This window comes from Paramormyrops kingsleyae, chromosome 5 (assembly GCF_048594095.1).
Source record: "Paramormyrops kingsleyae isolate MSU_618 chromosome 5, PKINGS_0.4, whole genome shotgun sequence".
NCBI lineage: Eukaryota > Metazoa > Chordata > Actinopteri > Osteoglossiformes > Mormyridae > Paramormyrops > Paramormyrops kingsleyae.
Genome location: NC_132801.1, coordinates 26,075,813 through 26,147,531, shown reverse-complemented (window position 1 = coordinate 26,147,531; position 71,719 = coordinate 26,075,813). Strand labels below are relative to the sequence as shown.

The 71,719-nt window shown below is 44.2% G+C and overlaps 2 protein-coding genes and 1 long non-coding RNA gene across 5 annotated transcripts; 1 reads left to right on the top strand and 2 right to left on the bottom strand.

The window, feature by feature from the left end:
- Window positions 1-9,158: 9,158 nt before the first annotated feature.
- LOC111845125 (uncharacterized) lies at window positions 9,159-13,183 on the bottom strand. Its single transcript, XR_002838551.2, has 2 exons — window positions 13,017-13,183; window positions 9,159-9,437 (listed from the first exon to the last, which is right to left on the bottom strand). It is a non-coding gene; the product is annotated as an uncharacterized lncRNA (long non-coding RNA).
- A 13,076-nt stretch (window positions 13,184-26,259) lies between these two features.
- etv4 (ETS variant transcription factor 4) lies at window positions 26,260-54,884 on the top strand. 3 transcript variants are annotated; one of them, XM_072712477.1, is made up of 13 exons: window positions 26,260-26,395; window positions 26,866-26,973; window positions 27,603-27,693; window positions 27,956-28,003; window positions 34,836-34,889; window positions 45,581-45,710; window positions 46,099-46,275; window positions 46,612-46,913; window positions 49,397-49,465; window positions 50,446-50,493; window positions 51,633-51,805; window positions 53,795-53,896; window positions 54,268-54,884. In XM_072712477.1, the coding sequence occupies exons 2-13, from the start codon at window positions 26,917-26,919 to the stop codon at window positions 54,493-54,495; spliced, it is 1,479 nt and encodes a 492-aa protein (XP_072568578.1). In that variant the 5' UTR covers window positions 26,260-26,395; window positions 26,866-26,916; the 3' UTR covers window positions 54,496-54,884. The 3 variants fall into 3 exon arrangements, with proteins under 3 accessions (XP_072568578.1, XP_072568577.1, XP_072568579.1); XM_072712476.1 differs by lacking the exon at window positions 26,260-26,395 and having other exon boundaries at window positions 26,647-26,973; XM_072712478.1 differs by lacking the exons at window positions 26,260-26,395; window positions 26,866-26,973 and adding an exon at window positions 27,015-27,327.
- A 1,248-nt stretch (window positions 54,885-56,132) lies between these two features.
- On the bottom strand, window positions 56,133-71,379 carry dhx8 (DEAH (Asp-Glu-Ala-His) box polypeptide 8). Its single transcript, XM_023814262.2, has 23 exons — window positions 70,975-71,379; window positions 70,573-70,658; window positions 70,404-70,476; window positions 70,055-70,146; window positions 69,796-69,902; window positions 69,258-69,623; window positions 66,982-67,126; window positions 66,102-66,305; window positions 65,663-65,750; window positions 65,221-65,318; window positions 64,668-64,815; window positions 64,037-64,218; window positions 63,421-63,615; window positions 62,251-62,436; window positions 61,458-61,668; window positions 60,936-61,117; window positions 60,702-60,842; window positions 60,377-60,532; window positions 60,144-60,281; window positions 59,715-59,843; window positions 58,301-58,497; window positions 57,573-57,752; window positions 56,133-57,050 (listed from the first exon to the last, which is right to left on the bottom strand). The coding sequence occupies exons 1-23, from the start codon at window positions 71,081-71,083 to the stop codon at window positions 56,831-56,833; spliced, it is 3,633 nt and encodes a 1,210-aa protein (XP_023670030.2). The 5' UTR covers window positions 71,084-71,379; the 3' UTR covers window positions 56,133-56,830.
- Window positions 71,380-71,719: the final 340 nt, after the last annotated feature.

Sequence of the window (71,719 nt, the reverse complement as noted above, 5' to 3'; positions counted from 1 at the left end):
TGGGGGCGCAGGAAGTTTTCGACGCAGCAGACCCACACGAAGAGGGTAAAAAATGTACTGCAGAGAAAGGTTGAGTCATACTAATAAATGACATGACAGCTCTTTCTAAATGAATGTCGTTATTAACAGCCACTTTCAGTTTAATGCTATCAGCGACACAGCCAGGGAAGCCAACCATTCACACCCGGGGATACGCGCTAAACACACGCATTGCAGCGCCGCCAGCTCTCACGCATCCGGCGTAACACTCACGCGTTCGGACTGTCACGCTCACGCAAGATATGTTACGGCAAATGCGTAGTACGGTAAGTCAAAACACTCGCTACAAAATATCGTTTTTGGCGCCATCTCCTCCCTTTTTTTTGTCTAAACCCGGAATAAAAGAGGACAATACTTTTTCAGGTTTATTTTGAGGGGAAAACCCCCGTCTAATATTCGGTAAAACATCAAAGTCATAAATAAATAAAAGCTGGTTGCTATGTTGGATCGTCAGCTATCAGTTAAAGGAGATTCTCAATACTCGAAAGGTCTGGGGTACTTTTGATAATAAAAGCGTTGATCCCACCGTGTGGCATGTAATGACAAGCATGAACTGTACAAGCAATATACGAGATGAAGATGAATAGATATACAGGAAAAAATGTTCTTACTGCAACTCGGAAGTCAATGAACAAAGTAAGGAATCATTTGTTGTTTGTGATACATTAGTTGCCTGACTTGTACGTTGCTTTGCACAAAAACATCTGCAAAATAAACGTAAAATGTAATTAATCTGCAACTAAAATCACTAATAAAAGTTTGTGTAAGAAGTAAAAACGTTCATTATTGTGACCAAAAAGTAACCAAATTAATAGACATCGCAGCATCAAAGCCTCTTAAAAAACAAATAAAATGTTCAGATGCGTTTGATTTTACACAGTCACACGCATTATTTTCTTTCACAGCTCTGCCGACATTCCATCACAGCCTGGAGAAGGAGTGGAAAATTAATTCAGCGGCGCCATCTGCTGAAGAAAAGGGGACTAGCGGCGACGTCTCCTGTTTTCATCCGCCTTTTCTAGCCACTCGAAAAACACTCTACTTACTTTCATAATTCTATTTAAAGCTTCCATGCGAAATTATTAAACAGTGCATTTCATGTATATCACCAAACACCAATATTATGGAAGAAATGAACATTAGCATATGTAACAATGACCAAAGTAGGGTTTGTTAGTTGTATAACTATACAATGCAACAGAGAGGCACAACAGTTCTCACATGGTGGTGGGTTCGACCCCCCCCCCAACAGTTATGGGAAATGAATGGATAATTGTTTGCATATTAACATACAGATATATACATGTTTATTCAGTCAAGTGGACTGAACACACATCTGTGACTTGATAATACTTTCAGACAGGCCACTCCATTGCTGTTAAATTTTGTTGTCCTATGCACAGTCACTAGATGATGCTTGATTTGTGAATTGTTATATTTAATGGGGCAATGCAGCCAAAGTAAACTCATGGGATTCATCAGTGAGACTGACTTTCTGTAGTGCCTGGGGCAGTTCTTTTGTACTTATTTATTTAACCACTGTGAGAATCTGACATTATGAAAGCACAATCAATCACACAAAACACATGTTACACCTCCCATTTTCTACAGTATATATCTATGGTTTGAGTGCTAGGACCCTATTCCAGGGGCCACATGACAGGACCCACCCTGTCCCTCACAGCATACACACTCTCTAAGGGTAATTCAAAGGCACGGACTCACCTAAAGCACGCACCCTTAAGCGGTGGGGGGTCACACACGGACATGGGGCAGACGGAAGGAGAGCTCAGTGCCCGGTGCTCAACATGTGCAGGACGGGGCTTTGACTTCCTGCTCTGCTCCTCTCGTGTGGATTTTGCATCTTTTCTCTGTACTGGATGGGTTTCCTCCTGCCATGCAAAGACATGGCACTATAGCCCACATTCACAGACAGAAGGATACAGCCCAGGTACATTTTTGTTCCCCAAGGTACAAACAGCATTAAAGTACCTCCAGTGGTGCAGAAATGTTCTGAAGACTCCATTTCTGTGCTTTAAAAGATATATTTACCTACAGCTAGGGTACAAATGGCAGAGCCTTGAGGCTACACTGTCAGAAGAAATCAGTTTGAACGTTTGCTTGTCACTGGGGCTATACCCTCAAGGGTCTGCCAGTTGTACCCTTGCTGGAGATGAATGTACCTTTTAGTCTAATTTAAGGTATAGAAATAGACTCTAATGTACCCCCAAGGGCACAGAAATGTTCCTCATAAACCATTTCTGTAACTTAAAAAGGTGCATTTACCCTTGAGGATACAGTCCCAGTGACTTGTAATTGCACCCTCAAAGGTACAAATTGGTACTTTTTTTTCTGACAGTGTAACCAGTGTGTCTAAATTGCATATTGTGCCTGTATGTGTCCTGTGATGGATTGGCGTCCTTCCCTGGGTGCACCCTATGCTGCCCCTTTGACCCCAAAGCAGATAAGGGACTAGATGGATACAATGTATTATAATTAACGTATAATATACAGAAGATATTGTTACAGTTTAAAAAAAAGACCCAGAAGGCACAAATTACCCTGGTAGGCTGCATATTTAATAAACCCATAAATCAAAAAAATCTCGAAACACAATGCAATAAGCGTTTGTAAGATGGATGGATACAGAATGACAAATAATTTGGCATTTGGTATGCTAGCGCTATACCAAAACTCACCACGTGGTGGCAGCACGCTAGCTGGGAAAAAAAATCTCGGAAAAACAAGTTCCAGACTGGAGCGGAGTTTGTTTTCCTTTGTCAATGAACGCTATAATTAGAGAGGGAAAGGCGCCCCGGAACTAACAGTTTATGTGTCACACAGATTGGCACGACTCCAGGCGAAATTAGTCGGTTCTAATGTGTACTTAAAAAAATACCTATATGCAGCACACATCCCACTGAAAGGCCAGGGTACACTGACCAACGCATTAAACGAGAAAACAGTATGTAAAATAAACTGCTTATTAAATCCAGCTACGTTTCACTAGAGTCTACTACAATACGATACGTTTGGATACAAATAAGAATAGTTGTTAAAAACACTTGTTAAAATGGCTTACCCGATTTCCATAGGCTATGTGATAGCATATGTGTAATCGGGCAAATAATAAATCTACATCTTTCAGCGAGTCAGAATTTATTAAAAACTTGATTATTCTTGATTATTCAGTTACTTTGCCACATCAAAGGAAACTGATGGGTCATTTCGAGCGTTCATTTTTTATTACTATTAGACTCCTAATTTACAATTCATCCATTAATTTGAATCACGAATAGCGCGTCGACCGTCTAATAGCCGAGGGCTTTACTGGAACTACCCTTCAACAAATATTTGCCACCTGACTACAACGGTGCTGTTTTATTTATTTCTGTCCCTGTTGCTGAGTGATATCGCAATAAAGCTTATCGAGGCTGCATTGCACGCTTCCTATCTGCCCACTCGGGGCCCATCTGTTGTGGGTCTATTCCAGTGACAAGTGTTTGTCACCAGCGATAGGAGCGACGGACGGACAGTTGTCATCATCAGTATGGATTTGTTTGTATAAAACGATACGTTTTTCCCCCATGACGCAGAATTCCTCTTCACCCTTGGTTACTGTATCTCACCCGTATTTGACCCGTAAAGTAAATTGAAAAAGTCTTAAAAACAGACATGAGGAGTCCCAAAACTCAGAGAAAAAAATATCATACTGGATCAATTTCAATGGTGCCTACTGCAATATCGATTAAATGGGGAGTCATTTTTTAACAGTTAAATTCAGTTCTTTCCCTGAAGTTGCAGATTAAATTATATCTAATATGTCCAATATTTGCTTATTACTTATTATTGGGGTTCCAAGCAGTGATAACTCCTGGATCCCCATTGCCTTTGTACTGATTATTTAAAATTGAATTTGGTGTGAGTCTCTCTGTCTTTGTCTCTCTCTCTCTCTCTCTGACATATACACATGCACAAATCTGTTCTGGATTCATGGCAGGTTATATAAAATTAATCCTGAAATAATCTGCTCACGTGTTGGAAAAGGTTGGACTCAGACTGAGAGAGGTGCCCGCTCTCCAGACATGTACCTTTGTGAGAAGCCTAAGCCTGCAGTCTCTTCCCCCGGAGCTGCAGATGCAGACTCCGCAGACCTGCTGTGCAGCTGGAGACATGCTTAGGGCCTGAAACCCACTGCCGCTGGATGCGTGAGATGCAGGAGACAGGAGGTGGCATGTGCTAAGGCGGTATTAAGGGAGCGCGGCCTTTCCATGTGTCCGTAGACCGGAGGAGCCCTTCTTCAGGAGGTCTTCGCCAAGAAAGCAGCATGAACGGATGAAAAGAGCAAATCAGGGCTTAAATCAAGAGTCAGCTGTTTTAAAATTACAATACAACTAAATACTAGTATTATACCAATAAATGGTTTTGCCAAAATCATTTGGTTAATTGGTGCCTCTCACTTGCCCAGTGAATGTTTACCCTGCAATGGCCTGATGATCTTGTCCTCTACGCTGCCTCTAATGAATCTGTCGTGCATAAGTGGCTATGAAAGATGGATGATTTTTTTTGTGCCATTCACTCACTATACTGAAGTATTTCATTTGACTGTTTTCTGCATTTTTCCTGTTGTCATTTATGTTCTGTGCGACTCAATACAATGATCATTCCAATGTCACTGTCTACAAATAAGCATCAGACAAAATGCAATTTAGTATTTAGATGCAAGGATCCCACATGGCGTCACTGCAAACAGCCCCGCCGTCATTCTGAGACTCCAGCTTTCCAGCTTATTCTGAGATATTACCAGCAATTTTACACTGTTGTGCTGGTTATTTGTGACCACAGCAGTTTGCAATGATGGATGAGAGCATCAACTCAGTGAGTAATATGTTAAAAATGAGAACACAATTACATGGCAGCCAAAGCTATGTTTTTGTGGAATTCAAGCAGTCAGCCACTTTTGGTACATTACTAATGGTATTGCTGTACAGATTAGTGTAATATTCCATTGATGCTCATTTTGGCTTTATGGACATAAGGTTTTCTTTCATTCCTTAAATATAGGATTGTTTTTTTTTTTTTTAGATCAAAGATGCTCAGTATAACGGTAATACAGTACTCATTATCTATGAACAAGGAACTGTTATGAAAGGCGGCGCATTAAAGGGGCTCAGATTTACAAATTTTTGCCCACTGGTGGTAGAAAAGAATTGCCTTGTGTGTCTCTGCTCTGGACATTACCCCCAACACGCGCTGCATGGCACGCGTTTCCGTTTGCATGCCCTCGCGCTGCATGGCACGCGTTTCCGTTTGCATGCCCTCGCGCTGCATGGCACGCGTATCCGTTTGCATGCCCTCGCGCTGCATGGCACGCGTTTCCGTTTGCATGCCCTCGCGCTGCATGGCACGCGTTTCCGTTTGCATGCCCTCGCACATGCAGAATAGCCCACCGCCTCATCCCTGGGGAGGACCTGAAAGGATCCTTTGATTCTGCTCAGAGACGCCACATGCGTAGAGAAACCGTTCCACCAGGCTGCAAACCTGCAGAACACGTTCACTCAACAATTAGTCACTGTTCCACTGCAAAAAAAAGGCATACAAAACTGTATGTTTGCCGGCACTGGAATTAAATCACGTTTGGTGGTCACTGATAAGGCTGTTTGGATTCCTCTTCTTCCTTTTAGGCTTATCTCTTGCTTATCACTTTCTTATTCTTGCTTTTGCGTCAGTAAATTATACTCACGTGGACTCACAGTTGAGAGTCCGTTGCATTTTTTCATTTTGTTAAGCACAAAATGTGTTCATGCATTCATTTATGGGATCATGTGTCTATTTAGGTATTGTTCATGTTAGTTTATTGTCCTCATGGTATTTGATCTTTTTAAACAAGTTGTACAAGAGCTCTGTGCAATGTGCAACAACTACGCATAATGCATTGCTGCTTATCTAGTACTGGGTGGTGCCGAGCCTGGAGTCTGTTCCAGGAAGCACAGGGCAGTAGGCGGTGATGCCCTGCCCAGGATTGCAGTCCATTGCAGGGCACACAAGCACACTCACACAATGGGAAATTTGGGGACGCCAGTTCACCTAAGCTACGTGTTTTTGGAATGCGGAAGGAACCCAGCGTCCTGGAAGAAGAGCCACACACCAAACTCCATACACTGTGATGCCCAGCAGCCTGTCCTGCAGCACCTTCATTAACCCAATTATCCTCCAGTCTGTAAGCATGCCCCCCCCCCTTTATGGACCACAGGGTGAACATCTTTTCTTCACAGTTGCATGAATTCATTTACATTCACATTTGCATATTTAGCAGATGCTTTTATGCTTTTGTCCAAAGCAATGCAGAGGAGAGCCAAGTAGATAAGTGCTGTTAGGAGTCAACTAGGCATAAGAGCATCTAGGCTGAGCTTCCAATCAATGTCCAGGTCCAAGTGTGAGCAGCACTGGAGCAGGAGCTACACAGCAACATCTAACAAGGCAAGAACCTAATAAGACTATTGAAGGACCAGAAGTGTGACGTTAGAACATTCAGGGACGGTAAAGAGGCATAAAGCTGCCGAATATCCATGCAGGCTGACAGAGGTGGTCAGGCATTCATGGACGCACCAGGTTACAAACAGGGAGGAAAGCTTCACCGCAGGCATATCCTCTTGTCTTGTAACTTGACTCTGTCCTTGTTGGGACTTGGGAGGATGTCTGAGTCATGGATGGTCAGTCCAGAGAGCCAGAACAAGCGAGACACACAGACATTCTCACCGGACTCGCCCTTGCACAGAAATGCCGCCACACACTTAAAGGAAAGTCAGGAGTGTCATCTGTCATTTTAACAATTGTGTGTACAGCTTGTTTCACAAGTGTAAAGACAGAGCAGGTAGAGAGCCAGTTTTCACCTATTGATCACTCGATTACTTGATCACTGCAAGTAAACATTCTGCGTTTAGCTCTACAAAAAACCTGCAGTTGAAATTCTGTTGAACTCATATAATTTTTGTATGCATGCCAGTAATATATAATGGATCTGATTTTTTCCTCTGATGTCTACCATGGCAAGACATTGATTGCAGTGAACCCTGATCTCCAGATCAATGTTTTCTGAAAGCAGTCGGCCATAAACCAAATTTCACATTCAGCATAAAGAATAAGTTCATTTCGCTAACCTGAGTGTACGGCCATTCGGAACTGCAAAATGTAAGTGAAAGACATTTGCTTTGGTGGAACATTAACATCAGTAGTATCTTTGCACATTAATGCATGAATCCTTTCATGTATTAAAATTCCAGCAAGAGGCACCCATGCAGGTTAAATTACAAAAGAGAGGAGCCTTAATTAAACAAAGAGGACAGGTTTTGCCACTTCACTGGGAAGAGCTGAGCTTAATGTGGCAGAGTCCCATCTAACAGATTCAGGGAGTTATGCATTTCCAGTAAGCCGGCCTTCTAATGAAACACACCGCAACACAGAATTAGCAATGACATTACCACTGTATAAAAATAATAATAATAATACATTTTATTTTCAGCGCCTTTCAAAACACCCAAGGTCACTTAACACAACAAATCACAAATACATAAATAAATAAAAAAAAATAAAAAAATAAAAAAACATAGTAAAATATAAATACACAAAATTACCCATAAAATGCACAAAAATGTAAAATGATTAAATTGTATATGCCACCTTAAACAAGTGAGTTTTTAAACGTGATTTAAACATGTATAGAATGTATAGAATATCTGATGCTTACATCTACAGGATAAACATACACATACTTTGTGGCCTTTGCAGGAATATATCTATAGAATTCTATCTTACTTCCTAGGATTTTTTTCCCAGTGAAATGGCCGTCGTTTTCTCTCTCTGCCGTTTACGTATCGTTAGTACTGGCTATAATTTCCTCCTGCGCTGGAGAGCTATTACTCAGGTCAGCGAACTCTGCCATTGTCTTGATTGAGTTTTCTTCCTTGGTCTCTCAAGCGTGTGGGAGATTCCCCATACTCCCAGTTGTGTTAACTGGAACAGAGCGCCCAGTCTGTGCAGCGGCATTCCCGCAGCATCTGGGCAACACAGGTACCTCAAGGAGCCATTTCTGGGGCTGTGAGCAGGGGAGGGGGAGTGACTTCCGTAGAGTGCTACACCTCAGACTCCCTGAATCTCAAAAGTCCTCCACTTGTCAGATGCCCTGCGCATCCAGAGTGATAGAGCGCCCCCTATCACGCTACTCACTCAATTTGTTTCCTGGCCCAGGCTCTTCAATTAAGGCAAAGAGGGACAGAAGGATCCGTTACAGCATGTAACGAGATTCCTGACTAATCAGTCCCTTTCCTGCTTTATCTGAGTGATCAGGGCACTGGGGAGGATGGGTAACCGAGGCAGGGTTGATGTCACGGGGAGATGGACGGGGAAGACTGGGATGTGGGTAAACAAAGGATAAATGGCGAAGTGCACAATTCAGCAGAGCTGTGTCCCTGCTGGGAGTCTGCAGGAGAGGTCGTTACTGGGGGGGGGGGGGGGATGATTGAAAGTGAGAAAACATTAACAGGGCCCGCTGATCTAATGATCGAAATAGGACTTGATGAGCTTCTCTGTCGCTGCGGAGAAGGTGTCTCTTTCAGCGCCCCCGGTGCTCTCAGCGGAAAGGTGAGCTCATGCTTTGAAATGACTCTGACCTCATCTCTCAACATGGAGCTGGAAGCTAATGTTAGCGCGCGGGGCATACCTGAGGTCCCGGCCACAAAGGCCCTCTGTACCGCGCATGCTATTCTGGATCCTGTGCAAATGCATACATAACATTTCGTCCAGGGTTATAAAACATTATGTTACCCCAAACATGCATGCATTTATGCTATAACATAATTGCTTTGTACCGATTGAAAATATAGCTGCGTCTATGAATATAGAACAAATGTGTAATATAATCATTTTGATGTAGTCTGTTGACTGATTGTTTTGACATTGACTTATTGACATAAGTAATATTATTTCCCATTATAAATAAAAGTCTTCCAGTCAAACAGCCTTTCCGCTGGTGACGTTCCTCAGCTTCCTCATGCTCTTCTCCCATTACAGATCAGAAATGTCTCTCATGATCCATGCAGGACACACGGTGGTGGCGCGGATGTTTTTAATGTCGTGTTTTATTTTTTTTCCGCTTCCGCGCGCCTGCTTCCGATAACGCTCCCGGAGAGGGACTGTTCCCCACATGGCCGCCGCGTCCCAGAGACGGTGCCACCGCCGGAGCCTATGCCAGGCCCCCTGGGACGCCCGGGACGACATTTCCGGGACATGACTGTCCTGACTTGGGTGAGGCGTCCTGGTAGATGCCGGATTCCTTCTGCATGGTACACCTTCACAAAAACACAGCTGGATCTCAGTGCTGGATGCAGGCGGAACTTCACCTAAAGTAGAGTGTATGAAATAACTTAGCTTACAACAATAACGCAACATCTCATTTGTTTAAACATCTTAAAACAACAGTTACAGTCAAAACACTTAATGTTTCTAGTATACTTGCACCTAAATAAATGGATTTTTTCAGATGAAACAAATACTTGTATTGTAAATACGTCTTATTATGTACTACATAAGGATATAGAAAATGCAAAAAAAATCAATGCCCCTCACATTTCATAATTATTCATTTGGACCCCCCCACATTTAACATAAAATATTAGTTTTATGCCAGTGTGTCCCCCACACATTCAAAATGCTTCTGATGCCCCTGAATAAATGCAGAATGATTTTATACAGATTTTTTTCAGTAATTATACCCCCTCAGATTCTCTGTATAGGTACTGGTGTTGTGCAATGATGGAAATGAGAGGTACAGTCATCAATCAGTTAATGAGCAACCCTCAGAATGTTCATCAGGAGAAGAAAAATCCTGACTCAGCCTTGGACAAACCATTTCATCAGAATATTATATGCCACATGTCGGACGCAGTTAAAAAAAGGGTTATGTGTTACGTAGCTGGGCTAGGTTTAATCAGATGCTATACAGCAGGACAGACAAAAACTAAACAAACAATCCTTTCGTTCCGAATCCAGGCCCAGTTGTTTAGAAAAGCCTGCATGTCTCTGGGGAGACAGTCGGGCTGTAATTTATGCTGTGTTTACACCGTGTTTATGTGCGACCATGTATTAACATTGATAAAATGAATGCAAGTGGGACAGCAGAGTTGGTCAGGAGGTATATGTTGTAGACTGCATCACACTGTTTAGAGCAGCTTATATAATCACACAGGAATGTGCAGTTTGTGCTGTCACGCCGGGAACTACATTGCACACAACTACAAATTAAACAATGATAAAGAAATAGCAGATCATTTAAATTATAAAGAATTGCAGATGAATATTAAGAACCTTCATCTTCTGATTAACTTTTAACAGTCACGGAGTTAAAGCGCAGCCCAAGAATTCGACATTATGGAGTGGTTCATGGTTACAAATAAAAACAGACAGCTAATTTTACACAGTCGCTAGGTATTTCTTTCAACCAGATAAAAATAGTTGTTCAAGTAATGAGAGGAGCTTTAGTGTCTGAGTTTAAATCAAAAGTTTAAATCAAAAGTTACTTCTGCTATTCAGGAGGGAAAATGCAGGAATGTAAAATATATGGTAATATTATGTGAAACCCAAATCTGCAAAAATCATTAAATTAAAGTTGCATATGCAAATGTTAAACACATTCAAGGGATAAATGGTAAGTGATAGTTTAATATTTAAATATATCACTCTGAACATTATGAAGTATATATAAATATTTGTTACTTTATATCATGCTTTCATTTGCAGGTGTTGAAATGCTTAGCTGTCTCTCATTTTTGTAGAAAAAAAAAGTTGGCCTCTTTGATGTGGTTTGCTGGTGGCTTCAAGCGGAAAGAGTTAACAGCCTTGACGCCTATATTCCGCTTTGATGGGTAGACAGTAATCTGTGCTCCTGTAATGCTGAGTAATGCTGCAAACTGGACACAGTGAAAATCCCTGCAGTCAAATGATTCCGTAGCTTCACAAGTAAAATCATGTCTGGGGTAAGAGTGAGCTTTGTCAAAATACAGAGACTCGGCAAGGATCTGAATGTTGAATATTGATAAATGATCTAAAATTCTTTTCTTAAAAACTTAGATGAGTATGATGTAATTACATTTCAAAAAAGAAAGCCTTTTATTTGATTGAGAAAATGCACTGCTGAGCTAATTTGTGGCTGATTTAGTTAAAATCTCAAATCTGCACTGATGGCATTCCATCTCCCGATTTAGTATTTACTCTTTCACAGTCTACTGCTAAGGAATCAAGAACAGCATTAAAATTGTTCTGGTAAGGAGCTAGCATTATGTTTTGGGGTGATTTAATTGTGTGAAAACACAGGAAGTAAGGACTTCCTACCATACCGAGTGCTGTACGGAAGACGTTAAATGATGCTGATAGCTAGATTCTCCTATAGTACCTGAGAAACAGTGTAATATTGCAGGAATCTGTCCACATTTAGATCATGTACCTCTGACTTTGTAGGTCAGAACGTTTGCCCTTCTTAGAAGTCAAGGGGACAGCCGTTTCGTGTCACCATACAATCTCAGATCTCGCACACTCTTCAATGAACTGCAACTGATTGTCCATCGTCCATTTACCCTCAGATGGCTGCACACACACCTCCCTTAATGCTCCACTCACATCACAAGTGTCAGCGCAATCCTTTCCCATAGCAAGTCAGCCAGAGGGAGCGGACCCCGGCGTGACCTAAATGTCACCCAAAGAGGAACCATGGGGCTTGGAATAAGGGAGGCATCTACATCTGGATGAGAATAAACTAATTTTTATATATAATACTTTATGGCATTTGATGGCCATAACCTTGATATCCTTACTAAGCCATATTTAGACATAAGGGGCCAATCATTCAGATGCCACTGAAACATCAACAGCGCAGATCTTATTGAAATGACGGTGAAATCCTCTGCGCTCTCTTTGTTCTGAAGGGGCCCTTTCTCTAAAGCACGAAGCGTTAATCATTCTGGTTGTAGTGCACACATGACTACAGTAAAGCTGTTTGTTAATGCTGTTCACTTTAATCTCAGTTCCCAAGTAAATGTATTTTGTCCCGTGTATGTTTAAAAATTATTATAGCGAAACTTATAAACTTCTCTCTCTCTTTTAATACAGGAAAAATACATATCTTACTTGACGAGCAAATAAATGAAGTTGAGATAATATGAAATTAAATAATTTACGAAGATTGTTATTTGCAGCATTTATTGTGTACTTTGCTGGTTTATTTTTTAAAAATGAAATGGGCAGCTTAGCTCTGAACTCATGACTGGACCCTTGTCACCAATCCTGACAATGAGTCTCTGTGTATCTGCATCCGAAAGGTCCCTGATTGTGTGACTGGCTGGCCAAAGCGGCTGCCACCGTGAATAGGTGGGTGTCTGTGTTGAATTCTATCACTGGGTTCGACTGTGCCCGGGCAGCTGCACGCCATTCTTCGGGGGCACTGCATTGGATGGTACACCCCAACATGCGAGCTGTATTATTTGTATCTTAAGGAGTTCCACCCTTAAAAGGCAGGAGAAACACTGGTTTGGGTGAGGGGGCAAACAGGCTGTTGACAAACAACAAAGGCAGCCTAGAACTGCGACTGCAGGTGCTGAGGGCACGTTCAGGGCAAGCCTTCATGCCTTGGATACTAGCCTTGGCTCTGCCCACCCGTTACTACAAAGACAGGCGTCCCAGCAACCATGGAATGCTTTTAAAGAATGAACAACAGGCCAATGGTTGACGAAGAGCAGGCAGAGACATTTGTTTCAGGCTGCGGGGCCTGCTGTCGTGGGGAAGCCGGGGCTTCGCCTGATTCTGTCGAGGCCACACTGCCAAGCATTCCTGGGCACTGGATTGAAATAATTTACTATGTTTAAGTGCGGATCCTCAGGGCAGGCCGAAGCCAAGGACCGTTAATCAGACCTAATGCCGCTGTGACTTACCGTTATTTGTGACTACAGACCAGCCGTCTGTGATGTTTCTGCTTCGTGCTCTGTCACAGCACAGGGTGCCTGCTGGAAACACGCTTGAAAATATGTCAGACGGAGACAGCTGGGCATCGGGCCGCGCCGAGCGGGACAGCGGCCGCTGCAGCTAGCTGTAATTTGGAATGTCGCTGTGGCGCGGAAGTGGACATAGGTGGAGAATTTTGTGTTATTTTTAAAGCTTGGCTAGGTGCTACAGGATACCGTGCATCTGCCCCACGTTCACATTTCCATATTTAAAGAGATTTTAAATAATAAATATGTATTTATTTTTAGTTACTGTTCCTTAAACCCACAGGAAGTGCTGACTGAACATGTACCGATTCACCTCACCGACGTACTTAGCTTAAAGCATGAAGATATTGGATTGTTTTGCGACTTTCGGAGGATTACAGTAATGTCCTCCTGAAACAATTCTGTTTTGGGGTTGAAAGCCGCAGCGACTGAGGAAATAGCTGTCTCTGTATAGGACAGATGCCTCAGCTTCTGTGCAGGATACAATGCAGCCAGCTTCCAAAATTGGCAGTCCAGCCCGGAGAGGATGTGAGATAAGGGGGGAGCTTAATCTGCAGGGCTTATTTTTATTCACCATATTTATCCCCAGCCTGCTGGGACATTTGTCTCCAGCCCTGAGAAAACAGGACCCTTTTTCACACGGACCTTGTTTTTGCTGGGAATCACCTTCTACCACACCCCTGCCCCCCCCCCCCCCCCACTGTCAACAGGCCCCTGTCCCTCACTCCAGTTTATGTGGATGGGCAGAAACTACTTAACCGAAAAGACCTTTGCCGGCGATATTAACCATATTGCGCTTATTGTATTTGCCCTTTTCTGGAATTTTCCCTAGTGCATGAAAATGCACATTTATATTGGTCACAATTCTTCCAGGGCATGCAAACTTATGCTGCTGGAAAACAGATATTAGTGACAACAATTCTCAGTCAGGTTTCTGGGCTTTGCACGGTCCCTGCTTGTGCTGGATAGAAGCGGGTGGGGATTGAGGTATGTAATGAGTTGTAACATTACAGAGAGGTTCTGAGAGACACGAGGCGAGGAAAAAATCAGACGGGGGGAGAAGCTTGGCAGCAGTATTTGTTAAAGCACATATGGCTGACTCCCGCAGCCTCAGGATGGGAGTTAATTAAAACCCCAGCGGGGGGCAGCCATGTTGGGACATCGAACACAGTCAAGCTAAATACGAGGAGCAGCACTGAGCCGCACGTCCAGCACAGGGCAGACTGCCTCCTCAGCTGTGAAAACAGAAAAATATGATGCTTTACGACGCATGACTTCACCACAATGACATTTTATCCAAGCAGCTTTTCACCTATACACTTGTGAGATGACATTTAATCTTTTCATCGTTTTTATTGCAAAATTAACAAATGGCCATTGTTCTTATAAACATTACTGAATTAATGTATTCTAAATTATTATTACCATCATTTATTAAGTTAAATACTTAACGAAAGTGATGCAAATGTCTTGTCTTACTTTGCAAAATTGCACTAATGACAGTTGAGTACTTTAAGTATTTCAGTAAACATGTATATGGGGACAGTCATAATGATCTCACTAGTAATTCTGAACAGCGAGGAGATATTAGGGCGATGATGTAATCATCACACAGTTGAATTCCTACTGCTTTGGCTTCATCGTCAGTTTTACGGGACCCGCTAACATAAGCTATTCCAGCTCAGGAAACAACTGTTAATTGGGGGAAAGTGTTTGCAAATCTCCAGGAGCTCTCAGCTATACTCAACAATGACCAATACTGACCAATCTGGATGCTAAAAAAATAGAAACATGAGATGTTGAGATGCATGACTTTACTATCAGATCACAAGCATTAGCACATAAATAGTTTACAGCACATCCGGTTTCAAGTGTAAAAACACAATTATCTCAAGGTTATGATGCCATAATAAATGATCATTCATTGATGAATTGCATAACCAGCAGTGGCAGCAGTGGTTTTAACGTTTCCATGGAGACTGTGCATAAACACAGGCAGATATAATATACATTATTACTATATTGCCAAAAGTATTGGGACACCTGCATTTACACACACATGAACTTAAATGATATCCCATTCTTAATATATAGGCTTTAATATGGAGTTGGCCCACCGTTAGCAACTCAGCTCTTCTGGGAAGCTTCAGCTCTTCTGGGAAGCTTCAGCTCTTCTGGGAAGGCTGTCCACAAGGTTTAGGAGTGTGTTTATGGGAATTTTTTCTTCCAGGAGAGCATTTGTGAGGTCAGGCACTGATGTTTGACGAGAAGGCCTGGCTCACAGTCTCTGCTCAAATTCATCCCAAAGGTGATTTTACGTGGCCTACCACTTCGTGGCTGGGTTGCTGTTGTTCCCAATTGCCTCCACTTTGTTATAATAACACTAACAGTTGAATATTTAGTAGTGAGGAAATTTCACAAATGGACTTATTGCACAGGTGGCATCCTGTCACGGTACCATACTTGAATTCACTGAGCTGCTGAGAGTGACCCATTCTTTCACAAATGTTTGTAGAAGCAGTCTGCATGCCTAGGTGCTTGATTTTATACACATGTGGCTATGGAAGTGACTGGACCAGCTGAATTCAATGATTTGGAGGGGTGTCCCAATACTTCTGGCAATGTATGTACAGTGTATGTACCAGATAAGATATGAAGTCTGCGATGTATAAAATCAGAACACTGAACTACATACAGTACAAAGCTGGTATTCATAAATGATAGAGAGCAGACTGACTTTCCCAGTTCCAGAACTATAACATAATTCCTATCAATACTATGCCAAAAGAGTTGATCAACATCACACTCACATTCTTGAAGTCAATAAGGGATACTGTGCTGGAAATGTGATGGATTTTTCATTATTTATCAGGAGATTTATGCCTTCCAGACAGAGGTTTACTGACTGTTCATATGTCATGAGATAGCGCATTACATTTGTCCCTCCTGTGACTGTAACTAAACCGATTCAGTCTTATACTTCAGTCAGAGCAAAACGTATTAACAGCAAGGTAGCTGTAAAGCATTCTGAGGTTCATACACTCTGCTTTCACCATTGACAATACACCACTGCCCTGACTTACTACTGTCCATAACCGCACAGACATGAGGCATCAAGAAGATCTGCTAGCCATTCAGCACCTTCCCGCCTCTGCCTTTCGTCTCCAATTTATAAAACAAATCGCCATTTCTCACAGCAATCACACTTTGCTGCCGGATCTTCTGTCTCTTTTCGTCCATCTGCCTAATCAGCTGCTGTGGATTCCACAAGTACTCAAACCATGAACGCACGTGCTTTGGGATTTACCCAAAAAATGTGCAGGTCACTCACCTGAGTATTCGGCGACTCCTGATCAACTCGCAGGTACGGCTGCATGCACCTGCCAGCTCCCCAGGCCGCTCAATGAGACGATGCAGTTAAACGTCCAGAACCTTCAAATGTTTGCACCGTCAGGCATTTTTTATGCTCTTCACCTGTGACTCTGCCTCAGGTTTTCGGCAAGGACATACTTGTTAATATAAAACCCTGTGCGTGCTAATAATGCTTTAATGAACTCATCCCTGATATTGCATTTGGCTTACAAAGATACAGTATAGAGTAGTTGGGTGGGATGGGAGACAAAATCAGGAATATTTCTCCCTGTTGCTAATCTCCCCACATCTACATCCTTTTATCTCTAAACTAGCACTATTAGAGGATGCATTAAGTGACGATTCTGGAAATCTGAAGCTGTGGAGCCAGACAACTCTTCCCAGGGATGAAGCTCATGTAAGCATCCTGACCTGCACTACTGCAGTCTGGTGTTGTTGCTCATCTTGTACAGATTTTCTCCCCGGTTTTGGCCTGTTGCTGGCCACTCTGGTTGTGTGTTGGGGAGGCTATGGTTAGTGTGCGACAGGCTAATCAGCACCTTCAGCTGACACACATCATCCATCCACTGATGTCTTAAGAACAGGTGACAGCCATCTGCAACTCTCACTTCCCTTCTGTATTCATCCTCCTCTTTTTTTTTTATCTTCCTACCCTTTTACTCCTTTACCTCCCCTGTAGATGAAGATGGTCTTTTCCCCCTATAAGCAAGTCCACTCTAAAGTCAAGTGATCTTTGCTCTCATCCCTTCCATATGTATGTAGGCAGTGGGGGGAGCAAGGTACAACCTACAAGAACGGAGAGAGGCTATAAATACAGAGAGCGCAAATAGCACGACAGTGCAATGCAGACAAGTGCAGCACCATGCAGTAAATACGCAGGGCAGTCTGGAGAAGTACTCAGACGGCAATGTGGTCCGACATACTTCCCACTGCCCCGCATTCGTCGGGTTCTCACCCCCACCACTTGACCTGCCAGCCAGGGTAGAGTCCTGTACGGGGCCGAAATAAAAGCCCTAGCTGGACTCGTACCCGAGGCCTTGGGACCGAATAGGACTTGGCCTGTATGGGTGTTGGGGGGCGATATGGAAAGTGCAAATTAGCAAAGGACCCAACAAGTGCAAAAAGCGATCTGCACATTAAAAAAATAAATAAATCACGCATAAAAAGTAACCCGACCAAGCCTGACGTTGAACATAAAAAACCAGACCTGTACCCGGCCTAAAACCCGATACTTTGTTGGGGCCCAGGTGGGGTAACAAACCTCTAAGCCCCGGCAGGGTAGGGGGTGGTTTTGGTTTTGACATACTTCAGACTCCATATTGATTTCAAAGTCACGACTTACGAAGTGGTCCACCATTATTCTCGTACAATAAACCAGCAGATACATTTCTGAAAGCAAGAGCATTTAAAATTAGCCACTGTGATCTTCACACTCCTTGGCGGGTGCATGAAACAACCTAAATGGCATCTATGGAAAGTGGGATAGTTCAAAAAGACATCATACAGTTTTCCATCATATTTAAATTCAGGCAAAGATAAAGTGGTACTTCTCAAAGACCCCCCAGGGATCTATTTTTAAGATATATTAGTTCCTTTGTATTTCACAGGCGTTTATGTCCCCAGGTTTAAAACAATAAGGACCCAAGTATCAGGTTTGTTTAACATGCACATAGAGGGTTAGACAAAATGACTAAAAAGTTAGATCCTGGAATTAACTGGCACCAAGGCAATGTACAGTGTACCCTAAAATATGTCTCGCATATGAAAAATGTCATTTGATAATATTTTACAGATGATTCCCAAAGACACATTTAAAACACCACAAATTATTCACAATAATAACAAAATGTATACAATTGTCTGCTTAAAAAACATCAGAGGTAGTTGTCTGTACACGGTTTCCATACACGTATTTGTATTAAATTGAGATTACTGTGAGCTAGGGACCAGTTAAATAGACAAAAAATATGCGTGGATGTACAATATCTGTACACACAAGAGAATTTTGCTTCCAACAAGATATTACAAGATATGTCCTTTTTTAACGTTCATTGAAGAGCAACAAGAATATCATTCTTTTTGAGAACAGATTAAAAGCACTTAACTGAAAGTATCTATTTAGACACAGTAAGAACTGAATGAGGAGGAATGTAATGCACAAATATAAGGGAAATAGGTAAGACCAACTCTAAAGACGGCTTTACTGTTAACACTGGCTAGATTTTGGGGGTTATTAAACCACAGCAAGCTGCTTTATACAGATGGTAACTGGACAGCACAAGCTCTTTTGTGTCTGTGACATACAGATTTTAGATATACTCAAGTCAGCAATGCGTAAAATTTTGCCAGCAATTAGGTATTAAATATTGAAAGCAACAAAGGTTCTCCTGTTATTGTGTTATATTGCCTTGGTGAGTACTGCTTCATTGAAACACGGGTCAAACCATATTGCAAGTTTTAGTAATTTTATGCTCAGTATCAGCTGCATATGTCAGGAGACAGCTGGGTAGTTAGCAGCTCCAGGAACACTGCAGCCACATTAATCTAATTACTTTTTTTTCCCTAACAGAAAGCAGTTGGCATTTTTGCTGGTTTATTTGACTCCACAGCCATGTTGTGGAGAAGTGCCAAATTTGACGCTGACTTTCCCAGTACTTAAAGGGGCTGAATAGTAACAGGACCATACATATTGATATTTTGACATAGATATGAATAGATATACTGTATTTGTCTTCTTGGTTTACCTCTCCTGATTTGAAAACAAGGATAACTAGAATAGGTGTCGTTCCAGTACTAATATATGTACTATACATAAATAAGTGCTTCGTAAGATTTTGCAGTCTGCCTCTGTGAAGGTCAAAACATAAGGTTCATGTCCATTAGTTGATCTACACGGATGTATATTTCTCTCACAAAGTTCCATTTCTATATGAGAAGGAAAATATATGCTTGCAATTTATCTACAGTCTCTGGTTACCTTTCACAGTGATTTTACACCATATATTCTTGTGATTTTGTTTTTCAAACATTGTCTTCCTTTTATTTAAAATGCAGCAATTGTCAGGTATCTGTTTTTTTGTTGTGTTTTTACTTCAAATCGTATTTTGAAAGATCCTTTTAACTTTGTTAAATCGGTTTTTAAATATTGCTAATTCCTTGTTTCGAAGTAAATAAGGTGACCTTGCTTGTCTCAAAGACCCCAGTACCATTAAAAAAACAAAACAAAACCAAAACACCTTCAAAGACAAGGGGATGCGGGAGAGTCTGGATAAACAAAGCATTGATTTAATGCAAAACATCAGATTTCAAAATAAAAATTGCTCATTATTCATGAAACGCCACATTATCGTGACCCCAACTACCTCAAGTTATTTTACATCTGTAACTGCTATTTTAAATAAAATGTTCAAATAATTGGTCTCAGTTACTATAGCCAGGGATACTGACTCCATTGACTTCTAAGCATCAACAAAGTACCTGCACTTAGTAAACATGCAGAGAAAATTCTAGTCCTAATTTTCTTTGGCAGCACTGGACATGAGCTAAACTCAAAGACATTTTTCTGCATCTTGGGCTCCTACCCTTGAATCTTCGGAATTATGTATCAGCATGGCCTGTTAGAGAGCAAATAAGGTCCCTGGCATGGGACAATAAAGCAGGGAAAGGCGATGAGGCGCGGCGCATGGGGCTGTAAATCTCGGCCCAGTGTTTACATCAGGGAGTAAGTGCTATTATTGTGTCCCCAGATCTCTGGGCAGCTTTTAACTCCTCACCGTTTCTCTGCCCCATAGATGACATAAGAAAAAATAAGCAACTTGACCCAACAGGCATGGGCCACTCTGATCGATAGGCCCCCTCTGATCGATCTTCCTGCTTCCCTGCACTGCGTAACCCCTTGCCCCCTGATGAACTCCTCGTGTGCTAACCCTGGCCCCTAACTACCCTGAATTACTTCCACTAAAAGTCCCCACCCCCGCGGTCCTTCAAAACACAAAACAAGCAACAATTAATCAGCAAAACAAGTAAGCGTCTAAATAGCCATATCAACTCATCATCTAGGGGTTCAGCCCAAGGTAAAGGCTAGAAAACTAATACATGTTTTATAGATGTTTATAGGGTTTGTATTTCAATATAAAAGTCCAATTTATATATATATATATATATATCTTATGTATAACAGACTGAATATTGTGCAAAGGCAGCTCATACCAGACAGGCACTATAATAGCAAATGTGTTGTACAGTATTTATTCGTTTTAGTGTTGAAGTTTATTTGGGATCACGCCTAAGATGTTAATGTGGTGCAGTAAGAGCAGAATAAGCTGGAGAAGCAACACGTGTTCTGTTCATCATCTGCGCGACATGTTTTTATCCCCATAAACACTTCACAGCAAACCTGTAAAGTGAGTCAAAACCAGTCGTCTAGGGCACTTCCAAGTGCACTTATTCACATATACGATCACAAACTCAGGAAGAATATGTAAATCAGGCCTGCTCAACTCCCACCCCTGCAGGCCGCAGAGTGGGCAGGCCTAAGAAATCTTTTTACTGCATAGAAATGAGGCAGTTACAAAAATAATAATCATATAATAAGATTTACCTCTGCAAATGTACAGGAACTTCTGTGTCTCCTGTGAACTCTCCGGGAAGCAATATCAAATCCTCGAAAAGGATCCTAAGGTTGGAATCAATACTACAGGCTGAGACACAGGCTGCGTGTATGCATTATTGCAATGAAATAAACGAAACCTAAAAGACATAGTGTCTTTATGGAAAGCTTGCTTAAGGAGGTCTGCCTTTCATAAAGGGACCGGTCAACTGAATAATGTAATCTAGTATGCGAATAAAGTCTAATCACTACTTATATTTTATTTAAACAGCTTTATCAAGCAGACAATTGGACGTATGGAAATAAGAAAAACAACAATGACCCAGACAAACAATGTAGATAAATCTCATCTTCCAAATACTTGCATGTGAAGTGTGGCCTAGATTGGCCAAATCGACTCTCCGTTACTCAAATTCATAACGATATCTGAGAGCCCATTTTAAAAAATACAGAAGGAAGGTATTTATAAGACGTGACATGTCAGATAGTGAGGTCAAAACAAGCAAAGTGAAATGAGCTAAGATCAAAAAGGTCAAATTAGATACCACAAATAGTCTTAAACCAGAACTATCCTAAAACAGAATGAAAATATATTTTCAGAGTGATAAAGCACCAGCAGGTCACAGGTCCTGCATTTATAGATGAAGGGTGTGCAGTACTTTGCCATTCATCCTCTCACCCCTCTACAGTGCCCCCCACCCCCCCAAGGCTGCAGCCAGGGGGTGATGGACGAGGGGCAGGGCTGTCGACAGGCACATGCCTGCTCCTTCTGAACACTTTAACCCCCCACCCCAGCAAATGGAGTCCGCCCTCCTCCCCACTCCCACGCCCCGCTATCTGGCCACATTGATTTCCTCTAATGCAGATCGCACACCACTCCACTAAGTACTGTAAAAGCTAATTAGTTGGGTTCCAAGCTTGGATTCTTTGGAGACAATTTGCCATCAGAAGACACCTGCCAGAGAAGCGGGGAAGCGTTTCTCCTCATAGGATTCAATGTATTCTGTGTTTAAGAAATAAAAAGAAAGTCATGAACAATAGTGATCCAGCAGCAGGCATGTAGTCTGAGCAGAAACATATATTTTAAAACATGCTTATGTAATTTACTATAATACTACATGCAAAGTGTAGGTTTTATGACCCTGCAAAATTATCAATTGTTATCAATTATTAAAAATGGATGGATGGATGGATGTATATATCATTTAATATATAATCTAATTGTGTATGGTGCTCATTAAAAGCTTCATATTATAAAGGATAATATGTATATTTCATTTTAATTTAAAATATTTTCATGCAAAAAGACAAATGCCAGTATAATAGAAGCGAAATTAAAAATCACAAATAGAATGAATGACACTTGTGTCGATTAATGGGTAACAAAGTAAGACGCCAAAAATGTGAAATGTGGTTAAAGTGTCCCAGACAGAAGAAAAACATCATGATTGCCAGGAAGATGTGGCGTGCGGCTCTGCCAAGGCACAGTGCGGCCCAGGCCTCTGCCAGGAGATACGAGATATGAAGGAGAAGCTTAAAGGTCTCAGGGCACCATGTGGCACCTTCCATGGGTCTGTTTGCTTCCTCCATTGAGCTTTTGCTCAAGTCCACATGGATCTTTTTTTTTTTAAGTGCGTCATTCCAAAAACCGCTGGAACGTCTTGTAAAAAGGGCCGGCATAACTGCACATCCCAGGTTCAAAGCAGAATCGTGTGTGTGTTTGTGTATACATGTCCACATGGTTTTGTTTAAGTGAGACTGTGGGCTGATCTGTGTGTGTGTGTCTGTGTGTGTGTGAGCGGGTATACCTTACCTTATGGGGACAGAATGCCCCCACAACGTGATAAATACCAGTTTCCTGGTCCCCATAAGGGAAAACTTAATTTAATAAAAACCTGTGACTGCTAAGAGAAAACTAAAAACTCTTGTATTTTGCTTGGTTACTTATGGTTATGGTTAGGGCTTGGTGGGGGTTAAGGTTGTCATAGTTAGCGTTAGCATTTTTCTCATAGAAATGAATGAGCGGTCCCCATAAAGATATGTCAACCCGACTGTGTGTATGTGTGTGTGTGTGGTCATGTATATAGAGTATATAGAGAGCCCATATAAAGACATGAATACATGGACTACAATTAGAATGATAGAAGTATTACAACTGAAATATGATATAGTATGTAAATAATTAGATGGTAAGTTAATGATCACGGAGTCAGTCACTGGGACTGTGGGCCTCCCCTTTAAAAAGTCAATGAGCCTGACTAGTTTGGTCTTACCCATGCAGGTCACTGTCATACGCTTTGCCACATTATAAAGAGACCTCAAAAGGGACCTCAGGAAGAACTGCAAGTGTTTAGTCTGGAGAGGGTTACAAAACCGCAACGTTATGTTTCAGAATCCAAGCGTCTGTCGGCCACCTTTGCTGCAGCTAATGTCCACATTTGCACCGCAGCAATCCTGCAAAGGCTGCAGAGCAAAGTCATACAAGGGAGTTCTGCCAACAGGAAGCCTTTGCTCTCAAAAAAAGAAAAAAAAACAATTGAATGTTCCTGTAGGTTTTTGAAACAATGTCTTCTGGACAGATAAATTGAGAATTTATATTTTTGGGCACAACTGAAAATGCTATGTTTGGAAAAAAAATCTGACAGAGCCTTCAACCAAAATAACCTTATGCCAGGTCTCAAATGTGGTGGGACTGTCGAGGTTTAGGGCTTCTAATCTGCATTAGCATCTAAACAACCGAAGGAACCGTGAATTCAAAGTTTCACCAAAATATTCTGCTAGAGCCCTTTCACCTCAAAAATGAAAACATGCAGTGAATATGCCAGAAAAAGCAAACATTCCGAAATCATTTAAGAATGAATAAGAAGGGTGATGTGTAATGACCAAAGTCAAAGCCCGCAGTGTGTGTGTGTGTGTGTGTGCGTGCGTGTGTGTGTGTGTGTGTGTAAGACCACACCCACATACCTGAGGTAGAAACTTCCCAAAGAACTTCCCATGTGAATGACTGATTAGTAACTAGATGAACTCTTAGGGCACAAAACTTAGGTTATTTACTTCTGTGTATATTTTTAGTGAGCAATAAATAAATACATAAATACCATTAATTTGATTACATTTAAACTGAAATTTAAGCTACAGAAAAGACCCACCTCTGTAATGGGTTGGCACCCCATCCTGGGTTGTTCCCTGCCTTGCACCCGTAAACTCTGGGATAGGCTCCGGACCCCCCCGACCCTGAATAGGATAAGCGGCAAACGAAAATGGATGGATGGTTGGATGGATGAAAGATCCATTCATCGGTTCAAACACTTATGTGGTAGAGAATTGTTGGTTTATCCCAAAGCTCATCTCAGGGACCACAGGACATAGGTGTGCCAGTACGTCACAAGGCACACACTCAATGGAGCATTTTAAAGACGCTAATCTGCGAGGGTCAACAAAATAACGAAATAACGCTGCATGAGTGGGACATGCGCACTCAGGGAGCGGGCAGTGTGATACAGATCAGAGTCTTGTGTTTGCAGTCACTCGTAGCAATTCTTCTTTACGGGCGTTACCAGGCAGACAAGTCTAATCACAACACTATACAAATGAAAACACCAGACAGAACACAGGCATTGTATTTTCGCGGATTTCACCCCACATAACACAGTCTGCCAATCCGGAAATTACACATTACACAGGAATATAATAGATATACAGTCATTCTTTTTAAATTTCAATCCAAATGAATAATAGCGGATTAAAATCAGACAGACGGACTGAAGCAACAATTTCTCAGCATAACCTTTGATTCGCTGTTACAAACGCTGCAGCTCTTCTAGTATTACATTTACCAGAGCAAAATGTACACGGGCTAAGATTACAACACTCCCAAGAGCAGGCTTGCTTTACAGTAGCTCTCTTAAGTGCCGAATATGGGCGGCGTGGTCAGGCGATAATTTTTGACGGCAGAGCAATTTATATTCCTTTACAAAGGTCCTGTAACTACATGAGATCTGCCCTGCAATTGAAGGCCCTCCAGTTGGGAGTCCAGCATAAATTGGCTTTTAGAGAAATCTAGATAATATATTATGATTCTTCTTCTTCTTCTTCTTCTTCTTATTATTATTATTATTATTAATAATAATAATACTAATCGCGCATTTCAGTGTCCCATGTTTAATTTGTGTTTCGAATTTTTTTTAGGACTTTTGGAAATTATGAAATTTCAGATTTAGTTAAAATCATTCACAATGCTTCTAAAATAGCGGATTTTTCCAAGTTTTACTTTTTTTGATTACTTCCAATACTCTGGATACTTTGACTTCACCATTCTAGACGAATATTCGGGCTTAAATACACAAATGTGAACAAATATAGTCAATGTAGCTGGAGTCTAAATTGCAATGTAAAGCCAGTGAGAAGAACTTATGAACATATTACACACGAAAAGAAAATAGTAACTTACAATAACTCTTCAATTCAGAAAGAACTCTGCATGGAATTTTATGTAAGCTAGGTTATTCTAATTTCCTAATTTAAAACCCAGGCAATACATCAAGGTAGCTGTAAGAATTATTATTTTGTTTTACGCTAAAAATATGTTGGCTTTCTAAGACTTTTTAGATAGCCTAACATTATTTGTGTAGAAGCCTCGGAATATTCTACAGCAGCAAGGCCATTAGTCGCAGACAGCCCTAGACTAATCTAACCTCGAGGCTGTATTATTTACTCATTTAATAACATAGTATACGTTTGTGGTGAAGGGAGGAAACCTTAGATATTCATGTGATGAAAGAAAACAAGTTTTTTAGTTTAAAAAATCGTCGGTCAAAAGTTAGTTTTTAATAGCGAGCGGCTGCCAAAGTGAATCTGAATTATGAACAGAATGTGCAAGCTGGGGCTTCGTAGCTCCATCCAAGTTTTTATGAATGGAAGTTTTTTCCTTTTTGTGAATGAAAAACAACTGGAAAACTTTGGATAAAGGCTCTGGGGGTCTCAAACACTGATTGGTCTCGATGTTCCAGCCCCACCTACGGTTGCTATGGTCCCAAAATATCTTGCAACCGATTGGTGTACAGCAGGAGCTGAGATTTCATTCACAAAGTCAGGTCATTCATTAAGACAAAGGCAGAAACTCGAGCCCTTGAAAGAGGAAATCCACCAATCACGAGCTCCGTTGGGCAAACAACTGTCTCAACGCAAGAAAAAAAAAGAAGTCCTTTCCAAATCAACACTAAAGTCTGGAAAGAATTTGCATCAACTTTAGTATCAGGTTAGCTACACTATAAAACTAGATGCATAGGATACAGTAAATCCAATAAATAGCTGTAAGAAGCAGAATTAGAAAAACACCAGGGTAAGCTCTTCAATAACCAAAATGTCTTGACTGCACGCAGTTCCAGTGTCATGGTAAAAATAAATAAATAAAGAAGAACACCGAAATTGCAATAAATGGGTTTATCAATGTTGGGAAATATATGGATTTAGTTTGGTTATACTCTTCATTTGAATGAACCCTAACAGAGAAAATCGAGGTGTTCGAGTGCCTTTAATATTGCTCGGCTTGTTTTTTTCTCTCTTTTGGGTTAAAGTCAAACCAAGCTTGTGGCGAGCACAACAACGCGCTGCCTACAAACATTAAAACGCAGCGTAACCTACTGTATATTTCAATAGAAAGCAGGCTTGAGCGGCGGAGGGGGACAGCGAGCCGGCGGGTGACCGCTGGCGCTGCCTCGTCCTCTCCGCATATTTGTGAATGGGGCTCATTATGTATGCAGCTTTCTCGCCTCGCCATTCACAACCGCCGCTCTCTCTCCCCGTGTTCAGGGTGTGTGGATTTAATTCAACTCAGCCTAAATGACCACAAACGGTTAACGGATGGATTATAAGATGGATGGATATTTGGACCAGCAAGTGCCTTATACTTTAGCAAACGTAAGTGTGCAGAAATTCATATGTGTTTACCGCTTTTCTCTGTTTTCAGTTGTGGCTGCTTCGCTTTTCTTTCGATCGCACATACTCGAGACGGGGTCGAAATAATCGCCCCTGCGATCACAGCTATTTATATTTCGCTTTAAACTCTTAACCGACGTAAAGGGGCGCTTAAACGATTACAACACAGCTATGGATGAAATTAAGTTTACTTAGTCTGTTTCCCGAACACTTTTATTGTTTGATGGAACTCTATCAACCATGCTCTTTCTAAGACCCAAGACGTAAAATCAGCAATGTACCAAACAGAGAAAACGTAGAACTATTGCTGCCGACGGTTTTAGAAATTAAATTTTAGTACGCATCTTTCGGTTTTATAAATGTTTTTTGTACTTGTTTATACTAGTTTTAACAGGCTATATCCCTGGTTGTTTGTCCATCATTTATGTGTTTGGGTTACTTATATAATTGTATAAATAATGGTCATTATTGATTGTTGTTCTAAAGAATAACTAAAATGCCGAGAGGTATTGAAAAGAAAAAAAAGTGGTTTCTGATCACGGTGGACGAGAGAGGAAAAAGGAAAAATTTAGTAAGCTTTGAATTTATACTCAGTTTTACTTATATTGCAGAAATCGCAAGGAAATGGGCCCTTAAACAGATTATTGATGGCTTCAAAAAGGAAATGCATGGACACAGAATTACCCCCTCAGGAATCTGAAGGTAAGGGAGCTGCTGTGCAGTAAGTGACATGTTACGTACGATATACCTTAAAGTGCAGGCCTCTTGAACTGCCGTTTCACCGAAGCATTTTAGCCATGCATTAAGAGATTTATACATTTTTGTTTTCTTAAATGTGATTAACTAACATTGTGTTTCCCGAGCTAATTTAAGAGCTAAGGTTCATGACTGGTGCGTTTTTTATGATAACACTGACGTCGATATGTAACCGTATTAACCCCGTATTTCCTTTATATATTTTTAGATCTTTTTCAGGATTTAAGCCAACTTCAAGAGACGTGGCTCACAGAAGGTGAGTAGGCGAAACTTTTAAACAATGCGTTTCTCTCTGTGTCCTCATTTTTGGTTCAAGTGTGTCAGGTTATTGTGGCACATATAGACATGGAAATGAGAGCCGCAAGCACAGAAAAAAAATCAGTAGTTCCCTAAAATCTTTTCAGCCTGCGATGATGCTCTGTGCAGGTACTGTCAGGGTACCTTCTGTAGCCCTATGGTGAGGTATCCACCTGTGTTTGCTGAGTTGACAAATAACTGGGGAACATGAGGCATGCTGCATATTATGACTCTGCCGCTGTTGTCGGAACTCGGTCGTGCTTTTCTCCATAGCATGTCTTAGGCATAATTTTGCATTTACTTAGAAATATGATTTGACTTTGAGTGATTGTTTTTTTGGCATGAACTTCGAAACAGCATACGATGAAAGATCTGGTGCTGGGCCTACAACAGGCAAGATAATGAGACTTAAAGTGGAATAGTAACAGAAATAGTATATGGTTTGAAAGAAAAGACGATTGCTTCTTATGAACAAACCCATAACATAATAAACTTGTGAGTCCTTGAAGTATCGCAGGAAAGAAATCTCGTATTATGTCTCGTATTATGCTCGTATTGCAATCTTTAACATGGACCATGTTAACAGGGCTGGTATGACCTACATCCTCTGCTTCCTGTCTTCATGGGTTATGATTGTTGTATTTAGTCAGCATGTGGTTTGACAAGATTAACCCGCAATTGCAATTGGATGTAAACGGAACCTGTCCACAGGTTATTAAAAGTACCCACTGTTTGCTTTTATGGAGACCATTTTATGGGTTTCAGATTGTTTCCATGTATTTCATCCTAATCTCTCAAAGGCTTGAGATTGATGAGCAAGCGACATATACTTTGAAAGCTGCTGCACTGAACTCCTTTGTGTGTTGAGGAAGCAATTCTGGGATACTGTGCAGTTCTGCAACACTGTTATTTCTGCCAGTAAGCATGTTACGAGCTTCATATTAATTCACCAGGGAGTCGCATAATCTAGACGAGCAGAACTGTAAAGCATAAGCGCTATCATAATCTATCGCTTCCTGTACCCATGTATCAACATGTAGATAATAAGTATTTAAAACAAGTTACTTGTAATTTTTGCTGCAAATTTTATATAGCTGTCTCTCCTGTGCATGACATCTAAGATAAGAGATCATTCTCATCATAACCTTAGATGGTCTCATTAAATACAGGAAACCTCACTGGAAAAAGCAAGGATTAGAAAATAGACTTCAAGTCTCCTTTTGTTTTGGCATGTGGCTGTTGCAGTTACTCTAAGATGTATGAGGAGAAGAGTTGATTAAGGTGGGCTTCAGTCCTCAGTGTCCTCACCCTCTCACATACCGTGCTGAACTGTGTGAAATTTACACAGCATCCCTAAAACGGGCATCCAAGTGAGATGAGTTCTGAACACATCCAACGCCCCCCCCCCCCAAGTCAAGCAGTAAAAGAATGAAGTGGTTTCACTCCACATTTCCTGGTATTTTAATGAAATATCATTATTGTCTGTATGGACCTATAGGTGATTCATCGACAGCACAACAAGCCAGGGGCGCCAGTGCAAACTGGGATAATACGGGCCTCAGCTTTTATATGTAACTTTAAGTGTGAGAGTACAGTAAAGTTTTCAATGGGAGACCTGCCCTGTCTTGCCCTGTCATTCTTCTTTATTTTTATGACTGAACCTTCCGAGCTCCTCCCAGGATCCTACTAAAGTCATCTGAGGTTCTTCCCAACAAAAAAGGAAATGCGCGTATACACACGACACGGAGGCACGCTTTTGGTCCTGTGTCGACTTGAATCATGGGGTCCATGACAAGACGTTGTTGGAAGCTAACCGCTAACACAAACACGAGCTAAGCCCAGATTAATCCTGGGGTCTGCTACCCGGGAGACCCTGGCAGACACAGGTGAGGAAAGGCTAGTGGCTTCCAGACTATCATTAATATTTTTCCAAAGAGAAGCTGGCATGCCTCGTTTCAGGCAAGTGAAAACACGTTTAGGTGATTTTGTTTGGAGGATCTAACACATCAGGCATGGACTTCTCCCACATAAAACAGTCAAAGCTTCTTTCCCCCAAGGCAAAAAAAGAGAATGAAGGTAATGATATTAGAATCGAACAACAGGACAGAGAGGTATTTATGAAATCGGTTAATGCAAACACGGACAGTGTGAAACGGCCCTGCAGCTTTTCATCGGTGAGGAAAAAGGTACAAAACCATGTTTGTCAGTCAGAAACTATCCGAAAAGCTGGTCTAATTTTTTTTTCTTTCCGCCTTTTAGTTTTCCAGCTACAGTAATGGCTTGGCAATGCGTAGGTAAAGGAGGAAGAGTACAGTGAGTTTGAGAGCTGGGCACCACTTTACTGGTTTGGATGATGTCACAGGCGCCGGGCACTGGCTCCTTGTGGCTCCTGCAGACTCGCCGCTCTCATTGCATTCTGGGATAAAACAAGGAGTGGCACTGAACAATTTCTGCATAGCTTCTCCGGCACACATGCCAGCGAATGCTGTTGGGGAAAATTAATAAATCTTTCCGGAGCAGTAGTGTTAGGCTCTATGCTGTTAATAGTTTTTGTCTAATCGAATATGAAGATCCCTGTAATCCCCAGACAGTCCTGCCAGATTTTCTCTGGCTGAAAGGAGATCTTCGTATTATGATGGTATTTTCTGACTAACTAACAATCTGCTGCCTGCCGTTTGTTTGGGGTGGTTCGGTACACTTTGCAGAGTGGCAGGTTAACCAGAGACTATTGGCAGGGACTTATATGGACTTTGGTTTTTCTAACACACATGTTCTGTAGCTGTTTGTTCACATACATTGTTATTTCTGCACATTCCATGTGGGGAGTGTTAGAATGTGCATGTTCCTTGCATGTCTCCTCAAGGCCTTGAGGCAGAAAATACCCTGGAATTACTGCTGTTTTCATTTAATGTGACTCACCACTCCAGTCTTTTAAATAAAGGTGATTTAATTTTTTAGGCCTGGAGATCGTGATGAACAGTTTCCTCCACACCTGATATACGGCAGAATTATTCCCAGTCCTTGACATCAGGAGGAAAGTGGTTTTTAAGGAAGAATTTTGAATAGATTTTATTGACACTTAAACCTAAGCTCGATGCATGGAACCTGAGTGTTTGAGTCAATGCAAAGATCGTATCGCAGTGTAATATAAAGCTTGCACTGCAATCAGTGCAGTGAAGGATTTCGATTACTGGCCTGTGTCACATGACCTAGATGTTATCCTTCCGTGCGTAAATGAGGCCTCGTGTGTAAACAGCTGCGGTTCGGACGCATTGTGCATTGCAATGGTGTGATTTAATGCTGATGGTTGAATTTGCATAGAATGTTAAAATTTGGGAGGCATTGCATGTGTGGTAGTTATAATGTTAGATGCACAGCAGAAATGCTGGGAGACTTGTATACTGCCGTTGCTTAAATTTTTCTATTAAATACATAAATATAAATTATGATTATTTTTTATGTTGAGCACTTCTTGGAGGTGTTTAGGGACATTGCCCATAGTGTCATTGAAAGGATGGACTGAGAATGTCAGACCAATGGCTTGTTGGATAGCATTAGCCAAGAAAGCCTGCTTCTCTTACAGGCGCGTTCTCTAATGAATTTAACCAATCGTTTGGCTGCCAGCCAAAACCTTTGGTCTCGGAGTACTTGGGTCAGGTGCTCTTCCTGGAACAAATGCATTCACTTCCCATTGTCACAGCTTGGGCGACCCTGTAACCCCCCCCCCCCCCCCCCGATTTTTGGTTTGGGTGGAGCCTTAGCAGGGAATTTGAATACTCCTAAATGGCTGGTACCTATGTCACACCTGGAAAATTTTAAATGACGTGGTGCTGGGAAAGTTTTGCCGCGCTTTACTTTCAGGGTGATTTTCAGAGCAGAATTCTCTGATAATTGATGAAAGCATCGCAGACCGACAGCCGCGATCAAAGAGACCAAAGATCCTTTTATTAGGAAATTCTCTTGCATCAGTGGAAAATGTGATCTCCTTTTTTGCCATGTAAGAGGAAAGAATTATACTACCTGTTTGTAGGGGGTGAACATTCAATTTGAAAGAGACAGTAGTAAACTGGCCACACAGATTACTTTCTGATAATAGTTTGTGCTGAACATAGCTGATTCATACCAGTGAAATAAAAAATACAGAAAACACCCTTTTAATGTTACTGTAAAACAAAGCATAATTATTGTGCAATCAAATTTTACGAAGTACTTCTTAATCAAAATTCACGCATCTCATTTGCTGCTCAGTCCTTAACTGGTTTAACACTTATCACTGAATAGTATTTCTACTCAAGGGAAGTTTTTAAATGAAATGAAAGACCATGCAGAGAAGAGATTCCTTTCAGGACTTTCAGATTAGGCTCTCTCTCTCTCTCTCTCCGTGGCATTTCTGGTTCCATGAAGTTGATTAAAGCTGAGTAAATTATTCATTAAAATAAATCAGTTTGCCACATTTCCAGATTGTCAAAGATATTCTGAGAGTTGGAAGGTCTTGAATCTTGAACGAAAGTTGCTTAAATTAAAATCTGCTTCGGCGAACATGCAGATATCTGCCTGATTTTCAAATGCTTTTATTTCACACCTCGCGAAATCACGAAGCCAATAGAACCTCCTTTACCAAACTAGCAAAATTGTCGGGTAAAATATTTTTTCCACTTCAGAGCATAATTTATTTTACTCAGAACTGGTAAAACTGGCCCTGACACATTGGGGTGTTGTTATATGACAGGGGAGTTAAGGTCCTTAGAAAAGGGAAAAAAAGATGACAAAAGTGGCAGGCTGAGTGTCCCTAACACCGAGCTCAGGTACTAACCCTTCAACAGGAAGTTCTGTTATTTTAGCTGCGACTTTTCTGTTTGGACATGTTTCTTATTTTAGTTGTGTTGTTGCTTCCTTTTTTCCAGGCGTGGTGCTACGTTTATGGTAAACGGACCACCCTTTCTGCTATCATCCGACAACTGGCAGCCTTTGAAAAGATTTAGATCTATTTAAAACGTGTCACCTTATTGCCCCGTGTAACCTCCGTTCTTGCTGCTTTTCATGTGTGCACTCTGAGCGATTAAAAATGAGCACTGTACTCGTTTGATGTGAGGCCCACTCATTTTTGGTTCAGCCCATTCCTGGCATTAGCAGCGAGCGCCGTGAACTTTGTCAAAGGAGGAAGTTCCGAGAGCGATTTGTCATGCGGTTGTTTTTGCTTTTTTCTTTTTCTTTTTTTGGTGCTTTTGGACAATGAGCAAACAGGGTCTGTTTCGCTTTTCCCAAAGCTGAGGCCTTACCTTCTGCAGCCACTTGTGTCTTGCGTGAGAGTAAACGGGCTGGGTGTCGGGGGATTCGTCACAGGGGCTGCATCGGTGTGTCAGTGCGTGTGGCTGTTCGGCATGCTCCTGCTACGCAGTGTCACACCGTCATCTTTTGTCGTTGGACGGCAGTGGCCAAAAATACAACTGGTGGATTTATTTTGTTTGATAATACACCAGACTACACCTAAATAAAGAATTTCCTTCGACTTCTTGTTTGATAGGTGTGATAAAACAGACACAAGACTGGATTAATAACCAGTACTCAATTATTACAGGGTTCCAGTTACCCTTAAGCAGATCTGTAGAGCATTGGCTTGGAAATATTGGGGCTACATCACGGTATTGGTTTGTTTTAATTGTGTGGCGGGACTCGATTTTATAATTAGCTGTATGACGGTTCTTATCCAGAGCCATTTTCATCAGTTTTTATAGGTAAAAATGTTACCGCTCACGTGTGCAGCTCAGAGGGTCAGGACACTGTGCCTTTGTTTGGAAGGTTGCCGATTCAAATCCCAGGGTTGGTAGAGCCTCTTAGTTTTCCTTGTGATTGACCGAAGGCTGATACGATGCAGAGGTAGCTCTCCTTGTTATTGGCTTAAGGCTGATATGACGCAGAGGTAGCTCTCCTGGTGATTGGCCGAAGGCTAATATGATGCAGAGGTAGCTCTCCTCGTGATTGGCCAAAGTCGAGTCCCAGAATCCGTGCCCATTCTCTGAGCTGCCCCGTCCCCGGCCCCACATCCCCTTCTGCCAAATCCATGTGTCTCTCACACCACCACCACTCATGAAGTGCCCTTGATTGGCTGTTATTTGAAACTGTCCACACTTTTTACAGTTGAACCTGCAGTCAGTCAGAATAAGCCTTTTAGAGGCCTGGGTACCTCGCCAGTTACGCGTCTGTAGGACTTCCTCACACCAGTGACCTTTCTGACGTAGGCAGCCAGCATGAGCTTCACCCCATGACAGTATCCAGAAGTACCCTGTAAACCCCCCCCCCCCCCATACACCTTGTCCTGTGTTATTGATCTGCAGTGATTGGAGGAAAAGCGGCCCCATCCAGGCACGTGTGAGGAAAGTGGCCCGTCGGTGGCCCCGTCGGGCTTGGGCAGAAAATCCGGTTCGGTCATGAATGCGAGAGCCCTGCAGCTAGTGTGGGGGGGGGGTGGAGGGGGGGGATTAGCAGTGCTGGATACGCAGAGAAGCGGCAGCCGGGGGCCTGCCTGCCTCCCCAAATGTCCTCCTCGACATGCAGCCTAAGGAAATGTTGGGGTCATGCTCCACGGAGGGTGTATATGCATATGATGTATGTTTGTATATATATACAGAGCACACATGTGGACACATATACAGAGACACGCTTGTGTATGTAAAGGGAGCTTTCGGTTACCGCATGAAAGTTTTCAGGGTGCCATTCATGAGTGTAATGTGTGATTTCCTGTTTCACTGACTGTGCCTCTTGTGCTGAATCTCTCTCATCTTTACCCACAGCTCAGGTTCCGGACAGCGACGAGCAATTTGTCCCTGACTTCCACTCAGAAAACTGTGAGTACGATCTCGACGTGTCCTATGGGGGCCGGGTGCCTGTGTGACCAGAGCTGGGGCCAAGCAGGCATAGAAAGCAGTGGCTGCAGGGTAAAGTGCATTCATGGTACAGTGATGGAGGTCACAGTGAAGTTCCCAGCTGCCCTCCTGGAAATCTGTGCTGCACATTGTGCTTACAGTGCACTGCGCTCTTACCTATTTGCATTTGTTTTTGTAAAGTTCCTGAGACGAGTCGCTATGCCAATGAGGGATGAGTCACTTTGCTAATTAGAAACAATTTTGGGCCATTTCAACTACAAATGCCCTCCTTTGTGTCCACTGGAAATGGCAAACAGAAAATGGGATTTTAGCACATGGTGACGCTTAGGGCCTCTTTTTGAAAGTTTATTTGTGCATCAAATAAACGCAACGGCAGTGACCCGATATTATTCAACGCCCATCTCTGAATGTGAAGTAAACAAGCCGATCGCTTGTGAGCTGAACGCCTCTGCTGCTGCTCCTGCCCCAATATCTGGAAACACGTTTGATGTTTTTTATGCTTGAATTGTCAGAAAATCCAAGCTGGGGACAGCCTTGTGTAGCTTTTCAATGTCATTTATACAGTTTTTTTTTAAATGTTTATAATTGATAATTAAACTAACAATTAGTTAACGGTGCTTTGGGAAAGATGCTTTTATGGTTGCATTTGGATATAGGTGCTGTTAGAAGTGCACCCTTTAAAAGGGATACCTTGAAGCTAGCGGTGCACCTTGTTAGAGCAGTGATAACCAGCACATAACACTCGCAAACACAGTTAGAATCAGCTTTGTTTCACAGCTAATGTACTGTGAATTTGTTCTGGTGTGTCTGATCAAATACATTTCGCACATTAATATACTTATTCCACAGTAAGTAAATAATCAGTGCAACACAGGTGCAGACATAGCGGTTCTCAGTGTAGCTGGTGAGCTGGGTCAGTGATTTCTGAGCTCTAAGAAAAGCTGTTTAAGTGGTGAATTGTCTTGCTTCTGAGAAGCTGGTAGCGTTTCCCAAGAAATGGTGACGAGGGTGCTTTAGGTCAACGGCAGATGTTGCGTCTTACTGCCTTGCCCTCGATTTGCGGTGGTTTTCTGGGACGGGTGACAGTTTCCGGGGACCTACGCAGAGCTGCAGGTGATCCGCTGTGCTTTGCTCTCTGAGCGGCCAAATGCTGGGGCAAACGGCGTTTTCCATTCCAGCACATAATGGGGGCAGGCGTAGAAGAGGCTCGTCCTGTTGGCCGGTGTTGGCGCTTGTTCGCGCTGCCAGCGAGGGAGGGGAGGACAGTGCGACGGGCTGGGGGGGTGCATTCTGCTGTTGCACAACACCTGCAGCTCTGGTGAATCTATCTAGATTGCTGCTTCTTCTGCCTGTCAGGAGTGGGCTGCTGGGCGGTGCCGTTGGGCTTCAGCCGTTTTTGTGGTCGTGTACCTGGTTTGGGCTGCAGCAAACACTAGTTTGCTCTATTATAGATTCTCTTTCCACTTCTTTCCTCCATCAGAAGTGTTTGTGTGAGGTTTCAGGACTGGTCCTGCAGATGAAGGCCCCGCATGTACCCCTGGGGCAGACTTGGCTGGTGTGACCTGTTGTTTTCCCCTGGAGGGGCCACCAGAGGCCCCTGTCAATCCACCATCCAGTCTCCCGTGTCACATGCATTCCCTCCTTCACTGTCTTCCGTGTTTTCTTTTTCTCTACCCCCACCCACCAAGGCAGGCAGGCAGGCAGGCAGACAGACACACGTCTGTCTGCCCCACACCCTCTTGAGCCAGGCTCTCTGGGATGGCCGCTATTCGGTGTGGGCTGCATGATTAGCGCCCTACTATGTGCTAATTATGTAGGAGACTGGGGCCGTAAATTCAGCTTCCAGTTTTGAGGAGAGTGAGAGGAGAGTGAGAGGAGAGAGGCCCGGCCAGTGAAAGCGCCATTCACAGCCGTCCTGCACTTCCCCTTGCTGATTTACTGCCCCTGCTTGTTTTCCTTGTTTCTTTCCCCCATTCATTCGCTCCCACTCCAGTCCATCTAGTCTCAAGGCTAAATCATTGGCTTCCGCCTAGTTGTTGTCCCACCCCCCACCCCCCCCCAAACTGAGAGAACAGAAATATGTGGCTCTGCTGTTCTCAGCTTTCCAAAATACAACTGCTATGCAACGAGCCCCCAGAAACTACACGTCCTGAGGAGGCGACCCGGCCCCTGAGAGCGTCTCTGCCGACCGCGTCCGGAGCCGCCGAATGCCTGCGTGAACGCGGATCTGCATGTTTTCACTCTCTGTCTGCCTGGCTGTGTTTCGCATGCACACGCCGAGCCATGCGCGTGCCCCGCACACCTCCCCCCTCTAGCAGCGCGCCTCCACACACACATGCACATAATCTGCTCAGTTTTATGAATGGGCTGTTTGTGAGGGACCGACTGAAGCGGCACTCTGGGCTACAGGAGGGCTTCTCCATTCATGAGTTTCGAGGCCTTAAAGCAACACAGTGAATGGGCAGCTGTGTGTGTTTTATTAAAGGGGATGTGGGGGCGGGGCGGGGCGGGGGGGGGGGCACAAAACTGGGTTGGGATTATTGAGCTTAAATTTTCCTGTCAAGGGAGTTTTTTTTTTTTTGTAGGGTAGTATGAAATAGAAGAAGACGACAGCAGACTGAGGAAAACTAAAAATAATAAGGCAGTCCAGTGTTGAGCAATACCTAACCCCACAAGCAAGCCAGTGACAGTCCAGCACTGTCACGAATGGCAGACGTCGTTTCACTGTGGATGGCTTGTGTGTGCGTGTGTGTGTGTGTGTGCATGCTTTTTTTTTGTCCTGTTTCTGATTAACAAAATTTGGCATACATGAGACTTGCTGGCACATCTGTACTTAATAAAGACAGCCCTTGTGTCCAGGAGGCCATCGCTAACTGCTGCAGATGTGTCCTAGTGCAACACGACCCAGTGGACCAAGGGGATCCAAACATTAGGGATGTCGCAAAGGAAGTGGGACGGAGCGTCCCGTGGATCCCGTCCCCAAACGTTAGGAATGTCGCAAAGGAAGTGGGACGAAGTGTCCCGTGGATCCCATCCCCAAACGTTAGGAATGTCGCAAAGGAAGTGGGACGAAGTGTCCCGTGGATCCCATCCCCAAACGTTAAATGATGTCGCAAAGGAAATGGGACGGAGTGTCCCGTGGATCCCATCCCCAAACGTTAGGGATGTCGCAAAGGAAGTGGGACGGAGCGTCCCTAGGATCCCGTCCCCAAACGTTAGGGATGTCGCAAAGGAAGTGGGATGAAGTGTCCCGTGGATCCCGTCCCCAAACGTTAAATGATGTCGCAAAGGAAGTGGGACGGAGCGTCCTGTGGATCCCATCCCCAAACGTTAGGGATGTCGCAAAGGAAGTGAGACGGAGCGTCCCTAGGATCCCGTCCCCAAACGTTAGGGATGTCGCAAAGGAAGTGGGACGGAGCGTCCCTAGGATCCCGTCCCCAAACGTTAGGGACGTCGCAAAGGAAGTGGGACGAAGTGTCCCGTGGATCCCATCCCCAAACGTTAAATGATGTCGCAAAGGAAATGGGACGGAGTGTCCCGTGGATCCCATCCCCAAACGTTAGGGATGTCGCAAAGGAAGTGGGACGGAGCGTCCCGTGGATCCTGTCCCCAAACGTTAGGAATGTCGCAAAGGAAGTGGGACGGAGCGTCCCGTGGATCCCATCCCCAAACGTTAGGGATGTCGCAAAGGAAGTGGGACGGAGCGTCCCTAGGATCCCGTCCCCAAACGTTAGGGATGTCGCAAAGGAAGTGGGATGAAGTGTCCCGTGGATCCCGTCCCCAAACGTTAAATGATGTCGCAAAGGAAGTGGGACGGAGCGTCCTGTGGATCCCATCCCCAAACGTTAGGGATGTCGCAAAGGAAGTGAGACGGAGCGTCCCTAGGATCCCGTCCCCAAACGTTAGGGATGTCGCAAAGGAAGTGGGACGGAGCGTCCCTAGGATCCCGTCCCCAAACGTTAGGGATGTCGCAAAGGAAGTGGGACGGAGCGTCCCATGGATCCCGTCCCCAAACATTAGGGATGTCGCAAAGGAAGTGGGACGGAGCGTCCTGTGGATCCCGTCCCCAAACGTTAAATGATGTCGCAAAGGAAGTGGGACGGAGCGTCCTGTGGATCCCGTCCCCAAACGTTAAATGATGTCGCAAAGGAAGTGGGACGGAGCGTCCCGTGGATCCTGTCCCCAAACGTTAGGAATGTCGCAAAGGAAGTGGGACGGAGCGTCCCTAGGATCCCGTCCCCAAACATTAGGGATGTCGCAAAGGAAGTGGGACGGAATGTCCTGCCCACACCTCAAAGAGGCCTACTGGGCTGTATCAGGCCAAAGTATAATGGCTTGTTTGTTGCTTTCCAATGTCCCTGTGAAACTTTAGTGTGTTAAGGCTCTCGAGAGACTGTTTCTCCTGCTCCTCGGCCATTTCTGTGCCACTGGAGTAGGATCAGCTCAGGAATGCCTTTATATAATTTCAGAATCAACAAGGAAATGGTGAGGAGCATTAAAGATTCAGAGGGGAGTGCTACATTGGGGTCTGACGGATGTGGAGTGCGGAGTCGGGATTCCATCGGGTGAATTACCATGGCCTTCTACCCCTCCCCAAGTTGCCCTTGCACCAGGAGCCGCCTATGTCATAGTCTGCATAACCCACTGAAACACAGTGAATTTCTCAGTGACGAATCCGGGATGTTGGCAAGTCGTGCCGCCGAAGCAACTTCACTTGTAGAGTTTTTGTCGTTGCACCAAACTCAGCCAAGAATAACAAAGTCAGCCCAGCGATGAACCGCATTTACTGTTTCATCCCCGCAGTCATAGTTATTACTGAAATATTTGCAAAGATCATGATTATTGCTGTTCATCCATCCATCTTCTAACTGCTTATTCTGGTCCGGGTTGTGGGGAATATTACTAGAAGTATTATTATTATTGTTTTTATCAGTGGTGGTGATATTTACCTTCCTGATTTGTGTTTTTGCATCTTGGATGTAGAGAACATAACTTGCCAAATAAAACTTATTGTAATTATTTAGGATGCAAACACAATGAAGCAAAGGAGTCACAGTTGTATGAAAATGTTCTTCTGTTGACACTCCTGGTACTGATCAAAATATACCTCAGGATAAGTTAATGTGTGTTAATACCACTTTTTGAGCTTGGCATTGGCCAGGATTGAGCCCTGGTTTCTGGCTGCCTTCCTTTTGTTGGGGGGGGGGGGGGTGCAGCTGCTGTCCTGGCTGACTCTTACGAGCAGTATTCTTGTGTTTCGTTGGGGGAAGCGAATAGATTTCAAGGCATTTGGGATATTATCATGAGTTGTTTATAATTTTATTATTTGTATCCATCTAATATCCAGTTCTACGCTATTGTACTACTGTAGAGTAGGACGGCTTGTTGGTCACTGATTTACTTTTTAATTTTCTTTTTTGCTAGTTTTGCATGATGTAACTAAGAAAACGGAACAGAAAAAACTACGGCATATAACAAAGTAAAATTTGCCTGTAAAAAGCAGAACTGTCGAAGCTCCTCTGATTTTTTTGAGGCCATTTTGCAATGGCGTCTTGGGAATAAAGAAGTGAAACTCTGAGATTCGCAAAGTCTGATGTTCTTCCCATCACATGAACTTGGTGACAGATGCGGGTCCACCTCCCATTCCGCACACATACACCCTGCTCAGCTCCACCCTGAGCAAACAGGGTCCTCCGCTCTCTACACTTGCCAGCCCTCTGTTTGGGAAACGTTAGGGACAACATATAGTTTGGATAATTTGCAAATTTGACATTGTAGATTAATTTCAGGGCAGTAGCAGATGATCTGATGCTTGTGGAATGAGACGTCTACCCAAACTAATGCTATTAATGTCAGCAGCTATAGCTACTTTTGAATCCTCTGTTTTAAATTCATAAATTGAATATATAAAAAAAATGCTCAAACACGAATGAAGGATTTGAACTCATTAAGGTGAAAATTTCCGCATGTCTGATGTATGCATGTGGTTGTGTGTTGCAAATCTTTTCGGTTGGCCAGCTTACAGGCAAAACATTCTTGTCCCAAACCTCTGACACATCAGATTGTGTGCCAACTCCTGCTCTATGTGTCTTTCTCAAATTAACATGCTTCTGTCCCAGATGTTCTTTAGACAGAAAAAAAAAAATCTTTAATCTTCATTCTTCAGTGATTTAAAAGACTATATTTGGGGGGGATTGATTAAAGAACACATCTGGCCAGCCGAGACTATCTGCATCCATGATTTATTTGTTAGTCAGATCTCCTTGGTATAAAAAAATATTTCCATTAACCAGAAACTTTAGTTATGGATCTTGTTGTGCTTTTATTCCAGTTTAGGAATAGTTTTGTGTTACTTAGGTAATCAACAAACATAAACAGGGATACTGTCTCCGGGTGCTTCCGGCAGAATACAGTCTCTTTTGGAAGCATGATTACATACTCGATCAGCACTGAATGGTCACTGTATACCACAACCATAGTTTGTCAAAAATCAGCATTTTTGCACTTTAAATCACGTTGAGTAATTTCTCTGTCCTCCCATTAAGCCATAATGGGCCTCCTGTGGACTAACACGCTATTTGTTCTGCTAGAGTATTACGCGGTGTCCCAGAAATCAATACACTGCTTTTTAACCTTTCTGACTCTTGTGACATAGTTGATATGATGGCTGTTTTCAATCTGTGTTTTGGGGGCACGGTGGGAATTAGCCTTCTGTGGAGGAAACTGCAGGCATTTCAGGAATCTGGTGAATAGGCATCCATGCCAACATCTTTGCTGGGGAGTGTCCTCAGATACAGCTGAATGGAACAGGCCAGTCGGTTCTGCTCAGTCGGTTCTGCTACACCTGAAAGCGGAACCTGTACTGCACCCAAACGCCACCCCACCGGCTACGAGGCCAAAAGGACGGATGCCTGGCTAAGTTACCATTTACACTCTTGCTATGCAACAAGATGGCCAGCGAATGCTATGACTGCTTCTCCTGAATCATAGGATTCAGGGATTCCACAGCTTTATTGTCATTTTTATAAGTAGATCTTCATTTAAATAATTGCTTTCATACTTCCCTGCAGACTTAAACAACATATGACAATGAAGAACAATATGCACACAGTACTCCCACAATACTGATAGGAACATGACCCTACCGTCTCTACTGAAATCTAGGTCCTTGATACAATATATACAATATACTTTCATTAATATACAAGTAATAAACTTATTTGGTTTTTGCCATTGATTATGAGGGCCTGGAATAAATGTGATCCGCAGATGAACCAGCTAGGCCCATGGCATGTATGTATAGTACTGTGCGTGCAGCACTTTCAGGCTGTTTAGTGCAGATTCACTGTCTGATACAAACTGATGGCTCTTTGCATAAGAGTCTAGCGCATCAAACAGCTGCAGGCGCACAGAGCTGATTGATTATCAAAGATCCAGATGGCCGTTCAGCCCTGAAACGCTCTAGCCAGGCCTGCCATTTTTCTTCCTGATTTCACGTTATTTCACAAATTTCATTTTTCAATATCCTTTGGCTCCTAGCCGATTATAATAAAACAATTTTTTCTAATGTTTGTATTCGCATTGTTTCCTGAGTTTAAGTTTGGTCTGCCTGGTCAGACTGTTCTTATGATATGTCCAGTTTGTGATTTAATTGAAAGCTTGCTTTTCAAAGAGTGGCAAATGAAAGGCCTAAAATGGGCCGGCAGGACTGACGCGGGCTTTCTGTCTCTGCGGTGAGCGGGGGGCTGGGGGTTGGGGTTATTCGCTGGGTGTTGATTTGTTGGGTGCAAAGGCTGCCATAAAGACCCCTCCACTTCCTAAAGCACTCAGCCATGACCGTCACCTCTCACCCCTTTCTGGACAACACTATTTACATATGTAAAATACACCCCCCCCATTTTCCTCCACCCTTCTCTTTGTTGGGAGTCGGGCTTCTCCTTCCTTTGTTTGCAAAGGCTTCTTTCAAGTCATCAATTTGTAGCATCAGTCTCGCCTGTTACGTACGACTACCCCAGTAGACAGCAATCCATCTCTCCATATAATACACACACACTACATTATTTTATATATATATATATATATATATATATATATATATATATATATATATATATATATATATATATATATATATATATATATATATATAATGTGTGTGTGTGTGTGTGTGTGTGTGTTCAATATATATATATTGAAATGGAACTTTGGAATTTTTATTTCCCCATGCCTGGGGAATAAGCAGACATATGAGCAGTAAGATTTGATGGAAACCCTTTGTGGCAATCACGCCAAACTGGAAAGATGAGGCAAAAACAATACAGCTACTATCAAGATTTATTTTTCGCTGGGCTCCCCAAACCTGAGAATAAATGTACGTCCTGGTGTTTTTCAGACTTCTGTCACTTTAAAATGTGTACAGTATCTGTCCAGGATTATCTAAACACTGCATGGTTAAGTTCATGACCGTTGTCAAGGGGAAGAGAAAAAAAAAAAAAAACCTCACAACCTATCTTAAGGTAGAAAGGCAGTGATATAGCTGTGAAATGCACCATGAAGACAGTCCAGAAACTGGAAGCAGTGGTCAGAAATAGCCCAAATAAAAAACGGAAATGGGAAGGAGAAGAAATATACTTTCAGCTTTCTGTTTACACAGTACGGGCTGTGTTATAAACACGGATCCAAAATAAAGTCATATGCTCTCTCCATCGTGGCACAGTTCCCAAACGTTTTTTTTTCCCCTGCTACTCCTGGCAAACGATTCATTCAGGATTTATTGTCTTGTTACTGTAGTGTTAAATGGATCCCCATTTATTTCACTGGACGCATTTTAATTGTCTCCTGTGCTCTAATTCTCCGTAGCTGTTGCCAGGACATCGACGAGCAATTCTATAGTTCTCTGTGATGTGTATTTTTGAACAAACTCATATTCCGAAGCGATAGCCATGAAGTGATCTCGTTAAGGCATTTTTACCGTGGCCTCCCTCGGTCCCTACACTTGATTAATTGGCCAGTTTATTCAGGAAAGCCTTGGTAAATTGCTAATGAGAGCCAGGCAGACGTATACATCGTTTTTCAGGACCAACTGAGCAAGACTGGCCGCTCTTCTCCCTGTGATTTTTACCTTGCTAGCTATTTAACCCCTGCACCCAAACACGCGGAACGCGTAGCCAAAACAGCCATCATCTTTTTCTTCTAGGAAGTTGAGTGGCAAATTAAATTGCCTAAAAGCCCCCGCCATTTTAACACAATGGTGGTAGCGACCCTCACTTTGTCAGCAGGCCTGGGCACGGGCTGTGCCACTGTCGCCCCTTAATCTCTGAAAGCTCCAACCTCTGAACCCTGTCAGTCAGGGAATTCTTGAATGGGGTGGGCTCAAACAGTAACTACAGGATATCCCCTGTGTCCCCCCCCCCCACCCCACCCCAAACACCCACGTGGATAACAGTGTGTGAATGCCGCTGCATTTTTCCGAAGTGCTGTTCAGCGTGCTGTTAATGCGTCGTTCAAAGGCTGAAGACGGGGAGCCACACCCCCAATCACTTTGAATGTAAATCACATTTTCTGGCGCTCTTTATATATTTCAGTTTGCCAGAGAGAAGGGGGACTTTATTTTAATCCGCGGCCCTCCCAAAAGGGAAAAAAAAAAAGTTAAATATTTACTAATCCCTTTAATCTTGTTTCTAAGCTAACGTTTCCTCCCGTCTGTGGGACCGTTCCAGAAAAGCCGGCTACCCTTTCTTGCGAGTACCCTGTCACTGGAATGCTAGTATGCGTTTTTTTTTTTTTTTTTTTAATTAAAGATGCAATTTCCCCGCTTCGTATTTCACCTGTGCCTGCCCCGTCAGATCTACACCCGCCACGGGCGACACATAAACACAGGCCTTCCCAGCTGTAAGTGAACAGCTGCTGCTGTTTACTCTGTCAGGCACGAAAAAACATCCTGTACCGTACGCTCGGTGAAATCCTCCCCTCGAATAATAAACATCGCTCCGGCTCTGCGTCTGGATTCCCACTTTGGGTGGTTTTTGCGGACGGGCTCGACGGAAAGAGTATGGAAGAGTTAAATGATCTGGAATATGTGGGGGGAACCGAGGTGCTTGGCATGAGAACTGCCATCTGACAGAGCATTTGGTCCACTTAATAAAATCAAATGTCCTGGATCGCACCATCTTTCTTTTTCATTCCTATCAGCTTGCAGCTACAGTCTTTGCTTTATAATTCATGATCAGCTTCTGCTTAGCGAGGCGGTGGCAGAACAAGCGAGTGGCAGCCCTTCGAGATAAGATGGCGAGGGGCCCCCGGGTGGCCCTCGGGACGGCAGCACATGTTTATCATCTGGGGAAGTTTGTCTGTGCTGGGCGTGTACGGCAGGCCGGTCGTGTTGTGTCTAGTACTGGGAAAATGAGTGGGTGTGTGGTGGTGTTCATTGAAGAAGCCTGCTGGAATGTCATGTTTGTGTGTGTATGTGTGTGTGATTGTGCATGTGCGCGCATGTGCGTGTGTGTTTAATCTACTTCTCACAATGGATTCCTCCCCAGAGGCTTTTTTTTCTTTCTTTCCATGGGCTGTTTGCTTTGAATCTTGGCAGTGGTCTTGAGCAAAGACAGTTCTGTAAGACTGAAGCCCCCCCCCCCCCTCCCTTCCTCCTGCAGCGGTAGCATTTCACAGCCCCCCAGTGAAGATCAAGAAGGAGCCCCGTAGCCCTGGCTCCGACCCCAGCCAGTCCTGCAGCCACAAGCAGAGCTTCAGCTACCCCGGTGGGGAGCAGTGCCTTTACGCCAGGTGAGCTGTCCCTGCACAGCCGTAACGCGATACGCCAGCATGTGCAGGGAACCAGAAACCGGGTCAAGCCCACGGAGAGGTTGCTGTTGTACCTTTGAGCCCAACACTTAAAATGGCGTCCTGCTGTATTATTATATAGCACGATAATAATACAATCAGCCTTTTTTGATTTAGTTAAAGTGTCTGTCAAGTAACGACAATAAATAATCATTGCAGCCTTAGTTCCTCACCCTGAGTGTTGTGGCTTTTATTTTGTCCGTCTCGCTGTAGTTAATGACAGAGTCCTTGGGCCCGCGTGGTCTTGACCTCCTTCACTGGAGCTGAGCAGGACCACAGAGATCTTACAATAGCATCACCTCACCTTGCTATCTCATTAACCCCACTACAGTGCCTATGAGCAGAAGAGAGTTTTGGGACCCAAGACCTCGAGCCCCGGGACTCCAATGTCTCCAATGCAGCACTACTCCCCGAAACCCGCCCTGGGTGTTCGGCCCGACTCGGGGTACATGAATCCCCCAGGTGGCACCCCGTCCCTGCACAGCCACAGCTTTCCCATGGAGCACAGGTAACCAGGAGCAGCCAGCTCCCCCAGCACCCCTAAACACCCCACAGCCTCCTTCGGAACGATCTGCTCCTTTCTAGATCAGAGCTTCAACTTTTCAAGGCAGTTCTTTTTCCTCTTCACTTGTTATTCAACCCTCTGGTGCTATTAAGTTACTTTTCTCTCCCTGTAAAATTTGATCGTGGGCTTTGACAGCTTAAGCCTCACATCAGCGTTTTGTGCTGCATCATGGGATTGTCTTCGGCCCGTCGATAGGCGATGGTTTCCTGGGGAGGGTTGAAGGACAGAAAGGTGAGCAGACTAGAGCAGCGAAGCATAAGTTCTCCCCATCTTTCCCAGCTCCAAGTACCCGCAGCCTCCTGCAGAGATGTGCCCCCAGTACCCAGCCCCGGGCCAGACCATGCAGCGTGGCCATGCCGCCCCGGTGGGGGGCGGAGGCGGGGGCGGCGGCGGGGGGGGAGGGGGGTACCATCGGCAGCACTCGGATCCCTGCATGCCGTACCTGCAGCAGAGCTTTAAGCAGGAGTACCTCGACCCGCTGTACGACCGGGCCGGTCACATGACCGGTGTGCCCCCCCAGCGCTACCCCCCCGCCCACATGATGGTCAAGCAGGAGCCCGCCGACTACACCTATGAACCCGGTAAGCCGCTGCCCATTCTGTACTGAAACCCTGTGCAGTAATAACTTATAGCACATTACAAACATGCATCTTGTTGAGCTAGGAGTAAGAGCAGGTAGGGGAGGACAATTTGGATTCTTTCACCCCCCTTCAATAAATAGACATTTAGTATTTAAATTATTAAGTTGCCCCCCCACCCCAATCTCAAACTGTATCTTGCTCCATTGTCTTCTAAGAACCTCAGAAGATAACGTAGTGCCAACTTAAATAATGAACCGCCGCTCATTGGGCTCCATACCTGGTCAGCCCGCGGCATCTCCACTCCCCGAACCTTAAAGTGTTAAGCTGCTTTATAGCTACGGAGCCTGCGCCCACAGCAGACACTGATGACGGGTCTGATGCAGCTCGACAGAGTCTGGCTTACTCTCCCCGTGTATCAGAGCATTGCGATTAGTTCTGAATCCGCAGCCCGGATAGAAGCTATTATGTTTGTCTTCAGAATTAAGTTCAGAACTCGGATCATGTGACACCAGTAATGAAACCAGTGTCAACTCCTGGGTCGGTGTCTTATATCGACGGGGCTGAGTGTTCGGGTCTGCTACAGAACACACCGGACTGCTTGTCTAGCAGAGGACCCTCAGCATCCTGAGGCCCAGAGGCTGCCTCCAGAGGCTGCCTCCCGAGGCCCAGAGGCTGCCTCCCATCCATCTGCTCAGCCCCTTCAGCGCCATAGTTGATGGTAACGGTGTTTTTCTGAGAGGCAGCTCTGTACTCTGCATCCCTCCCTCCCTCTTGAATGGGAGGCAAAGGAATTTCATTGAGAAAATGGAGGGCACTGGAAAGACTAGAAACCCCAGCGGACAGCTCCCCGGTGTCGGGTTACAACGGCGGCTTCCTTTTCTGCAGGCAGATGAACTCATAATGGAAAAATGAGCGTGGCCACGGTAACCGGAGCCACACTCCTGCTGCACAATAACAAGAGGGTGGGGGAACAGGGGCACGAGATGAGTGCAGTGTTTGGAGAGGGAAAATCTGGCCTTACTGTACGAAAGTGCTTTCAGAGCTCTTTGAAGTACACGTTAAATTATACAGCTGGATGCTGAAGCTCTCACTGTACACGAGTTTGTATCTGATGATTGGTTCATAGACTGGCCTGGGGTGGCGCGCCTTTTAAATGAAAATCTGTGCTTGTTAGGTTTGTTTGCACCTCAAAAATTTTTATTTGTCAGAAAGAGAGCAGTTTTAAGGAAGGTTTGCTTCTGAAGGCCGTGCGGAGTTTGTTTGCCGGCATTGAGGGTGTAGCAGAGATGGCTTCTTCCAGACGTCTTTGGAACTCTGATGTCTTACGGCATGCCGATCCTTCGCCCAACACCACCAGCGCCGTCGCCTCCCTGCTGCCCACGTGCCCCCAGACTGTCTCTATGCAAAGCACCACTTCACCAAAGCCTTTTAGCTGCGAGCGCATATGATACATTTATCACCGCAGTGTTCTTTCCTGGCAGCCGGTCACGAAAAAAAAAAAAAAAAAACCACCGCACTGCAAAAATGCTGCAGTGAAAACCACGCCCCCTTGGGGCCGGCTGTGGAAAACGCTCAGTCTCCTGTTGGTAGCCAGAATCCGTATTACCTTACAGTGTGATCGGGTAACCGAGGGAATTTAATTTTCCTCAATGATGCCTAATTACAGTCACGTCACACCATTCCTCAAGCCAAAGGGACAGTGTCGGCTCTAAGACACGCCACTCTATTCATGTAGCTATTGGATGGTGTGTGTGTGTGTTTGATTCTATTGTGATTCTGATGGGCTGCACAGTTTAGCCGTTTCTTTTTTGACCTTTCTGCTGTCTCTGAGCAGCTTTTCGTTTGTGTTTTTTTTAATTTTTTTTATTAAGGGTGCTCTTGATTACTGCTGGGGGAGAGGTCAAGGTTTCCAGTGGTTTATTGTGACTGGAACATTTTTAACTCATTTATTAGTCTTGATTGTATCTTGTAGTTCTTTTTAAATAATAATTGTATTCTTTATTAATATTCAAGCAAATTTTTCAAAGCCTCCTTATCCGTCAAGAACATTGCTAATGTACTACAGTTAAGTTTGGGTGAAGCAAATTTGGGCAAACGTTGCGACTCGTAACCCAAAAAGAGTGCAGCTCGGACCAAGATGTTCCTGACCTAAAAATAACGAGACACACAATATTATGATTAATGCCGCTTTTGTCCTTGCGGCACCGACATAGTTACAAATATAAACCTCTGTTCTCTTCTCACCCAAGCTCTGGCTGTGAAAGCGGAGAGAGAAGGTGCTTTCTGAAGGGATGTGAGGGTCTCACTCAGAGCAGTCACTGCTCACGTCATAGACATGCCCCAAGTCTTGTAACATCACATTAAGCAGGAGTTCTGGTCCTAGCCAGCTCCAGGCTTTTTCTTTATTGGTAGCCGTATGGTCCAGTCCATTTAAAGTAGCTGTATATAAAGTCTTTTACAGTTATAAATTGTTCTTTTCACAGATGTGCCGGGATGTCCTTCCATGTACCTGCAGAATGAAGGCTATGCCCCCGCCATGCACGGTAACGAAGGTAAACCTGTCCAGATCCCGACCTGCCTGCTGTGTTTCCTTTACAGTGATCGCATGATCCGATATTTGAAATCTACGTCTTTAGCGGGTGACGCGGTGCTCAGTGTCATTCGACCTGTGACAGGCTTCTGGGATGCGCTTCCTGTGCTCAGACAAAACAACTGCAGATATTACGCAAACACTGACCTTATCTAGACAAGCCTGCCAGCATTTCAAAGCCCTGGATTAATCTAGTTTTTACAATACGTAGATTCTCCTACATGCTTAACAGAAGTCCTATTCCTTTCATTCTTTTTTTTTTTGTTCACAGGGCAGGGAACATTTTTTTTTCAGCTTTTAAGAAACAAGTAGAGTTTGGGAGTTCTCTGAATGAGATGAGGATGTTTAATTTTGGTGTCAAGGATACTGTTTCCTTTGGGGTCTGTGGGAGAATAAATGGTGGAAGAGGCGGGTCCCTGGAAGTAGGTCGCCGTGGCAGAGCTGGTGGGCAAGGGACAGGACTGTGAGGGGCAGCGCTGGCAGCTTCCCCGCTAGATCATCGCCTCGGGTGCTGATGAACTGGCTCACTGCGCCCATTAGCTAAGTGCCATTGAGAAACAGTTTCCACTGGCAGTGAGGTCCACGTTACAGCCGTGTCGAAGCAGTCTGGGGCCCAGCACTGCCACTGAAGAAAGGCCTGTTTGTTAGTAGCCAAGAATAAATACCTACTCCAAGTGTTTGACCATTTGGTTGTTGTTCCCGTTACTGACGCTCCATGGAAGTACTGACTCATAATCTACCTTTCCTGGTTCACCAGCATGCCAGAAACTTCTAGGTGTGATTCTTAATGCCACTGCAGAAATGAACGAGGTTGTTCTCCCTGCCATGAGAGTAACCTCCATGTCTTAAGGAGACAAAAAAGATCTTTCACTGTGTCGAGGCAGCAACCTCAGGCCCGTCTCCTAGCCGCTCTGTAACCTGGTCACTTTTTATTCACTCTAGGCTACTCTTTTGAGAATGACTCCCGCGTCGTCCCAGAGAAGTTTGAAGGTGAGTGTGAACTGCATTAACACTAACGTTGCATGGCCACTCATACCTTACTTTGAAGGCAGAGAGCGAGGGAGTGACTCTGAAGGCAGAGCTGCGAGGGAGTGACTCTGAAGGCAGAGAGCGAGGGAGTGACTCTGAAGGCAGAGCTGCGAGGGAGTGCCTCTGAAGGCAGAGAATGAGGGAGTGACTCTGAAGGCAGAGAGTGAGGGAGTGCCTCTGAAGGCAGAGTGAAGGAGTGCCTCTGAAGGCAGAGAGCGAGGGAGTGCCTCTGCAGGCAGAGAGTGAGGGAGTGCCTCTGAAGGCAGAGAGCGAGGGAGTGCCTCTGAAGGCAGAGAGCGAGGGAGTGCCTCTGCAGGCAGAGAGCGAGGGAGTGCCTCTGCAGGCAGAGAGCGAGGGAGTGCCTCTGAAGGCAGAGAGCGAGGGAGTGCCTAGTACCTGGTACTGGTCAGTGATCTGACCCTCCATTTCCAAGGTCTGTGCGTTATTAGGTTCAAGCCATTATGGATGGCGCCACAAAGGTTATTAGAGCAAGCCGTCCAATCAATGTAGTGAGGGCCATACATTAGTGCTCTCTCTTAAAGATCATAAATACAGGAGTCTGATGCTAAATGGCCTGGCTGTTTTTTTTTCCGAAATATAAACTGTTTGTTGTTTGGGATCAAATTCCGCTTGTCCTGCTATTGTTCCTGGACCTGAGAAGTAACCGCACCAATTAAAAAAAAAAAAAAACTTTTAAGTTCTTGTGCCACAAGACCTAGTTGATTCAGCAGCTTTTGTTTCCTTATGTGAAGAGTGGAATGCATTCTCAATAGCACACTCAAAGGAACGAAGGATGTTTTTACACGGTCGACGCGAGTCCATGGTAGATTCACACGATGTGCGGCAGCTGCTTGCTGTGATCAGTAATGTTCTTCCAGTTGGGTTGTTATAGCATGAACCCAGATTTCTCCGCTGCTTTGCTGGAATATCGCTTTCTGTTTAAGAAAGCCTCACATGCCAAAATCTGTGTCGACTCTAATGGTTTTCATATGAATGCTCCTGTGTTAAATTACCACTGTTGGTTTCCTATGTGTGTATGTGTGGTGTCAGATGAGGGTTAGTTAAAATGTCTGACTTTGATCTTCTAACATTCCAAACAGCGGAGGTAAAGCAAGAGGCGGGCAGTGTATTCCGCGATGGCGCCCCCTATCAGCGCCGTGGGTCCCTACAGCTGTGGCAGTTCCTGGTGGCCCTGCTAGACGACCCAGGCAACGCTCACTTCATCGCTTGGACAGGCCGCGGCATGGAGTTCAAGCTCATTGAGCCGGAAGAGGTGAGTACAGCTATCTTCGCCTGACCTGTGACTAAATGGAAAGTGAGGCAGTTAATCACTTATCATGCGTGTTTCTGGTCCAGAAAATTCATTTGGATGCCATTGTCCATCCTGTCTGCAAACGGCACATTTTAACTGGGTCATACCAGAAACAAGGAGAAACATACTGACCTTACATTGGCCTGTCCCATTCAACAGGATCCACAAGGGTTCTAGCCAATCACTGAATAGGATGATATAAAGGGGCTTTCCAGCAGAATTCTGTAATTTGTTACAAACTGTATGTTTCTGGTTACATTTACAGCACCATCATGCTTTATTTAGATTTTCAAAGTGAAAAAAAAGGTCTGAGTCTAGTTTCCTCACAGTAGGTCTGTTCTTTCACACTTGAGACATTTTGCTCTTCCGATACAAATCTGAGCTGATGTGTGTCCTGGTTTTGACAGAAGGTCGCCACTCTCAGAAAACAAAGTGCAAGTTCACTGTTCACAGTGCATGTAATACAATTTCCTGTGGACATTGTGGGCTGTCGTCTGTCAATGAATAAAATGATCCTACTGTTGTTTTTTGGTGGAATTTCCCTCTGAATTAGGCTGAATTCAGTCTGTCGAGGCTTGAAGAGAAATGTCTTTGTTGAGCTTGTATCTAATATAGAAAACAAAAAAGCTATAAATATTCAGTACATGTCAGTGTTGACTTGTGTGAAAAGCAGCTTACTGGTACTTTATCAAGATAATATGGGCATCATAATGATGAGTGGAAAAAAACAGTTAAAAAGCAGATAAGTGGCAGCATCAAGGATGCACTGCACAGTAGCTGTGTCTTAGCTTCCATTCAGCACATTGACTTTTCAAACAACAATAAATGTGGGTGTTTAAAGATCATATGCCTTGCTTCCATTAGTGTCCATATATTATTCAGGACTCTTTACAGCAGTGTTTCCCAATCCGGTCCCCAGGGACTCACAGTCGGTCCGTGTTTTTGCTCCCTCCGTGCTCCCTGCCAGACAGTCCACAATTGGGAGGGAGCAGAAACGTGGACAGTCTGTAGGTCTCCGAGGACCAGATTGGGAAACACTTTACAGTATAGAATGAAGGCTTGTCTCCTTGAGAAGAGCCTGAAACGTCATGGCTAATTTTCTCTAGATAACTTCCACCCTCCACCACTGAATCACGTTTTGTTCTACAATGTCCCCTCCCTTAAATGAAGACAATCGAATTACAATACAGCAGCAGAAGCTTTTTCCGGATGCATTCTTTGCTTCTGCTGTATCGTGCATTTAGATTAAGACAAGATTTTTGTGGGTCTATTCTGATGCTCTAGGGTAAAAATAATTGCTCTGGATGCAGGGCCCAAACCAAACTCTGACATGAACGTAGATTAGTAAAGAAACTTATTTCAAACCATCAACTTCGGAGCTTATCAGAGCAGCCCGGGGTGGTGTTTGTAGTTGTGGATGAATCACAATGGTCTATTTCTCTGCTGTTGGCTCTGGGGCTGCTGAAGTTCAGTTAGAGGTCGAGACTGTAACGACAGTGCGGACTATATTTAAAATGTAGCCTGGGACGGCCAACCACCGAGGCCTCCTCTCTGGACACTCTGTGGCATTATGGTTGGATTCAAGTGGCGATCAGTTACATAAAGAGGAAAAGAACAAGCGGATGCCTGCCGCTTTCACGCGTATCCTCTGCTTGGAGGAAAAGCCTGCCAAAATGTTATCAGGTGCGACCTCTAGTGGTGAAAATAGTTAGTGCGGGCCCATTCCACCGTGGCCTGGCATCTGCCCGTTTTAATCCTGTGAGTATTAACTTATAAATAGTAATTCTGTGGATCTCATAGAAACTTCAAATTACTTAAGCCCTGCATGAAGCGACTTGCAGCACTGAATGTAAAAAAAAAAAAAAAAAAGAAAATGCAAAAACAAAAGCCAAAATGAAGGCTCGCACCATCTGTTCGATCATAAAAGCGTGTCCTCCCTTTCTCCGTCAGGTGGCCAGGCTTTGGGGGATGCAGAAGAACCGTCCGGCCATGAACTATGACAAGCTGAGCCGCTCTCTGCGCTATTACTATGAGAAGGGCATCATGCAGAAGGTATGGAGAAGCAGAGAGAAACGTCACTGTAGCACGTTAGTTCATATGCATGGATGAAAATTACTGGTACGCAAGTAAGCACTCGCCGTATATAGCAATACGCGCAGCGATTTCTTGTAACAGCACAAATGCTTTCTTATAGTGCGTTTGTGCTGTTATGACAAGAAATTACCACGTATTTTAGTCTTTAGATGGTGGATGTGTTCATTTGCGGTATAAAGGTTAAAATGCAGAGATCTCTCTGCTTGTGAGAGTTGGCCGGGTAGCTCTGTCACCCGTTACCTGTCTCTGTGTAGACGTTCCTCTTTCTCTCGTATCGCATGCCGCCTCTGGTCCTCTAACAGCCTCCGTCTGCGTCCGTTCCCCCGCAGGTAGCTGGCGAGCGCTACGTCTACAAGTTTGTGTGCGAGCCCGAGGCCCTCATCTCGCTGGCCTTCCCCGACAATCAGCGGCCCAGCCTCAAGGCCGAGTTCGAGCGCTACGTCAATGAGGAGGACACCGTGCCTCTGTCTCACCTGGACGAGGGAGCCGCCTACCCCTCCGAGCCGGCTGCCCCCGGCATGGGTGCCCAGCCCTACTCCAAAGGCTACATGTTCTAAAGGCCAGACGCTCTTGCACACACCCCACCTGCCCCCTTGTATATATGGCTATGGTGTTATTTTTTTTGTTGTTTAAATTAATCCTATTAGGGATTCCCAAGGTTTTAAAAGCTGCGTTCTTCTCACTTCTGAGGCTTCTCCAATCCAAATACACAATGGTGGTTAAACTGATCGCTTAATAAACACACAATATTAATACCACAGAGTCAGGCCTTTCCTTCAGCTCTGAAAATTTAATCATTACATAGTTCTTGGGGTATGCCCTTTGTACTTGCTTGCATCCACCGTACCTGTATCAAAATCTGAATAATGGTTATAATACTGTATCATACAATTTTTACCGTTAACTCTATATATATAAGCTATTAAATGCTGATACGTATAACAAGTAGCTGTCCATAATGTATTTTATTTAATTGTGAAAAAGGCGTGATGGGGGAAATTAGCATTTTGTATACACCATTGTTTGTCTGTCTGTCCTTCTATGTGTCTCTGACATCTTCACACAAACATAGCGGATTTCAGTGTATGGAGAACACACAGTACCCAGACTGAATTTGCACACCAAGTTTCTCAGGCTCAATTCAGGGATGTCGCAGGGGTCACGAAAACAGGGGGGGGGGCCCAGCATGAGGCGAGGGGAACCAGAAGGTACCCAGATGGTCTGTAAATCAAACCAGCCGGGCATGGGGGGGGGGGGATAACTCAGGGTATAAATGTCTAACCAGGCCTCCCTAGTACACATTATGTTCGGTCTCTGCGGACAGACACTTCCTGACATCAGCTGGATGGCACTGATAGTCACTCGCTGGTCTATGCCTGAGATTTACAGTGACAGGGTACCAAAGCTGCATGGGCCTCAGCCCCTATGCAATTCAGAAATGCTTCTGACAGCATGTAATAGTCAAGCAGCTAAAAGCGTAAGGACAGTCCATCTGTATCGCGTGAATGGAGAAGACCAAGTGCTCACTCACCCCAGAATGTTCAAGGACAAGATTGCAGTTCTAAAAAGCTGGACGTTCTACGAAACACCTTTGATTCTTGTTTGTTCTGAATGAGAATATGTGGAAGTTTAGTCCAATACCAACAAATGTGCCATTAATAAAATGAGATTGGGGAAATGAGGACTGAATGAAGCCATTTCGCCGGAGCCCTTCAGTAAATATTAAGCTGTATTGTGTACATTTAGTTGCTTAGCAACATTTTTTAGTAGTATTTGCTCTAAATCAGCTGTCTGGTGGGAAGGCAAACTCTCAGTGCAGAATTCCTTTGTTTCTTCAGGCGGTAGATACAGACAGAGTGATTTGGAAGAGTAGACTGTGAAACGTTACCCTGTGCAGACTGTGACCTCATTGGCCACTACCCAGGTCGTACATCTGTACCGGCTGAACACTGTACACTGCGCTCCTGATTCACTCAGTCTCAAAAAAAAAAAGTGTTGAACGTTCGATCCAATAATGTGCTTCCATGTGAAACGCCCTAAATCTTAAACTAAAACCTGTCGGAAGGATTCTGTAACCGTTAGCTGTACCCCAGAGGTAAAGGTTCATTCTTACCCTGCTGTTTTAAATATGGTTTCCTAATGCCAAAGCCGCATGAGAAAGCTGTAGGGAGATGGGAAAAACAGGAAACAGGAAGACAGACAAGGGTGTTTAATGAGCAAATAAAACGAGTACAGCTGAAGCCTAAATAGACAAACCCAAGTTCCAAATGGACATAAAAAATAAAGTTATATACACATACATAAACCCCCCCTGCACTGTGGCTTTCAGTCCAAGACAGATCCTGAAAAAGTACCTGAAACTCAGATACAAGCAATTTATGTTTCTTTATATGAAACCGTGCTCTGGAATTCCTCAGGGGGAGGAATGGTTGAAGGGCCCAGGTACAAGCATTTCCCATCTGTACCTTTCTGATGAATTACTTTACCGGTGGTCCCTTTAGCACTCACCATTTTTTGGGGTAACCATGAGGACCATTAGCACATAGCAACAGGTTTCTCATTGGACAAATGTGTGCAGCACCTATGCCCAACACAAGACCAGCGAAAGGCATGTTCTGCTGCTGAAGAAAGGTGCAAGACACCTTTTCTTAAGCCATTTTGCCACTACTTGAGCCCAATACCCCCCCCCCTCTTTTAAACAATACATGACATTGTTTATTACAACTGCTACAATGGTCCTTCTGGCCTCAGAAATATGAATGGCGGTTGCAGTAAAATACACCAGGGACTATGAAAAAGTTCCAGAACATTTGTTTGTAGCCGAAGAGGAAGTGTGGTAAAGACAGCGGGAGAGATACGGGAAAGTTAACCCCCCGGGCCTGACGTGGGGGCCTAGCGGCGGCGGAACGCCCGCGAGATGCGCCAGGCGTTGGGCTCCTCATAGCGGTTGTATAGCGGCTCCAGTCGCTGCTGCTTCTTCTGCTTGCTGAGCCGCGTGGGGTCGGACACCTTGAAGAAGGCCGGGGCAAACTCCACCAGCCAGCGCGGGTCGATGGTGGTCACCTCCCGCATGTACTCCTTGGTGGTCAGCACCAACTCGTGGTACACCACCCTGAGAGGAATAACAAAGGGCAAGATGATGGCTGCAGGCACTCTAACCAAATGCCAGATTATCTTTGCTCATGCTTGGTGCTCCATAGCCAGTCTTGGCCATTTTACAGTTCATTGGGATGAACATATATTCAACCAGCATTCTGTTGACTTTTTAACGCTCAACATTTCAAGCAGTTCTACAGAACCCATTAGATTGGCTGAATGTACCTAGCAATAGGAAAGAGGCAAGTTTGTAGAAAGGAATTACCCAGATATTGACTGTCATTGTGGAAGTGCTGTTACACTAGTACAATGAAACTGAAGACTGACGACGAAGACAGAGATGGTTCCTGTATCTCGAACTAGCTCTGGTACTTGGTTCCTTGGTACTTAGCTCTGGTACTTGGTTCCTTGGTACTTAGCTCTGGTACTTGGTTCCTTGGTACTTAGCTCTGGTACTTGCTTTAACCCATTACCCCTATGTATTTTCAACCTACATTCTACAGTAGAAGCTGGGGGAAAGCAGGCGGCCAGCACTCACCATTCCGGCTGGCGGTTGAACAGGGCGCTGGAGGGGTGGATGTATACCACCTGCTGGTCGATAAGGGTGCGGTAGCCCTCCTGGGGGTCCTTCTTGGCCGCGTTGCGGAAGAAGCCACTGCAGATGGCCTTCTGCACTCGCACCGTGGCCTTCCCACATGACACCACGTCCAGTTTGTGTCTAGGTAAACGAAACTCACTTTGTACTCATGCTGGGGGGGGGGGGGGGCTGCTTTTCACATGATTCCTTCAAATGCCTACCCTACTAACAAGAGACTCACTACAGACAGGCCACAACAGAAAGAGGTATGAAACGGTGCCTGAATGAAAGGGATGCTGACGCCGTACACATTTACCAACTACCGCCGAGCTCAAAGCATCCTGTCATCACACAGGCTTTACAGTCGGTAATTGGTGTTTGGTTTCAGCTTGGCGGCTTCAGCTTCTGCTAAATTAGAGCGCTCTTCTAAGATCAACTCCCACATTTTACAAAAATAAACATCTTACACAATAAGTACCTATTAGCCATCTGGTAACCGTGATGTTCAACTCCTTCCTACCGATGTTAAACAACACAGAAGATATAGTGACTAGAACCTAGTGTAAACATTTCTGGTGAGTGTCAAAGGCATGGGGAAGCGAGGCGGATCAGTACACAGTACACAGAGATTCATTAAAGAGGATGACCTGTCAAGTATAACGCAGTGCAGATTTCCAGGACGGCCTCACCTGTCCATGATGCCCAGCATCTGTTTGCGGATGTCTTGAGCACGTCGCAGAGACCTCGCCTGAATGAAGTTCTCATAGCACCAGGGGTTGGAGAACTTGTTGTTCTTCCAGGAGTTATAGACAGCCAGCAGGGTCAGATGGTCCCCTTCAGGCTGGTGGAACTTGGCCTTCTTCTGGTCTGCCAGCGCTTGCTTGTCCTGGAACACAAGTGCATTATGGGTTACATGCTGAACAATCGCTGCTAAAAACATGATCTCAGCAGGTTAGCGCCATCCTGAGCCAAATAAAGAGAACATAAAGATGGTAAAATTGAGGTCTATACAGTGTCACGCTGAACGGAACCATGTTCTACTTTCTAGTATGGCTGCTACTACTGATTACATCACTGATCGAGTAATCTGACAATAGAGTAATATCCAACCATCCATTCATTCATTCATTTTCTGACACTGCTTGTCCTATTCAAGGTCGCCGGGGCCCGGAACCTATCCCTGAGGTTATGGGTGCAAGGCAGGGAACAACCCAGAATGGGGTACCAACCCATTGCAGGACACACACACAGAGTTTGGTAACTCCAATTACCCTCAGCATATTTTGGGACTGTAGGGGGGAAACCGGAATACCTGGAGGAAACTCCATGATGATATGGGGAGAACATACAAACTCCACAGACATGGAGCCACGGTGGAGACTTGAACCCAGGTCCAAGAGGTGTGAGGCAACAGTGCTAACCACTGCTTCACTGTGCCACCCCACTTATAATACAATATATAATATAATAATGCAATACAATATACATTGCCGTTGCTGTGCACTCAGTCACACATATGGTCAATTGAGGCCTTCCAATTCACTTGATGTTTTTGCTGAAAAGCCACACCCACACAGGATGAACATGCAAACCACACACACGTAGGGTAAACATATCCTTATGGGGACCGCTCATTCATTTCAATGGGAAAAATGCTAACGCTAACTATGACAACCTTAAACCCTACCCTGCCCTAACCATAACCATAAGTAACCTAACAAAATACAAGAGTTTTTGCATTTTTAGTTTTTTCATAGCAGTCACCGATTTTTATAAAATAGAGTTTTCCCTTATGGGGACCAGGAACCCGGTAGTTTAACATTTAAGCGTAGATCAAACAAGCAATCTGCTGTCCAATTCCCTAAGGGATGTTTTAATCAATATCATGTTAGGATATGTACGTAAGTCATCTACAATTCATAGTGGGTGGGAAAATGCGAGCATGTGCTCTAAACACACTCTAAACCTGAACATTTGGCAGTTAATTGCCTTTTTGGCTAGGGGTAAAAACCCCAAACACAGAGGGAGGAGAAGAATACCAATGAACTCTCTCTTTTTCGGCTGGTTATAGTAAGATGTGGAGGTTTGTGTGAAGCAGCCTACCTTGGGCCTGTAGAAGACATTCTGCACGGACAGCATGGACACGATGGTCAGCATCTCTTCACTGCAGCCCAGGTGGACAGACATGATGAGCATCTTGCACAGCATGGGCTCCAGGGGAAACTCAGCCATCTGCAGGCGGGAGGTGGGAGCAGGTCGTCAGGCAGAGAAACACCCGACACGCAAGCCAAAGCATCCGAGGACGTCTCCGTTTTCACCTTGATCGTTGCACCTAAGGTTCCCGTAATTAGAGGCACCACTAGTAAAACAGCAAACAAATTTCCAAAACGGAAGTGAAAACGGTCTTAAAATGGATTCTCTTCCTGAACTTCATTTTGAAGGACTTTTGGCAGATAAACATCAATGTGTGATATTTGAGGAAGGCAGAGCTTCACCCTCCCACCTCACTGACACGCTCACACACGCCCCTACCCTGCGACCCAGCCGGGTCAGCAGCCCCTCGTCATCCAGGGCCCCCAGAGTGTACAGCTGCTCCATGGCTGTGATCAGAGTCTCCATTGGGGGAGCATCCATGAAGTCAAATGAGAGAAGGTCATTGATACCCATAGCCTGTGGAGGGAGGGGAACCAAAGAGAGATCAGACTATACAATGGAAGGCAGATACAGCAGCTCTGAGGCTCACTTCAAAGGGGGGAGGCGGGTACCTTCAGGGACAGCACAGTACTGGCCAGGTTGGTCCTCTGGATCTCAGGCACGTTGGTGGTGAGCATCTCGTCCCTGTACGCTCGCTCAGTGTACAGCCTGTAGCACTTGCCTGGCCCGGTTCTCCCGGCACGGCCCGCTCGCTGCTTGGCTTGGGCCTACAGTGTCGGAAACGTCCACAATACGTTGAATTAAATTAAACACAGGTTTCGGATTCAGATCGTAAAGGTTCTGAAGTAATACTGGAATGCTTGGTAAAGGCAGGATTACAAAGAATAGGTCATAAGCTGCACACTATAAGAACCTCGAATGCGATAATGTGGTTACCTGTGAAATAGGCGTGACTACCAGCTGGTCAATGCCAGTCTTTGAGTTATACACCTTCTGCTTCACAAAGCCTGGGTCGACCACGTAATAGATGCCGTCAATAGTCAGCGACGTCTCCGCAATGTTGGTGGCGATGACAACCTGAGACACAAGCACACGGGTCATCTGCAAAGCCAGCTCCGTCAGACCCAATAATCAACCAGAGCATGACGTGGTGGAGGGGGGGGACGGTACCTTTCTACTGCCAGGCGGTGCCGGGTCAAAGATGCGGGTTTGCATTTCACTGGGGAGGGCGGAGTACACAGGGAGGATGATGAGTTCTGGGACGTCCGGGCCAAGACTCTTCATCCTCTCATACAGGATCTCGCAGGCCGTGTCGATCTCCTCCTGACCGGTCAGGAACACCAGGATGTCACCTGTCAGGGTACAACTCGGGTTAGAGAGGACGGGCCAAGCAGTCACCAAGGACTACCCCCATACCGACCTCAAAGACATCTAATGATGAAGAGAGTCTGATGTTTTTACTGTAAACAGCAGCCATTTATGAAAATATAAAAAACTTTTACACAAATATAAATGATTAAGAGACAAAAAGTTGATGCCATAATAATCAGATTTCAACCCTGTCCCCTAAAACCAAAAAGTACCAAGTGAATTAAAAACAGGCGATATAAAACAGGAGACCAGTGTATTCAAGCAGTCCCGTATTTCACAAGCAGCGAGAGCTGCACCCTGGCAGCAGCCAGAAAGAGGTACCTGGAGGTTCGGTGAGGTGGATCTGCATCACCGTTATCAGACTGGCATCCAGGTAGTCCGTCTCGGGCTCCTTGGTGTACAGCACCTCCACGGGATACGTGCGGCCCGGGATGGTGAAGATGGGAGCCTCATAGAAGTACTGGGAGAACTTGACGGCGTCCAGCGTGGCCGACGTCACGATCAACTTCATGTCCGGCCGTTTCTGCACCGACTGCAGGAACGAGGGATGCACCGTAAGTTTCTCTCTAAGTTTGCACAAACTTAACATTTACATGATTTCACTGCTATGAAAATCCATTCCTTGAAAAGGGAAAGCAGAAACGTGATAAAAACTTAAAAACAGTTAAAGGGGAAAAAAATGGATGGATCATCACAATGAAGCCCTAAAGACCGTAAATGAAAGAAAAAAAAAAGTTCACATTTCAAAGCCTATAGCCTAACTGTAATCAAACGCATCAGCCTTCCTTCAGTAGCAAAACTCCCGCAACTCTTCAGTCTCACTCTGCCATGTGCGGTTTTGGTGAATTTGTATTCACATATGTTCACACCACAAAGACAAGAAGCTTTGATTTAAATTTGCAAAAGCAGGACTAAACTAAGCTGCCCATGAATGTGAGCAAAACCCAGGGGCTCAAATCAAGTCGCACTCTTTCCACACTGCCGGATACAAAACCATAATGATGAAAGGTTTCAGAGCGGCGGACATGGAAGTCAGCTGTACTGCTCCGTGTAAGTAATGGGAGGGGCTATTAGCCGGATCACAGGAAGGACCCGAACGGGGTCGTGGGCCCACCTTCTTCAGCAGCCCAAAGAGCACGTCTGTGTGGATGGTCCTCTCGTGGGCCTCGTCCAGCATGATGATGGCGTACTGGCCCAGGTCCGGGTCGATCAGACACTCCCTCAGCAACATGCCGTCCGTCATGTACTTGATCACCGTCTCCGGGCTGGTGCAGTCCTCGAATCGGATGGTGTAGCCTACCTGCGGGGGTTTGGAGGGAGGACAAGTGGGGGGGGGGGGTTACCACAGAGGGAAAAGGCGAGGCAGCAACGCCAGACAGGGCACATGAGGACCACGTGGACAGAGATCTATGGCTGGTTCGGGTCACACCGAGAGCCCTGCTGAGTGATTTACTGAAGCAGAACCAAACCGGAGGTTAAGGCACGGATCTCGTTGATCTTTGCACTTTATTAAACTCCATCCCACTGCTTGGCATTTATAGTATTTTACAGCGACGGCACTGTGGCTTCGCACCTCTAGCATTAGGGTTAAGATCAAGTCCCACTCTGTAGGTGTGGCGTTTGGCACTCAGGTTTCCTGTAGCGCTTAGGCCAGCTGGCATCACCATATGTGCGATTCTGTGTGTGTGTGTGTGTGTACTTTGGGTACTGCCTGTGTTTGCAGGGTTTCCCATTACTCTCCAGCATATGACTGTATGTGAGCATGTACTCTGCAGTGGGCTGGCTCCCCATCCCCGGGAAGCCATGCTATGTTACACTGTTTCCAGCCGCATTGCAGCCCTGTACAGCAGAAGCAGTGTGGATACACAGGATGATTTATTTGTGCTTGAACCAACATGGCCGAAGGACATGCTATGTTCAGCAAAATTATCAGTATTAAAAACATCCACTGAACAATCACCTTGGTTTGCATATTTAGTCCTGCAGAATTTCTTGCTTTATTTCGTGAACAGACAGGAAAATAACATTCTGCAAAGCCTGCAAATGGTCGACTGAGGTGCAGTTACCAGCAACCGTCCTGGTCTTGAGACTCTTCACCATGACACTCCCACAGCCTCGCCTGCGATGCCCCTCATCAGAACTGCATCCAGCAAACCACTTACCTCCCAGTCCAATAAACAGGCTAATGGCCCGGGAGCCGGCTGCGGCCCCTAATGGGCCCCACGCGGGTTTACGTGTCTCAGACGGCGGTGGGACGAGGCGCGGGGGGGGGCGGCACACCCACCTCCTGGCCCAGGCAGCAGCCGTACTCCTCGGACACCCTCTTGGCCACAGACATGGCGGCGACACGCCGCGGCTGGGTGCAGCCGATCTTGCCGCGCATGGTGTACCCCGCCTCGGCCAGGTACTGCGTGATCTGGGTGGTCTTTCCAGAGCCGGTCTCCCCGATCACTATCAGAATCTGGTTGTCGTGGACGGCCTTTTAGGAGGCAAGAGGACACAGGAACATAATTTTTACTCTTAAGCCATTCAAAGCTATCATAGAAGGTCAAATTAAATGCTCACATCACAGTGGGAGCTCAGCAGAACCATCCTAGCCCAGTGAGTGTAGAACTGTCGCCACAGATTACCTGCAAACCATGCATCTCTACTGAAATTAGTCATATGCAATTTCCATTATGTAACTGTTGAATTAAGATAAATCACGAAATGGAGACTTGAGTATTATATGTATATATAGTTCAGGTTTGAATTTTCATGTGGGGAGCTGGATATTACAGAACTAATGTAGTTAAACAAGTGTTTAAGTGAATGTTACATTACGCCCTGGAGGTGCAAGCATTAATTAATTAATTAAGCAAGCCCATGTCTGCACTAAATAGACAGCGCCCTCTACTGACCTGGATGAGCTGCTCCTTCAGCTTGTAGATGGGAAGGCTCTCCCTCTGCTCCACAATGGACAGCTGCGTCTTCTTCCCGTAGGAAGCCTTGTTGCCGCCAAAGGCGTGTTTCTTCCACTCTGGGATGTCGTTGGGCATCATGCCGATGCCCCTCATGTTGGCTGCGATCTGCCGTCCGTCGGCTAGTTTGGGCAGGAGAGCGAAGCGCGTTAACAGGGTTCATGGGGCGAGTTGGAGGGAGCCGCAGGGCCGGCGCCACTACAGTCGTGAAGCTGCCTTTACATGGGTCGTCTTCCTGGACGTCCCAACCAGCTAAGCCACAGACACATGCATACAAATGGGCGAGAGCGCTATGCTGCATCATTAGTAATCACGTATGAAGAGTGATGAAAGGATCTTCAGGGTCAGAGTCAGAACAAGTGACAGTCCCAAAAAAGTAGTCCGGGAAAATTCTGAATTACAACGCTTTCATATTAGAGATAAAAGTACCGATTTTGAACGAACACTTGCAAAACAAATACCTATTACACTCCTCCAAAAAGGGTAAACTAAACTTTAAAACCCAAAGCAGTCACAGGCAGCCTTGCACAGCGTAAGCAAAGAGAGGAATGCAGGGGAAGGCGGGGCCAACCGTCAGGCAGCGGGTCCACCCAGTGCTTGTTCAGCCCCATGGGGATGGAGTCCATCTCAGCCTCGCGCTGCGCCTGCTTCACCTCCCGCCGCTCCTTGGCAAGAGCGCTCTGCATCATGGCGGCCTGGGACAGGGAGCCGTCCGGGTTCTGCGAGGAGCCAAACCAGTGACAGGTGCATGTGTGAGGAAAACACCAGGCTTAAGAGTAAACAGTATTTATAAGAAGAAACTTTAATATACCATAATTCTGAGTACTAAATAATCTTACATAAAAAGGAAAAAATATGCAATAAAGCATGTGGGGTCTGGAGCACAATTCTGGTTCTGGAATGATTCCCTACAATCTCAATACCATAACTTTTTGATCTGCAAGCATCCTGTATGATCGCAAACACAGCTATTTCCAACTGATTATCCTCAAAGAGGATGAACTGGACTTCAGGGGAAACGCCTAAAAGCAGCTGTATGAATGCAGAGCCGCACAGCATGTTGAGCAGAGAGCGCCAGTCTGTAGCTGGGAGGCTCCTGGGCCGCACAGGTGCAAGCAGCAGACCTTGACGATTTTGACGGGACTCATGTCCATGCTCTGCTTCGTGTGCCCCCGCAGAAAAGGAGGCTCCTCCTCCACCAGCTCGATCTCCAGATCTTCGTCTACAAAGGGCACAAACGCTTGGCTTCAGAACGGCCTAGTACGCATCACTACAGTACACTCCCACCTACTCCATATGTAAATGCTGATCCACAACTGTGCCATGTTCTACAATTAATAAAGAGCTCAATGATTGGATCAGAGCAACCACAGGCCTGGTTGGAAGAACAGAAAAGCCAGGAGTGCAGCCCGTAGGACGAAGAAACCAGCACTGCATATCAGCGAGTCAGCCATGGAAGGTGCATCACAAAGCAAATATTAATGTTTACGGCGATATACTTAGGAAAGTAACTCATCCCAGAACATAAGCTACCAGAAAACTATATTCAACACGAGGAAGACCTACCTTCTTCATCATCGACTTTTGGGAGAATGCCAGTCTCCTCATCAAAGTCAGGAAACTCCTCCTTGGAGAGCACATTGGCAGCAATCATCTGAGCGAAGAGAGGAGGGGGAAAAGAAACAGCAGGTCTTTATAAAAACATTCAATCCATCCATCCATCCATCCATCTTCTGTAACCCATTGTCCTATTCAGAGTTGTGTGGGGTCCGGAGTCTATTACGGAGGGTAGGGGGAGAAGGCAGGGAACAACCCAGGAAAAAAAAACCAAACAAACATTCTTAATCACCAAATCAGCTTGAAACTATTGATTTTATATAAGTGTGATTGACACATCTGTTCAGTGAGTAGCAGCGCTGACTCTCCACACCAACTCCTGGACTTGAAGCTCTATCCACGATCCCATCCAACCTTGTCCTGATTCCCAGGTTGCCTGCAGACGCACCTGTTTGATCTCCCACTTCTCTGGATCAGAGATCTTAGTGAGCCTCTTGCGCTCCAGGGTGTCGTCCTCCACCTCAGGCGCGTGTCCCAGGTTGAGGTTGGTGGGCCGGTCAGGGTTCCTCATGGCCGTCTCCTCGCTGCCATCGGGCCCCATGTTGCGGCGCCGGTTGGGGTTCAGGTCCTCGCCGGTGTCCTGGTCCACATCCTGCACAAGACCGCATTCACTAATCATTTGGAAAACCAAACCGGAACTACATATTCCAAGGGAGTACATACTGCAGAATGCTAACCTTCCCTAACCCTGTAACTGTCATACTGGTAAAAAAGCAAATAAAAAAATTAAAAAATGCAGCCCCGTATCATAAAGCTGTTCACTGCCAGAAGTAAACATGATATGTAAACTTTATAAAGCTCTCATGTCTGACGTTTCAAGTAATTGGCATATTTCTAAAAATTCAGTATAAAAATTCAAAATTCATAAAAAGTATTTACACTAACCTAATCAAAACAAAAGATAAGCATTTTGGAATATGTGTATTAGTTTTAGGGCATGTCTATGCAGCGGCATGCTTTAGTAGTCTGGTTTATCTAGTCATCTTTTGTGTTCTTACGGGATACTACATTTCATCCGACATCATCCCATTGTTTTATTTATTCATTAGTGTGTGTGTGTGTGTGTGCGTGCGCAAAAAACAAAGCAAGTGCAAGAAATGCTTTACAATTCAGTGCTTTTCAAGAGTAAAATTCAACTATCTGGCACTGCCCTTGTCCCAAAGTTGCCGGACACTAAAATTTTTACTGTATATAAATTCAGCCTGTTACATCATAAACAAAAAAAAAAATAAAAACTTTGAAATCCATTAAACACAAATCTCACTCACCTTCATACTAAGGCTGGTCTTTGACCCAGTGAAGGACAACACTTTGACCTTTACCCGCTGACCTTTGCTGACCACATCAGCTACGTTGGCCACACGCCCCTCTCTCCTGAGCTCTGAGATGTGGACCAAACCCTCCCAGCGTTTTCTGCCAAAATAGGAGGGTTGAGGACATTCAGCTTCAATTACCACACATTGTGAAACTCTTTAGATAATGCAGATATGAAAACACTCATATGGATATTTCAGATAAACACAGAAAATTAATACCCTGCAAAATGGGTACACTAAAGGAATTTCATAAACCTGAAACCTGAAAGGCACAAGCCACTTTCTTCTAACGTGGAAAGAACAGGGTTCCCACTTTTGTGAACCACCTTTAAATTTGATATGTTGCAGTCAAAACACAGGCCACTGTCAAAGAATAACCTAAACTTTACTATAAATTATCCTGACACCTTTAAAGCTTACATTAGCTTTACAATTTCTGACAATACATCCCCAAAACACTTTTCTTAAATGAAATGCTGAAATAATAAAAGGCTTATTATGCAATTAATGCTACAACAAGAGTTTAAATCAAAATGGCCTTTGTTTTATACATCGTCTATAGCAGAGGTCACTAACAGGCGGACCGCGGTCCGGACCCAGAAGCTGTCCTATACGGACCCGGACCGATAGCCAAAACATTAAGTTATTATTTAAAACCTGACGCTTCTATTTTATCCGGTGTAGTTTTTGTGGTCTTTTCGGTAGGGTTTTAGCAGGAGAACCGCCGTTTCCCACGCCAATGAACGTCAAACGCCTCTAACCGTCAAGCTAGACGTAGTTCGTCTCCTGTAGCCCTTTGTCTGCGCTGATGTGCCATTAGTGTTAATAGCAGCAGCGAAGCTAAAACCCGCAACCAAAAATTCGTAATGTTCCTAACAGAGTGACTGGTCTGTCCTGAAATCATACAGCTGAAAAGTTTTTAAATACAGTATGTATTATATAACATGTTGGATAAATAGATTAATAGAATAGTTTATTGTTGATTTCATGTTCGTTGAAGTTTCTGCTTTTTAACATATGTATAAAATAATGTTATCTGTTATATAAATAATCTGTTATATAAACAAAAAATGTACGTTTTCATGGCTGCCAAATCTCAAGCATCTGGCATGACACTCACGCTTTCAGACTCACGCTGGAAGTCTTACGGCAAATCTATATTATTCCATTATAAAACCTAAAATTAGCTACGTCAAATGTGTATTTATACGGTTAAATACAAAAGTAGACTATTTACAAGGTAAGAACTGTTACATGTGTGTGCAGACATCTCGAATTCACCATCTCACTCCAGCCAGCTGGCCGAAGTTCTGTGTCACGTGACAATAAATATTGTCAAAACGTTTTTGAATTGTACTGAATTAATTTGATTTGACAGTCAGGTACTGATTAAATGCAATGTTGATGCAACTAATAGGCTACTTAAATATATATCACACTAAATAGTATAGACATTATGATATTCTGGACCTTTGTTTCAAGAAATTTTCTCTAACTGGACCTCTTTAAATTTTAGTTGAATACCCCTGGTCTATAGAATACTTCATCATCAGCGACCCGTACATTATTTAGCACTTTTAGATTTTACATATGTATTGGTTTAATGGAGCACAATTCAACAGCATAGAGTTCACCCTGTGAAACAAAATAAGATCAGCAATCATGAAATGGAATTGTCCAAAATATCTTGCTATGCAATTCTATGCTTCCAACTTTGTGGGAACAGACTGAGGAAGGACATTTTTTCCATTTTCCATGACTTTTCTATGACTGAAAAATGCATTTTTAAAAATCCAAGTTTTCCTGATTTTCCAGGATGTGTGGGAACCCTGGAGATGCTCATGAATAACAGCATAATGATTTATTAGTGGTCACCAACCGACGGATCACAATCAACAGATCAGTGATAAAGACATTCATAATCGATCACAGTCTACTGAAGGGGACCCACCCCAAGTTGACAAAATATATTTGTAAAAGTAGCTCTCAATGTAAAAAGGTTGGCGGCCACTAATTTATATGAATATCAATCAAAAGCAAGACAAACAGGAGTTTCATTCACAAGAGAAGCTGTAAATACTCATTCACTAGTCAACTGTCATTCAGCAATACAGAATAGAATCATCAGTATGCCTTAACGGACTTCAGTTATATAACTTAATTAATGGTGCAAACCATGGTGGGTTAAAACAAAAACATATATGTGGTAAACGCATTCTCATACTAACCTCAGTCCCTCCAGCTGCACGAAGCAGCCAAACTGCATGATGCTGGTAACCTTGCCATTGTAGATGTCCCCCACTGTGGGTTCTTCTGGGGGGGGACGGTCTACGTGTCTGTCCTTCCAGCGGTCCGAGCCCTTGTCCTTGTCCTTGTCCTTCTCCCAGCGCGGGCTTGCAGAACGGCTGCGGGACCTCCAGCGTGACGAGCGCCCCCTGCCTCGGTCACGGGAGCGAGATCTGGACCGTGAGCGGCGATGCCTCCTTTTGTCTCTGTCCCATTCGCGTTCACGGTCACGCACGCGGTCACGGTCCCGGTCCCGGTCCCGACTCCGGCTTCTGCTCCTCTTCCTCCTTTTACCACTTTCATCATGTCTAAGTAAGAACAGAACAAAGAATGAAAACAGGAGAAGTTGAATGAAGACAATAACAAAAACACATATCACAAACAGAATATTGAAGTTTGACAGATCATGATGATATAAAATGGAAAGAAATGGCTATAGAGTTTCAATTGTGAACAGAACAGCTTCATTACGATGCTGACCTGTGTTTGCTTGACTTGGAGTCACTGCCGCTTACACTGGGCATAAACATTTCCAGCTCTTTCATGGCATCTGCAGCAACCTTGACATCATCCTCATCCAGCATGGTCTGTAAAGAACACAAGAATGCAGGCCGCTACCAAAGGCATCTTTATTTAGTCTGGTGTTGAATCATTACTTTTAAAAAGCTGCTTCTTCGGTGGAAGGGTGCAAGACATGTTTAACATATGGCCACAGAATGTTTTCATACAAACGGCTTACTCTTGTCATGGGATTGTCGGCCCGACAAAGAGCAGGAAATATCTCTTTCCACTTTTCCTTCTCATTCTTCGGTTTGACCACAGGCTCAGAGGCTGGGCACGGAACACAAAGGGAAATTCAAATGGTAAGAATTTCTTACTGGCCTCAAATGTGTGCCAATTGATCATCAAGACATTCATAGTCAATCAGTTGGTAAAATCTACCGAGGGGTACAAGGTCCATAGAGACATATGTAATCAAACAGGCCTGATATGTAATTAATGATTACGGTAGAACAAGGCGCCCCATAAAAGAATTCTGGTAAGATAAAATACTTGAATTCTGATGTAAATATAGGGAGAAGACTTACCCTTGCTGGTAGACGGTTTTGCTGGGGGTCGCATAGTTTGGATCAGTCGTAGCAGATTGCTGACAAGAGAATCCTGGAATGACAAAGAACGGGCTCAGATCTCTTAGAACAGCGAGCGTCGCAGCTATGAGTACAGGCGCGTGGCATGGTAAACAAGTACAAAACTCACAGTGAACTCAGCTCCATTCTTCACCAACGCTGCCTTGAAACCATCAGACGTTGGATTCTTCTCGGCAAGGCTTATGACAAACTCGGCTTTTGAACAAAAAACGAAGAACGATTTCCCATAACACATTGCAACCAGAACCACGGGATTTTACATACAAAACAATACTCTTTGTACGATCGTATAAAAACCGATAACAATTATTACAGATATTAAATATGTATACATTTTAAAAGTTGTAACAAACAATACAGTTAAATAAAGAACAGAGACATTAAATAATATTAAGGGTTTGAATCGAAGGCAATTTGACTTCTTTTTCCTTGAAAACGTTTCCCCTCTCATCCGAAAGGCTTCTTCAGTTCAGACACATTACATAGCAAAAGTTCACATCCATTTACTTACCAAGATCTTTATCGCTTATTCCCAAATGATTGTCCAGTTCAGTGCACACTTTGGAAACCAAAGACAGGTATTCGAGCTGCTTGAGCTCATCTTCTCCGACGTCGACCATTTTTATGTCTTGTTTCACAAGCAGTCAAAATGACTGCTAGATATCGTTAGCAAGTTAGCTACAGTATATATTCCAGCCCACCAGTGGAGTCTAGGCCGATACTTTTTTAAAAACAGATAACCTTCAAATAAAATTTCAGAAGTCAATTTAAGTTTAAATGACCCTCAATAGAAATATTTTCTTGGTACTTCGCCAAAACCAAATAGTGCCATTTAGGACCATACTACTTATAAGAAAGCATACTGTCAACAGCCGCCATATTGGCTTATCGTAGACGTGACGTCGAACGTAATGGCGTCACCACGCTGCCGTTTTCCGTAGCGAGTCCAGCACGTGGTCGCTTTCCGAAATGTAACGGAAAGTCTGCTTTCATGTGTGCGGCGTGGCATGGAATAAGAAGCTGTCCCCACAAATGAACTGAACGTCAAAATATCTTTTACTTTTCAAGTTTACATCCACGCAAACAACTGGACGGCAAAACACCGTTTGTTTTTTAAGTTTCTATTCTAACCAAAGAACGAGACACCAAAATAACGTTTACTGTTCAAGTTTATATCCCAACGAAAGAACGGGATACCACAATACCGTCTACACTAAAAGTTTTTATTCCCACAAACAATGTAAAAATACTGTTAG

Excerpts from the sequence above, each read along its gene's own strand:
- etv4 (XM_072712477.1), top strand. The coding sequence starts at position 26,917 with ATGGATTATAAGATGGATGGATATTTGGACCAGCAAGTGCCTTATACT. Across the intron at positions 28,004-34,835 it reads AGAGACGTGGCTCACAGAAG|CTCAGGTTCCGGACAGCGAC; the intron begins GTGAGTAGGCGA and ends CTTTACCCACAG. Across the intron at positions 50,494-51,632 it reads CGTCCCAGAGAAGTTTGAAG|CGGAGGTAAAGCAAGAGGCG; the intron begins GTGAGTGTGAAC and ends CATTCCAAACAG.
- dhx8 (XM_023814262.2), bottom strand. The coding sequence starts at position 71,083 with ATGGTCGACGTCGGAGAAGATGAGCTCAAGCAGCTCGAATACCTGTCT. Across the intron at positions 61,669-62,250 it reads TCTTTGGGCTGCTGAAGAAG|TCGGTGCAGAAACGGCCGGA; the intron begins GTGGGCCCACGA and ends TCGTTCCTGCAG. Across the intron at positions 57,753-58,300 it reads ATGCTGGGCATCATGGACAG|ACACAAACTGGACGTGGTGT; the intron begins GTGAGGCCGTCC and ends TCGTTTACCTAG.